General features: G+C 33.4%; 4 protein-coding genes and 1 long non-coding RNA gene across 6 annotated transcripts; 3 read left to right on the top strand and 2 right to left on the bottom strand.

Moving 5' to 3' along the window:
- Positions 1-673: 673 nt before the first annotated feature.
- On the top strand, positions 674-15,944 carry LOC132726693 (protein ABHD18-like; the record flags this gene model as incomplete). 2 transcript variants are annotated; one of them, XM_060712041.1, is given in 10 exon segments in its annotated part: positions 674-774; positions 1,216-1,294; positions 1,714-1,798; positions 2,347-2,374; positions 2,852-2,990; positions 3,976-4,065; positions 7,859-7,963; positions 10,162-10,850; positions 13,788-13,898; positions 14,820-15,944. In XM_060712041.1, coding segments are annotated over 9 exon segments (1,389 nt in total), but the record flags the coding sequence as incomplete, so codon positions are not given.
- LOC132726694 (uncharacterized) lies at positions 4,089-6,257 on the top strand. Its single transcript, XR_009625233.1, has 2 exons — positions 4,089-5,764; positions 6,097-6,257. It is a non-coding gene; the product is annotated as an uncharacterized LOC132726694 (long non-coding RNA).
- A 4,813-nt stretch (positions 15,945-20,757) lies between the features above and the next one.
- On the bottom strand, positions 20,758-25,583 carry LOC132726697 (heat shock 70 kDa protein 12B-like). The gene is made up of 5 exons (XM_060712045.1): positions 24,878-25,583; positions 24,177-24,295; positions 23,341-23,562; positions 22,800-22,926; positions 20,758-22,319 (listed from the first exon to the last, which is right to left on the bottom strand). Exons 1-5 carry the CDS (start codon positions 25,038-25,040, stop codon positions 21,250-21,252), a joined length of 1,701 nt encoding a protein of 566 aa, XP_060568028.1. The 5' UTR covers positions 25,041-25,583; the 3' UTR covers positions 20,758-21,249.
- Positions 25,584-30,356: 4,773 nt separating this feature from the next.
- LOC132726696 (gem-associated protein 8-like) lies at positions 30,357-35,276 on the bottom strand. Its single transcript, XM_060712044.1, has 4 exons — positions 35,187-35,276; positions 32,988-33,815; positions 32,371-32,436; positions 30,357-31,540 (listed from the first exon to the last, which is right to left on the bottom strand). The coding sequence occupies exons 2-4, from the start codon at positions 33,811-33,813 to the stop codon at positions 31,329-31,331; spliced, it is 1,104 nt and encodes a 367-aa protein (XP_060568027.1). The 5' UTR covers positions 33,814-33,815; positions 35,187-35,276; the 3' UTR covers positions 30,357-31,328.
- A 2-nt stretch (positions 35,277-35,278) lies between these two features.
- Positions 35,279-68,081, top strand: LOC132726695 (WD repeat-containing protein 17-like). The gene is made up of 26 exons (XM_060712043.1): positions 35,279-35,382; positions 40,067-40,239; positions 40,978-41,392; positions 41,856-42,113; positions 42,695-43,005; positions 43,738-43,851; positions 44,279-44,425; positions 44,614-44,696; positions 45,125-45,211; positions 46,111-46,199; positions 48,542-48,617; positions 49,168-49,373; positions 49,700-49,849; positions 50,632-50,762; positions 51,792-51,917; positions 52,710-52,927; positions 53,692-53,919; positions 55,075-55,174; positions 57,765-57,901; positions 58,534-58,645; positions 59,317-59,458; positions 60,244-60,337; positions 62,979-63,080; positions 63,621-63,722; positions 64,633-64,810; positions 67,700-68,081. The coding sequence occupies exons 2-26, from the start codon at positions 40,123-40,125 to the stop codon at positions 67,817-67,819; spliced, it is 3,843 nt and encodes a 1,280-aa protein (XP_060568026.1). The 5' UTR covers positions 35,279-35,382; positions 40,067-40,122; the 3' UTR covers positions 67,820-68,081.
- The last annotated feature ends 1,902 nt before the right edge of the window (positions 68,082-69,983 follow it).

Here is a 69,983-nt window from a genome sequence, read left to right as displayed (position 1 = left end):
AGGGAAAAAGGGGGCTGACCGCAATCGTGTTACTTTGGAAACGTGTCTTTAAAAATTTTCTCGAGAAGTATAATGTCCAAAGCATGTATTATCATTATTTTGTGTTCCTTTACTAAACTCCTTTACTAAAGTTATTCAAATTATGCCCTAGTGGTCACTTACTTTACATAGACTTTACATCGGATAATACATGGAAGTCTTCTATAATGCCGAGAACAGATATAGAGTACCGGTATGTAGTATAAATATGACGTGCACCTGTGTCACTAAAAACAAAACAGTAAATATCTTTAATTCAAATATAATATTGCCTACAGTTAAGATTTTGACAAGTTGTATAAGTATTTGCTTGTGGGCTGTTATAAAAGTTTTATAAATGCCCCTTGTTTAAAGAAAATGAAGGAACATGAATAATGTTACTCAATCCCTGACATTTACATTGAAGAATTATGACCATTTCTGGCAGTGAATCTCAGGTGAGCATTATAGGGTCATTATCGCCCTCTTGTTATTGTACATACCTATTAAAACAAACAAAAATTATGATATAACAATGTATTTTCTTTATAAGTAAACTCTTTTTATACTGTTATCAATTGTTTGATGTCTTTTCATTTGAACTGAATATACAAGAACTTATTTTATGATTTGACCTTTGCCCTCTTTTTAACAGGAAGTTATAAATGGAGACGTTCGTCTGCTGGATGGACATTTTATGTCTCCACTGAAGGAGATTCTTCCAGGAATTGTGCCAAAAGAAACAGAAATTGCAAGGTAATTACAGAGTATAATGATGTTTTTGGAAAATGTAATGTTTAAAGGCACAGTTAGCCTCATAAATGCAAAATGTGTATATTTTTAGCTTGACTATTTAAAGAAAAAGGAGAGCTATTGTACTTACCCTGGCATCGCCATTACACTTTGGTTAAGTTTCTGCATGCAAGTTGATATCCCAAAAACTAAGGAGTTGGCTGAAACTTCACATGCTTGTTCTTTGTGATTATCTTACAAGATAGGCATAGGTCCCATAACTCTTGAGTTACCTTTTTACAGAGTTATGTCCCTTTTTCTTGCTGTCAATCACTGAGAATAGTCAAGCTTGCTGTCTTATGGACAGCTCTTGTTCTTTTTATTATGTTTTGAAAATGGCTTTACAGCATTTAAGGTAATGATGAGCTGAAGAAAGAAGTACTTAATGGGTTTCTTTTCATATAGATTTCAGATGGTATTACCTAAAGAATGGAAAAGTCATTTAAGACCAATGTGTGTACAGATGGGAGGAACTGGTGATCATGTAAGCTAGCACATTTGTTTGTTTTTAAGCAGATTTTAACTAATTTTAGGGGTTGTTTCACCCAACCAGCTTTCCTGAATAACTAACAAGTAATAACTGATTTCTCTGCCAATGACCTACATGTGCTACTAATACAACATGATTTCACTGGTGTGTGATAAATGACCATTAGACTTGATGTCTGGGATCAGTTGTCACTGGAAACTTTTGCCTTGCCCAGGATAGAACCAGCCATCCCTGATTTATAAATTGATGCCTTTCCTGTTTAGCTAACACTTTTTTATCTTTCATTAAAAGGATTAGGTTTTTATTTGTTACTTTTTAATGAACATATACTGTATGTAAAATGTCCAAGGAAATGTAATGTATGACTACATGTATATTGATTTTGTCATATTGTTTCTTTATGTTCTGTACAGGGTTTTGGTAGAAGAAGAGAATTAATGGCTAAACCGCTGTTACAAGAAGAAGGCATCGCGTCTTTAATACTGGAAAATCCTTTCTGTATCCTTTCAAAACATTACTTTGTTCAACCAGAAACAGTGGTGCAGGTGTATGACTTTAGTTTTAGATTTTGGGATTGAGAGGATGCCAATTTGTGTTCTTTGCTAATTTCCGTGATCCACAGTGCTTCAGCTCAAATTGAAAATTTAAGACGATGGTGAATAATCACTCTATGGCACCATTTGAGTGATGTCATAAGTGTATATAAAAGGACTCTCCAGGGAGCTTGGTAGATGGATTTAAGAAGTCCTGTGACAAAGATGGTGTATGAGTAAAGTAATATGATTTCATTTATGACTTACTAGTAATTCAGTGTTTCATTTCTCTAGAAACTACAAAATCAGCTCTTTTATCAGTAGAGGTTTTGGAGTCATTTATTTACTCTTTGATTTTGGCTTGTGACTTCCAAAATATATTGCTTTTCTTCTTTACCTATATGATTTGACTTCCGGTGCCACATATTTTCAGTCTCTGACTTCCAAATTTTGAAATCTAATGGATGCCCTGCAAAATGTATTTAAAACTTTTCCTTGACATACGTTTTTAAGATGGTACCAGGAGGCCCAAAGCCCAATTGTAAGTGTTTCAATTTATTTATGATAATAAAAGATATATCTGCTATGGAAAAAAAATGAATTAAAATAAATAAAATAATTTAAATATAAATAATTATATCTTTGTATTTTGATAAGTTAATGAGGAATTGAGGAGCAATTTTCAGTTAATGTTCTTGTAGCTAGATTCATAAAATGGGCATATCCATTGTTAAAGTGAGGTATACTAATACCAAAATACTTAAATAAACCAGGTATCTAGGGCAGAATAGGCTAGCTAAGGTCTCATGACTTCAAATCACTTGCTTTGTGGGTAAGAATTCAGCCAGGGATTTCGGATTCTTACCATATGAGGACACTATCCAGCTAGCAGTATAGAGTGGTTGGAGCTAGCCTGGTTCTATTTGTTTTTTTAAGCAGTTGTTTATATTATATGGTTAAAAACAGGCCTTAATTCTTCATTAACCATATAAGTAAATACCTATATTTGTTATTTCAGTCGATCTAGTCTACATGAAGTAAATGATTTGTTTATAATGGGAGGATGTATAATACTGGAGTCTCTAGTGTTGTTTAATTGGCTGGACAGACTAGGATATGGACCTCTTGGTGCTTCAGGGATCTCCATGGGTGGACATGTACGTTTTTTTAGCAAATTAAAATCTTTTACTTTTTTTTGTTACCTCAATGGTTTGAAACAAACACTTAAATAACTAAGGTTGAACATTTATTTTTCTTGGGTTAAATGTTCCACTGATGGGACTTTTGACCAAATGATTAATAATAAAACAATACTTTTATTCATGCATTGTAATTTGATTTATCATTTAATTTTGTTTCATGAAAATTTACAGTAAATTGGACTTGAATGGTAGATGTGAGTGACTTCTTTAAGACAAATATGTTGTTTTTCTTGAAATGGTTCAAAATGATAGAAACTTTATCAAATAATTATTATTGTTATTATTTGCCTATGTGGTCTTGCCCCTCACCTCTTTGGGTTCGAACCCCATCGGGGCCTTTTGAGTCTTTCGTAATTAGGAAGCTATTCATCTAGCTTACGAAGGGTTAGTGGTTCTACTCAAATGCCCTCTCATGCCTGAAAGAGAGAGAAAAAATCCTTAGATAATACAGAATTAATAAGGATGGTGAGAAATTGAAAATAACAGGTTAGTAATCTAGGAAGCAATCTAGGTGAACCGACCAACAACATATGACCGAAAATGTGTTAAAATTGACATAAAAAAACACTCTCTGGAATAGGAAACAAAATGAAGACAGACGTTTGAACAGAATCTACATTTGCTGTATTTAGAATTTTATTGGCACAACTCTTGTCCCTCATTGAATTTATGTAAAGAAAAGTGTGAATATTTTGTTGATCTGAATTCCCTACAGACAAGGAACATAATAAAGCTTGCTAGGGGACATGTTAAAACATTTTGTATAAATTTCAGACTGCTTCTTTAGGGGCAACTGTATGGCATAAACCTCTGTCTATCGTACCATGTATGTCATCTAGTACGGCTGCAGGGGTCTTTACACATGTAAGTTTTACACACTGCACAAAATATAGACTTACATAGTACACAATATTTATCATATATGTACAATTTATTACAGATGGCCTCTCTTGGAGTTACGAACTGGCACAAACCTATTTCCCTTATTCCCTGTATGTCAGGCAGTACGGCTGCAGGAGTTTTTACACATGTAAGTTGTTGCATGGTTGTTGTTTTAATCCACACAGGCAGGTAGCTGTTGTTGTTTTTAGCTCACCTGTCACAAAGTGACAGGGTGAGCTTTTGTGATCGCTTTTGTCCGGCCGTCCGTCCGTCGTCCGTCCGTAAACTTTTACTTTAAATGACATCTCCTCATAAACCACTAAGCCAATTTCATCCAAACTTCACAGGAATGTTCCTTTGGTGGTCACCTTTAAAAATTGTTCAAAGAATTTAATTCCATGCAGAACTCTGGTTGCCATGGCAACCAAAAGAAAAAAACTTTAAATATCTTCTTTTAAAAAACCATAAGAGCTAGAGCTTAGATATTTGGCATGAAACATCTTCTAGTGAGTGTCTACCAAGTTTGTTCAAATAAAAGCCCTGGGGTCAAAATTGGCCCCGCCCCGGGGGGGTCATTGATTTTCCCTATATGCATATAGTAAAAACTTAAAAATTCTTCTTTTAAAGAACCCAAAGAGCTAGAGCTAAGATATTTAGCATGAAACATGTTCTAATGGGTGTCTACCAAGTTTGTTCAAATAAAAGCCCTGGGGTCAAAATTGGCCCCGCCCCAGTGGGGTCATTGATTTTCCCTATATGCATATAGTAAAAACTTAAAAAATCTTCTTTTAAAGAACTCAAAGAGCTATGGCTAAGATATTTAGCATCAAACATGTTCTAATAGGTGTCTACCAAGTTTGTTCAAATAAAAGCCCTGGGGTCAAAATTGGCCCGCCCCAGGGGGTCATTGATTTTCCCTATATGCATATAGTAAAAACTTAAAAAATCTTCTTTTAAAGAACCAAAAGAGTTAGAGCTAAGATATTTAGCATGAAACATGTTCTAATAAGTGTCTACCAAGTTTGTTCAAATAAAAGCCCTGGGGTCAAAATTGGTCCCGCCCCGGTGGGTCATTGATTTTCCCTTTATGCATATAGTAAAAACTTAAAAAATCTTCTTTTAAAAAAACTCAAAGAGTTAGAGCTAAGATATTTAGCATCAAACATGTTCTAATAGGTGTCTACCAAGTTTGTTCAAATAAAAGCCCTGGGGTCAAAATTGGCACCGCCCCGGGGGTCATTGATTTTCCTTATATGTGTATAGCAAAAACTTAAAAATCTTCTTTGAAAAAACCCAAATAGCTAGAGTTAAGATATTAAGCATGAAACATCTTTTAGTGAGTGTCTACCAAGTTTGTTCAAATAAAAGCCCTGGGGTCAAACTTGGCCCTGCCCCGGGGGGGTCATTGATTTTCCCTATATGCATATAGTAAAAACTTAAAAAATCTTCTTTTAAAGAACCAAAAGAGTTAGAGCTAAGATATTTAGCATGAAACATGTTCTAATAAGTGTCTACCAAGTTTGTTCAAATAAAAGCCCTGGGGTCAAAATTGGCCCCGTCCCGGGGGTCATTGATTTTCCCAATATGCATATAGTAAAAACTTAAAAATCTTCTTTTAAAGAACTCAAAGAGCTATGGCTAAGATATTTAGCATCAAACATGTTCTAATAGGTGTCTACCAAGTTTGTTCAAATAAAAGCCCTGGGGTCAAAATTGGCCCGCCCCAGGGGGTCATTGATTTTCCCTATATGCATATAGTAAAAACTTAAAAAATCTTCTTTTAAAGAACCAAAAGAGTTAGAGCTAAGATATTTAGCATGAAACATGTTCTAATAAGTGTCTACCAAGTTTGTTCAAATAAAAGCCCTGGGGTCAAAATTGGTCCCGCCCCGGTGGGTCATTGATTTTCCCTATATGCATATAGTAAAAACTTAAAAAATCTTCTTTTAAAGAACCTCAAAGAGTTAGAGCTAAGATATTTAGCATCAAACATGTTCTAATAGGTGTCTACCAAGTTTGTTCAAATAAAAGCCCTGGGGTCAAAATTGGCACCGCCCCGGGGGTCATTGATTTTCCTTATATGTGTATAGCAAAAACTTAAAAATCTTCTTTGAAAAAACCCAAATAGCTAGAGTTAAGATATTAAGCATGAAACATCTTTTAGTGAGTGTCTACCAAGTTTTGTTCAAATAAAAGCCCTGGGGTCAAACTTGGCCCTGCCCCGGGGGGGTCATTGATTTTCCCTATATGCATATAGTAAAAACTTAAAAAATCTTCTTTTAAAGAACCAAAAGAGTTAGAGCTAAGATATTTAGCATGAAACATGTTCTAATAAGTGTCTACCAAGTTTGTTCAAATAAAAGCCCTGGGGTCAAAATTGGCCCCGTCCCGGGGGTCATTGATTTTCCCAATATGCATATAGTAAAAACTTAAAAAATCTTCTTTTAAAGAACTCAAAGAGCTATGGCTAAGATATTTAGCATCAAACATGTTCTAATATGTGTCTACCAAGTTTGTTCAAATAAAAGCCCTGGGGTCAAAATTGGCACCGCCCCAGGGGTCATTGATTTTCCTTATATGTGTATAGCAAAAACTTAAAAAATCTTCTTTGAAAAAACCCAAATAGCTAGAGTTAAGATATTAAGCATGAAACATCTTTTAGTGAGTGTCTACAAAGTTTGTTCAAATAAAAGACCTGGGGTCAAAATTGGCCCCGCCCTGGGGGTCATTGATTTTCTTTATATGTGTATAGCAAAAACTTAAAATCTTCTTTGAAAAAACCCAAATAGCTAGAGTTTAGATATTAAGCATGAAACATCTTCTAGTAAGTGTCTACAAAGTTTGTTCAAATAAAAGCCCTGGAGTCAAAACTGGCCCGGCCCCAGGGGTGTCATTGTTTTTAACTATATGTGTATAGTAAAAACTTAAAAGAAATCTTCTTTTAAAAAGCCCAATGAGCTAGAGCTTAGATGTTTAGCATGAAACATCTTCTTATGGGTGTCTACCAAGTTTGTGCAAATAAAAGCCCTTGGGTTAAATTGGCCCTGCAACGTTTGGGGGGTTGGGGGGGGCCTATATACAGGTGAGCGACCTCAGGGCCATCATGGCCCTCTTGTTTTGTTGTTTTTTTTTGTGATATTTACATAGAAGCAGGGTTTTTTCTTATCATTATTGCATGAAGCAGTTTTGTTTTTCGCTGTCACATTAACATAGTACCCTATTCTTTGTTATACTTGCATGATAGTTTCGAGTTGTGTTTTTTTGGGGTTTTTTTTTTTTTCAGACATACCGGTATAACATAGTAAAATGGATTTATAATTTAATTTTTGTTTTGTTGTTGTTTTGTTTATAATTTTTTGGAGATGTATTACATGTTCATGGTTTCAGCTGGGTTTTTCTTGATGCCATATTTATGTGATTACTGTTCTTTTTGATAGCTGTTAGTTTAACTTGTTCAAAATTTTTGATATTTTATATCGCAAGTTTCAATGACTTCTCTAGCTGAAACAGGCATATTTTTCCTTGTCTGCATGATAAACATATAAAGAAGAAAAATTGAAAAAAAATTTAAACAGCAAGAAGTTAATTAGTCTGTACCATAGTTAGTTGGTGTGTATATGTATGTACCTTGCCAACTCCTCTTCCCTGTGCTTCGGCAGGATTTGAGGCACCTGGTGTCATGGTCAAGGTAAAATATGGTTAAAACCTTGTTTTCGTAAGCCATAGATCTTTTGTTAAAAGTTTGACAGCTTATACATTTTGTTTATTGAATATTATCATATTTATCCATTATGCTTTTGTGTTAGCTTTTAACAAAATATATACAAAATTCTCACTCACTTTGAAACAGTTAAGACATATGTCTCTCAGATATTTATCATATATTTCATCATGGAAAAATATCATGAAATGTAACATGATGTTAATGTTTTATATTACAGGGAGTTCTAAGTAAAGCCATCCCCTGGGATCTATTAATAAAACAATACGGGGCCGATGAAGCATATGAAAGAGAGTTGAAAAAGTTGATTGTCTCCCCTGAACCAGTATGTTTATTTATAACTTACTCTGTAATTTATTCAACTTTCATTTTATGATAACCTTAGCCTTTACTTTTTAATTTCTTTACTGTTTATTTTTAAATAACCTAGATGTTACTTTATAATTTATAACTTTATTTTATTCTTTTAATTAATTAATACTAGAGTATTCACAAGTCTACATCCTGTTTTCACAAGAAATGTACAAGTTAAAATATATAAGCTCTTAAGAAAGGTACAGTGATTGGAAGTATCACAAGACATGGTACATGTTGACTTGTATATGCTTGCAAGTCATGGTACAGTGATCTGGTTTAACCACTGTGAAATGGTCCACTAGAATAGACAATTATAAGCTTATATAATCCGAGCCACTAAGCAAAGATTATATACAGGGTTCCCACGCTGTCCGGGAAATGTCCGTGAATTTGAAAACAGGAGCTCCCGGCCTTGAAAAGTCCGGGATTTAGTGTTAATACATAAAAAAGTCCGGGAAGGTACGGGAATTAGTCTGGTAAAGGGGAGGTAAATCAAACAACCAAAATGGCGGTCTAAGCACATTACATTTACTTCCGCATCATGAATGTTGATGATTTTTCGATTTACAAGTGTTTTGGGTGGCCAAGTTTGACATTTATGAGATTAAACATTTATTTTCTGGTTACTATGGCGATTTTGTTTGGAAACTCTAATAAGACAGTCACAAATCGACCTCAAGTTTGCTTGATTGGCCCGTGCTAAGATGGAAGCTCACAGGTCTAGTTGTTTCTTTGGGCAAATTTTTTTATCCTAATTGCTCACAACCATGCTAAAAGCCAAAGGTAAATCAATATAAAATAAACAATAGTATTACATACATGAACTATTGTCAAGGCAGAGCACAGCCTATTGACCACTCCATATTTGGGTAGCACGAAATACCCAAATACATTGTATAGCCAAAATATACTAAAAATGAATGTGTTATACTAAAAAATGTGCTATTTTAATCATGAATACAATATACACTTTCACTAAGATGTAATCGAACATACCCAAATTTTCATTTTTGAACCAAAATATACCCAAATACAGTATACTCCATGAAAACTATTAAATAAAAAAAATAATACGAATGAACTTGTATGAAATTACAACAAAATTATACCCTTCAAATTTAAATGTAGACAACAAATCTCATATCTTGCAAGTACATTTGTCTATTCATTAATGAACCTAACAGTTAGAAAAGCAAATGTCACTTTTTTTTCTTACAACATCTGAACTGCCAATTTCAACGGAATGAATGAAAGTAATAGTTGGCTAAGTCACATTATTTTGAAAATATCAATTCATTTTCTCATTAAAATCTATATTGTATACAAACCAAAATGAATATTGCTATAATTGTGTGTGTTTGGGTATTTTGTGCTGCTGCCATATTTTGTAGAACCCGTAGCACTGGCTTAAGCAGAGTACAACATTTAAACATGAAAGTTGTGAAATTTTTAATGTAGAAACACCTGCAGGCAGTTTTCATATACCCTTCAGTGTGACATGCTTTTGTCATTCTATGCACCTAAGTGGACTGAGGTCAAATGTGAGGTTACTTATTAAAGGACTATGAATATCTTGTAAAAAATGTGATCCCTTGGAAGCATTAAAAACACCAAAATTACATGAAAATTGCAGACAACCTGCAACAGTTGCTGTCACAAAGTACATTTCATTACTTATAGACACTGAATGTATTTCTTAGATAGAGTTAGATTTATGTCATGAACTACATGTATTATATTGTTATTAAATGTTGTTTTAAACATTACCATGAAAATATTCATAGGACAAAAAAATCGAATAGCTTGAAATTCAATCTTCTAAAAAGTCCTTAAAAAATCTAAAAAGGTCCTTGATAAGTCCTGGAAAAGTCCTTAAATTTTCAAAATATCTAAGAGTGGGAACCCTGTATATAGTAATAAAAACATGATTATATGGTGATATAAACCTGGTCATATAACATATAACAAGTCAATATAACAATTTTATGATACTGCTCAGTCCCTTTGTTTGTTGGAAAGATGAAAATTAATTCACTTATTAACAGCAGCCATGTATATACTTTATATAAACTGAGCAATTGTCCAATGAAAAACAGTGAAACATATTTTTGGTTATAAAATTATGAGGTGATATTTTACACATTACCGGATGTATTATTGTTACAGTATTGGAACACACCTGATTCTATGTACAGTGAAGGAAGGAAATATTTTCACGAGCTCGAAGACAGCTACGTCAAGAATGCGAAGGATAATGGTGGCAAGTTAGACATCTTCAATATAGATAATTACCGTCTGCCAGAGTTAAGGGACCTAGACAAACAAAATAAATCAGGGACACAGTCTACTACTTTAAGTGATTCAATAGCTACTCAGTCAACACTAAGTCTTAATAACTCAGCGGAAAACCAGTCAACACACTTGTCAGAAATTACAAACACAGACCAGCCTGAATGCGAAAAACCATTGGAAAACCAGTCTGCTGATACAGAAAATTCATCAAACCAGTCAAGTTCTAATATTTTAAGGTGGCTGGAGGGCATTAGAAATAAACTACCAGGGTTGCCAGGACTTCCTTCGTGGTTCAAGTCCAGTGCGGCAGATAAAATTGTGGAACAGCAGCTCGCTCAGGATTGCAGGCATTTTATGAAGGGAGTGATGGACGAATGTACACATCTGGATAATTTTTCTGTTCCATTAGATACGGAACTGATTATAATTGTGACAGCAGAGAACGACGAATATATCCCGGTGGAAGGATACCTGAAGCTCAGTGAAATATGGCCAGGAAGTCAAGTACGAACATTACAACATGGACATATATCTGGTTTTATCATGGGCAGGAAAGATTTCAGGTGAGCGACTATGTGATTATTGGGCCTTGATATTCAATTTGACTGCTCCAGGGCAAATTCCAAGGGTTTTACTGTACATTATTTTGACTGTTCCAGGGCAAATTCCAAGGATTTTACTGTACATTATTTTGACTGCTCCAGGGCAAATATAAAGGGTTTTACTGTACAATATTTTTGACTGCTCCAGGGCGAATTCCAAGGGTTTTACTGTACATTATTTTGACTGTTCCAGGGCAAATATAAAGGGTTTTACTGTACAATATTTTTGACTGCTCCAGGGAAAATTCCAAGGGTTTTACTGTACATTATTTTGACTGTTCCAGGGCAAATTCCAAGGGTTTTACTGTACATTATTTTGACTGTTCCAGGGCAAATATAAAGGGTTTTACTGTACATTATTTTGACTGTTCCAGGGCAAATTCCAAGGGTTTTACTGTACATTATTTTGACTGTTCCAGGGCAAATATAAAGGGTTTTACTGTACAATATTTTGACTGCTCCGGGGCAAATTCCAAGGGTTTTACTGTACATTATTATACCCCCAAAAACGAAGTTTGGGGGGGTATATAGGAGTCACCCGGTGGTAGGTCGGGCGGTCGGTCGGTCGGTCAAGACGTCCGTTGCATTTTCCTTGCCCGGAGCATAACTTGAAGACTAAAAGTTGGAATTCAATATAACTACATACAATGGTCAAGCACATTGAGAGGAAGTGCAGTGCACAAGAACCATAACTCTATCTTGACTAATTACAGAGTTATTGCCCTTTGTTACTTTTCCTTGTCCGGGGCATAACTTGAAAACTACTGGTTGGAATTCAAAACAACTTCATACAATTGTCAAACACAATAAGGGGAAGTGCAGTGCACAAGAACCATAACTCTACCTAAAGTAATTACAGAGTTATTGCCCTTTGTTGCTTTTCCATTGCTTTTTTTTTGTCCGGACCATAACTTGAAGACTAAATGTTTGAATTCAATATAACTACATACAATGGTCAAGCACATTGAGAGGAAGTGCAGTGCACAAGAACCATAACTCTATCTTGACTAATTACAGAGTTATTGCCCTTTGTTACTTTTCCTTGTCCAGAGCATAACTTGAAAACTACTGGTTGGAATTCAAAACAACTTCATACAATTGCCAAACACAATAAGGGAAAGTGCAGTGCACAAGAACCATAACTCTATCTAAAGTAATTACAGAGTTATTGCCCTTTGTTGCTTTTCCATTGCTTTTTTTTTGTCCGGACCATAACTTTAAGACTAATAGTTTGAATTCAATATAACTATATATAATGGTCAAGCACATTGAGAGGAAGTGCAGTGCGTAAGAACCATAACTCTATCTTGACTAATTACAGAGTTATTGCCCTTTGTTACTTTTCCTTGTCCGGGGCATAACTTGAAAACTACTGGTTGGAATTCAAAACAACTTCACACAATTGTCAAACACAATAAGGGGAAGTGCAGTGCACAAGAACCATAACTCTATCTAAAGTAATTACAGAGTTATTGCCCTTTGTTGCTTTTCCATTGCCTTTTTTGTCCGGACCATAACTTGAAGACTAATGGTTGGAATTCAATATAACTTCATACAATGGTCAAGTACATTGAGAGAAAGTGCAGTGTACAAGAACCATAACTCCATCTTGACTACAGAGTTATTGCCCTTTGTTACTTTTCCTTGTCCAGAGCATAACTTGAAAACTACTGTTTGGAATTCAATACAACTTCATACAGTTGTCAAGGACATTAAAAGGAAGTGCAGTGCACAAGAGCCATAACTCCATTTTGACAAAATACAGAGTTACTGCCCTTTGATGCTTTTCCTTGTCAGGAGCATAACTTAAAACATACTGGTTGGAATTCAAAACAACTTCATACAATGGTCAAGCACAATAAGAGGAAGTGCAGTGCACAAGAACTATAACTCTATCTTCAGTATTTATAGAGTTATTGCCCTTTGTTCCTTTTCTTTGTCTTTCTGGACTTATTACAGAGTAATTCAATTAAACTTCATCAATGGCCAACCACATTGAAAGGAAATGCAACATATAAGAACCACAATTATCTTTAATTGCCCACAACCATAACTCTATATTTCAATTCTTTTACAAGGTATTCTGTTACAAGTAACATCCTCATTTCAGAAGCAGTCTTGTGGGGGTATTAATCACATTTAGTGATAGTTCTAGTTTTGACTGTTCCAGGGCAAATTCCAAGGATTTTACTGTACATTATTTTGACTGCTCCAGGGCAAATATAAAGGGTTTTACTGTACAATATTTTGACTGCTCCAGGGCGAATTCCAAGGGTTTTACTGTACATTATTTTGACTGTTCCAGGGCAAATATAAAGGGTTTTACTGTACAATATTTTGACTGCTCCAGGGCAAATTCCAAGGGTTTTACTGTACATTATTTTGACTGTTCCAGGGCAAATTCCAAGGGTTTTACTGTACATTATTTTGACTGTTCCAGGGCAAATATAAAGGGTTTTACTGTACATTATTTTGACTGTTCCAGGGCAAATTCCAAGGGTTTTACTGTACATTATTTTGACTGCTCCAGGGCAAATATAAAGGGTTTTACTGTACATTATTTTGACTGTTCCAGGGCAAATTCCAAGGGTTTTACTGTACATTATTTTGACTGTTCCAGGGCCAATTCCAAGGGTTTTACTGTACATTATTTTGACTGCTCCAGGGCAAATATAAAGGGTTTTACTGTACATGGAACTCCTTATGATTTTATTCAAAACATTTATTGACATGTTTGATAAGAATAGTACACTAATTTTTCATTGATATCATGTTTTTTCGACCTGAAGAACAAGTTTATTTAGTATGTAGTTCACCATAATAAAAAACAAAATAAAAAAAGATTTCCCTTCTTAATTCAAATTTTTGAAATTTCTCAATTTTTTTTTATAATTTCAGGAAAGCGATTGCAGATTCATTTGAAATGCAAATACAAAAATATTATAAAGATGAAATCAGACGAGCATCTTGACTTAAGTCATGTCATTAAGTAGCAGCAAAAAACAAAATGTAAGTAGTTAAAATGGAATGTGATACAGTGACATTGTTTAGGATAGGAAAATATTTTTGTAATTGAGCAACACATTCTATCAACGCTGTAGATTAACCATTTACTTGCTAATACCAATAGATCTGTGCCACCAACTTTGAGAAAGGCAAGTCTGCACATCTGTACTGTCAAACTATGTTCTATATATTTGTTTGCTGAGTTTTATTTGTTGAGATTGTTTGTTTGTCTGTCCGTCACTATGTATAATGTCCGATAAATAACAAGGGAAGAAATAAGCCTAACTTTGTTTAACTTAGTGGGGACATTGTCCATGGCCAGTGGATGATCTTCATTTGAGGTCAGAAGGTCATAGTCACAGTGATGCAGTGATAAAATCCTTATCAACTTAAGACGAAATTAGCAGTTGGTAAAACAGACATAGTATGATTAATAATTTGTTCCAGGGGCAGATAATTCACATTGACCTGTGTCTTTATATTGTTTTAGACAACAAGTTGCAACTGTCTTCTTATCTTCAAAACTACATGTTCCCATAAAATACCCAGGGGGGTGTTGGGGAGGGGGGGGGGGGGTAACTGTTTCCATTTCTAACCTAACCCATACTCTTGCCCATGGCCAGTAAAACACTTTTTAATGTCTGATCCACTTAATTCAATATGAAGAGCATCTGATTAGTAATTCAGTGGTCACTGGTTCAAACTTCGGCTGACTTGACAATTGTTCAAACACATCAAGTCTTATGGTCATATGGCTATCACTGCTGATTCAAAAACGTGCGATAAGTAGTCAGTGACTTGCGGAGAAAATTGGTTATTACTAATTCTAGTTAGTTATTTTAGAAATTATAAAATTAAGATATTTTGTTCTATATCTTTAAGGGTATTAAAATGTTATTAAATTTTGCTTTTTTCTATTTGCAGATTTTATTTTAATTAAATGTATTACCTTGCTAAATGGTATCAGAACTTTGGACAAATGGTTACATCTATACATGGATTAATATGTGACAGGGTACATTGAACTATTGTAAAAAAAGAGAAAATAATAATGTCTACCGTAAATGGAGAAAATGGTGGACTATTGAAAATATTAACACGATCTGCTAGAGACAAAATTGACTTGGCTATATCACCAGTATGGAGACAAGGCTAGTCTGCGAATTTATTTGAGCCCCGCATGACAAAACCAACATAGTGCGTTTGCGACCAGCATGGATCCAGATCAGCCTGCGCATCCACGTAGTCTGATCAGGATCCATGCTGTTCGCTATCAGTTTCTCTACTTGTTATAGCGTTTGTAAGCAAACAGCATGGATCCTGATCAGACTGCGCTGATGCGCAGGCTGGTCTGGATCCACGCTAGTCGCAAACCCATTATGTTGGTTTTGTCATGACGCGGCTCATTTATTCAGTGTGACCAGGCTTTCTACACTATTGGCAGCTCAATTTTAACATTAAGATAGCAAAACCCCCTCATATATAACATTGGATAGTTCCAGATTCAGATCTGGACAAGTTCATTATACAAATTTAGTGAATTCAGTTTGTCACTATCACACAAAGACTATTGTCCATGTAATTGCATATGTAGCAGAAGTTATAGTCACTATGAAACAAATCAATTTTGCTAGTCATGTTTTTAGAAATAACATGTGAGTAACTATAATAATATTGTGAAATTTATGATGTTTTAAGAAAAAAGTTTGTTCACTTTTGGAGACCATGATTACAGGTCAGCCTCAGGCAGCCAGGAAAGCTGGTTAGACTGCCAAGATACAACCAAAAATGTGTTAGTGTAAAATCCAAACTTAACTGAAAAATTATTAAGAACACGTCGTAAATGTAACACAGTTACTCACAGGTTATATCTAATCTAACCAGTGCTTAGCCAGTTTTAAATCATTCAGGGACTGTATTTAATGGCAATTGTCATCTCATACTGAAGTGTTTTATAGTCTACTGTTTTACTTGTAGTATGTTGTGTTAGATATGCCACTTTCTCTTTAGTAAGAATGTACATCATGATAGAATAAGAGAAAAATTGCAGAGAGTGTTAATTGTTTTTGTTTTTGTTTTTTTTTTTTTGGGGGGGGGGAGGTTATTGTGTCCTGGTTTAATTTCCAAAAAGCTCATTGAGCAATTTCCTTAACTAAAAATATAGTGATTTAGTATTTTGTATTTAATTCAAATTACTGCTTTGTTTACATTTTTTACCTTTTTAAAGAACGAAAAATTTTAAGTTTCTGAGGCAAACTGTGCCTTTAATGTATCTTTTTTTCTGTAATAAACAACGAATACCATAAACATCTGTAAGACTACCTTGAAACCCAAGGAAATTATTTATATTTTGAAATATGACAAATATCTATTCAAGATGGAAAAATCATCGAACAACCCTTAGTGTTGGTCCAGCTGCCAAAAAAAGTTATATGTATGAAATAAGTTACTTTGACATTTTTGTATGTGTGTAGAAAACATGTATAAAGTATTTGGATTTTTTATATTTGTCCAAAGAAATTTGACAAGACACTAAATAGCAAAGGTATATTGACTGTAAAGGGTTTAGAATAATATAAATATAACACATGTCTCTTAGTCTTAGGGTAATAGTGAATATTAGCAACCAGAGAAGTGGAGCCGAATTATTCCACCCACATTTTAATGTAATTTTTCAGGGGAGACAACTAGGACATTACCTATTCTTAAGTCTATATAGATTACTTGCACCTGGGGAATATTGCAAAAAAAATATTGAAAGGGTGATATTCAATAAGAAATAACACCATGTGACATCACATAAGGCTATTTAGTAAAAAGTTTACGCGAGGTATAATAACTGTTGTTAAATGATTTTTCTGAAAGAAATGTTTATTGATTTAAGAATGATTTTTTTATTTTATTAACTTTGTCATTTTCTTCATTACTATTGTATGTATTGTACAATAATATATTTTATTACCTGTGTATACATGTATATTTTTATGTTTAACTATTAAGTAGGGAAAAAAGGAGACAATTTTTGCATGTTTTCTATTTTAAACAACTGCATGTACCCACAAAGCAATTCAATGAACGAGAAAAAAAGAAATTGAAATTTATTGAAATGAAATGTACATATTGTAATGTCTTTAAATTCGGGAAAAGAATGGGCAAGTCTTCCCTCTTTATTTATCTAATGCATTGTACTTAACGGAAGCATTTATCAATTCATACATGTCTGTCATGTTAATGTTATTTTTAGCTTGTCTGTTTCAAAGAAAAAGACTAGATATTATGATCGTTGTGGCGTTGTTGTCATGCAAAAACTTCAATGTAGCCTATTACTCAAACATTTCAAAAGGTAACAACAAGAAACTTGGAATACTTGCTTATCATGACAAGGTGTGATTGTAAGACAAGGGGCATGATTCTGCAAGCAATTTTTGTAGAGTTATGCCCCTTTTTAATTTATAATGTTCAACAGACGAGCGTTACAACTACATGTGGTGGTCTTGTTAAGATACTTTTTCAATGCAAAAATTATTGAGCTGTGTCATGACAAAACCAACATAATGGGTTTGCGTCCAGCATGGATCCAGACCAGCCTGCGCAGTCTGATCAGGATCCATGCTGTTCGCTATCAGTTTCTCTACTGGTAAGCGAAAAGCATGGATCCTGATCAGACTGCGCGGATGCGCAGGCTGGTCTGGATCCATGATGGTCGCAAACCCATTATGTTGGTTTTGTCTTGACGCAGCTCAATTCTTTTTTATAATGACCAATTAAAAATGTAACAAACCGGTAATTACGAGTGGTGTGAAAAGTATCTGGACACGTTTTTCATGCTTTATTTATGTTAAAGAGATGTGACGATAAAATGAATGATTCTTTGGTAAGATATAAGTTACGAAGAGTTTTGATCTAGTTATGTGGCTGTATGTAATAAATGGTTGTAAATATACGTTACCTGAGCTGGTGATATAGGGAGGAAACATCTTGCCATATCACTTGTTATAAGTCTTTTCAAAATAATAATAAAAGCTAAAAAAAAAAAAACGGGTAAATAAAAATAGCAAAATTGTTTTTCCCAAAAAAATTTTTTTTTTTTCCCTTTATTTTTTTTTTTGGGCCCCCCCTTTATTTTTTTTCCCAAAATTTTTTTTTAAAAAAAATTTTTTAAAAAAAAGGGGGGGGGGGGGAAAAAACCCAAAACTTGCGTTTAAGGTACTTTTCCAGCACCTCTCATTTATGAATACATTATATACGGTATGTATTAATATGAACTGTGATATTACATGTCTTTTAATCGAATTATTTTTAATTTTTGTGAACATTTTAGTGCTTTTAATTTGTAAACATGTATAATGATTATATAGTGTTTGTAGAAATAATCAGTGAATGTATACTTGTAGACTCAAGTTATTTGCAAATAAAAGTTGAAGGTTGTATTGAACATGTGGCTCTTTGTTGTGGTTTTTTTCACCCATGTATAGTGAGATCGGAAGGCCTAATATTCATGATATTGTTGTTTTCTTGCATATCAGACTGGCGTTTCCGTTAGTTTTACCCATGCCGGAAATTTCATCTGGCATAGGGGTTCCAGATGAGTCGCGTGCTGTACAATGGCACGATAAAGATGACGTCATTTTACCGTTATGAATTATTTTGTAATTAATACGCTGTTGAATGAAAGTAGTTACGGTTGTAATGATATAAATTTTCATTGAAAATAAAGATAAAGAATTTAAAATATAATGGAATATGGTAGAATATACAAGAAAAAATATCTGACATATGTTTGCGGTTCGGATCGGAATATCCGTCCCTCGGTCACCCGCCACACAATAATGCCTAAAGCTTGAATATTTGACTTGCTGTTTTTGTCTTGCATGAAGGGTAAAAAATTACACGCCCAATATGATCATATTATTTCTGCATTTTCTAGAAATGGATTTCAGGTGAGCGATCTACGGCCATCTTGTTCCTCTTGTACTAAGTTTTTGTCTCGGGCATAACTTCATAGATAAATCACTTTCCTTTATGTATCAACTGACAAAGCTAATAAAGTGGAACATGTATTGATACGGTTTTGATCTATTTATACCCCCGCACAACAAAGTTGTAAGGGGGGTATACTGGAATCAGCTTGTCCGGCTGTCCGTCGGTTTTTTCTTGTCCGCCCAATAACTTAAGATTCCTTTGACCCTTAGTCTTCATATTTGGCATGGAGGTTAGTCATGATTAGTAGATGACCCCTATTGATTTTGAGGTCAATAGGTCAAGGTCACATGGGCCTTGACTTCAAAAAGCTTGTCCGCCCAATAACTTAAGATTCCTTTGACCCACAGTCTTCATATTTGGCATGGAGGCAAGTCATGATTAGTAGATGACCCCTATTGACTTTGAGGTCACTGGGTCAAAGGTCAAGGTCACAGGGGCCTTGACTTCAAAAAGCTTGTCCGCCCAATAACTTAAGATTCCTTTGACCCACAGTCTTCATATTTGGCATGGAGGCTAGTCATGATAAGTAGATGACCCCTATTGACTTGGAGGTCAACAGGTTAAAGGTCAAGGTCACAGGGGCCTTGACTTCAAAAAGCTTGTCCGCCCAATAACTTAAGATTCCTTTGACCCACAGTCTTCATATTTGGCATGGAGGTTAGTCATGATTAGTAGATGACCCCTATTGACTTTGAGGTCACCAGGTCAAGGTCACAGGGGCTTTGACTTCAAATAGCTTGTCCGCCCTATAACTTAAGATTCCTTTGACCCACAGTCTTCATATTTGGCATGGAGGTTAGTCATGATTAGTAGATGACCCCTATTGATTTTGAGGTCACCAGGTCAAAGGTCAAGGTCACAGGGACTCTGACTTCAAAAAGTTTGTCTTCCCAATAACTTTAGATTCCTTTGACCCACAGTCTTCATATTTGGCATGGATGTTGATCATGATAAGTAGATGACCCCTTTTGATTTTGAGGTCACTGGATCAAAGGTCAAGGTATTCACGCCATGATAGTGGCAGTTCTAGTTGTCCTAGATAAATCACTAACAGAAGGCAACTTCTCAGCCACAAGGGGAATTAAAAGTAAAGTAATAGAAACTTGACGAACTTTATGAATTATAAATAAAAAAACTAATAACTGAAACAAGGAAGTGACATTTACGTTTTACACACAAGTCAAGTTTTCCTTTTTATTGAATTTACATTGTACAGTGTATGTAAAATGTGAACATGGAAGTTAATTTTGATACTTAATTCTACTACACTACAAAGCCCCAAGAAAATTGCCGATTAAAGATTGATACAATGTATATTTTATGAAATGGGGAAACGAGTCCAGAATGACTGTTAGTATCTCTAGTCAATGGACAACAAGTCTACAGCAATGAAACTGGCCTTATTTGCGTAATATAAATTACTTCTCAAGTTTACAACCTACCTGTAGTTATTAGTAAATTTTAGATAACTCATTACTGCAGCAATCTGCCATCACTGGCGCCTGTAATACGGTGTGGAGCATGTGGGAGCCTCTGAATTCTTACACCATTTGGGGATGGAAATGCGTTCTGGAAAATGGTGTTTTTTTACGAAAGTACGTCAAGAGGACATGTCATGTGTGCATCTGCCATCTAATGCCGTAGGACGGCACCAAGTGCCTTAAACCGAAGCCTGTAAGCTGCTGAATGAGTCAATTTGCAGCGTATACATCTAACACAATTGTCCGGGATATTGTGTATTTTAGCAAAATACGATTGTACAATGTATTTGTACTAATGGAAGAAACCGTCCCGTGACCTAACTGTTGTGTTAAGCGTGCATCTGGGCACCATGTGTCTTGGGCCAACGCCATGATATCATACTTGATAATTATTTGATAACAAGAGCTTATCTTTGCCATTTAAAGCCAGTAAGCCAACATAAATATAAACCTACAACACAACAACAGCTATGTTTTCACAAATAAATTTTAATTCAAGTAATTTTAATTCATGCATGAAGTTTAATTTGTTTCTAAGTTGTAAATTTTGGTGAGGATGCCTTCAGCTACATGTACTTTAGAAAAGTATACGTCTGTAAAGAAAACAGGGTGCTTAGCTTCAAGGCCTAACGGCCGAGAAAGTTTTTTTTTTGTTTCATGGTATCTGTAGAAACGGAAAGAATCGGGATGCAATGATAATTTGATGTAGACTTTCATTTATGATTTTAGCATGTAGAATAGTCAGCTCACAAGAGGTAATAATTAGCACAGTTACTTAAAACTGATATATACTTGATATCATTTTAGACGTCCATTAAGTATAATTTAATATGAAAATAATTTACAGATGTAGTTAATTTCCATTTTGTTTATACAATTTTGTTCCTATTTCAAATATATTCCATATGTTTTATGAATATATCTTTCTTCCCTTTCTTAAAACTTAACCTGAACACAATTTCTGGTTCTCCTAAAATAACGCAACGCTCAAAAACTTTATCATCCACCAGACACCCATAAGGAAGTGGAATTGAAAACGAGGCTTCTTTGTGCACAGTAAAATGTGACGTAAGCGTTGGAATGTCGTCTGCAGACCCACAGGAGAATATTTCGAAATTTTGTTCTTTATCGTCTGCAACCAGAGGTTTGTCAAGTTCTTTCACCTCATGACCCACGTTTACTTTTGTTTCTGCCTTTATCAGGACGTGAAAGTTTTCCGTACACATTTTAACACCATTGATAAGTTTTACTTGCGAGTCGCAATGTTTCTTCTCATCGTATGGCACTGTTGTTTTGATACCATACGTTAACGGGATGACCCGTGACCTGACGAGGGACTTCTTGTGACCGTACAATATTGCTCCTTTCGCTGCAAACATTTCACCATTGTCGGGAAATACCAAACTGTATCTGTTCAGCGCTTCCTTAAGCATACTTTTTATCATGTCATTATTTACGAGACCCCCTAAAATGATCACGTGATCGACATTCTTGTTAGTAACCACGCCTCTTTGTACCAGCTGCTCAATTTTCCCCATAATGCAATTCACCGTGTACGTATACATTCCTTTCGTTGCTTCATCGTCAATCTCTAAAGTTTCGCCGACCATGTTGAAATGACCCCCAAAATTTGGTGACTTGATAAGTTCAGCAAGTTCTGCAGTTCCATGAAGACCTTTATTATCCACTGCAGACGACTTTAAACTCAGCGGAATGTGAAGTTTCATGTCTGCTGCTTTTGAGACTTTGTAGGATTCATAGCTCTTCATAAGTTTGTACCACTCGTGAAGATTCTGTTTTATGAGATCATCAACAGCTTGTGTACCAAACAGCAAGGAGAGGTAAGATTTAAAACAGTTGTCGACATTCACAGCGCCCCAGTCCCCACCACACGGGGATTGCAAAGATTCCACACTGCCGTCACCCTGTGATTCATGGGCTATTATGTCTGCTGTACCACCTGAAATAGCAAATTTTCTCTCACTGAAAATTTATGACAACGGTATAAAATGGTTCGTTACAAAGAACTTAAGATCATTTTTTAAAAAAAGAAGCTAAAACAAAGCTATTTATCCATCATACTGTGTCATTTCTTTGTAATTTCAATTTAAACTGAGTTATAGTGCCAATAAAGTCGCTTGAAATATTCGCGGTCTTACATGTGACGGAATATTAGCAACTCGGCACAACACGGTTCGCGCTATATACATTGTATAGTCAAGTTTGCTGTGACAACGGATGCGCAAAAACGTTTACTTTACAAACAACCTTATTTGATCATTGATTTCATTATTATTGTGATTTACATGTCATTTAACATGAACCATAACTGGAAATAAAAGTCATGGTATCCTATTCGAACGTTATAAACTTCCTTAACATTACACTACACGTGTATTATATTACTTTATTTGAAATTCGACCATAAAAAACAACATACCACCAAGATCCACTGTGATGAATCTAGTACCTTTTGGTTTGATACCATTTATATTTTCATGTAAACACCAGAGCGAGCTTGTTTCCGACTCTAGAGCCATCGTGAACCTCTCTGAACGTATACCTGACTGGAAAAGACAAATATATACATGCTAAGTGGAAGTTCGCTTTAACCGTGCTATTTATTATACATGAGAAGGTTATATATAGAGTAATATTCTTCATAAATCATCAAAATTTTCAAATGCTTTCTGGTAATATTTTTCAGAAAAATACTATTACACAGTAAAAAACAGTCTAAGAAAGCACTTTTTAAAGTTTTTACGATACAAATAGTAAAACTTCAAAAATCCTGAAAACACTTGCCGAACTTGGCAAGATTTACTTGTTTTCTCTCCAATGTATAAATGCATGAAAAAGCTTTATAAATCAAAGTTATAATCTTCTAAGAAAGTCATGTGAACCTAGTATAATGTATCAATATACATTTTTTTCCAATTATGATTCTTTAAGAACCGTATTTTTTTCTGAATCTTATTTACCTTTAACGCTACTTCTCTCATTAGCCATTTTGCCCTGTCATCAAATATTGCTGGTACAAGCAACACAAAGAACGCATCGTCTTCGTTGTACGTGTCAGAAAACCGGTTAACCGCGCGCATCACGTGATTTTTCAGGTACTGTAATGCCATGACAAGTAAGTCGAATACAGGCATGCTATGCTGGCCGGAGATGTCTTGGACTTTCGTTGATTTATTCAAAGTCTGGAATACAAACACATATTTTAATTATAATGTACTAATTTGCTGTGGAATATTTATTGATTTATTTAATTATTTATTTATTACATTGATAAATCTACCCCAATGTCCTCAAAACGTGCTCTTTTATGTGCAGGATGAAAAATAAATTTATATCGATATATGATTACATGCACCAAACACTTTACTTGAGATTAGAACTAACTATACACATTTACAAAGATCTTTGAATAAATATTCAAATGGGACACCAAGTGGGCAATTGAAAATAATTCATAAAAAATTCTCTGAACGCAGTTGTCTGTTAAAAAATATCTACAAGTTTAAAATAATTCAACTGAAAGTGATTAGCCATTGCCACCAATATAATGTTGTACCAGCCTTCATATCTGGCCGTGTGATCAGGCTCTTCCATACTATTGGTTGACCAGCTTTCAAATTCTCGGTATGATTATACATAGATCTATCACTAAAATTGATAATGGCTATTCCAATACAGTTTTTGAAATTCAGAAGATTAATCTCTAACTTTATGAGTTTTTTTTTAAATATAAGTACTGAAGTATATTATGATAGGGCATGCATTAAGATGGAGGTAAAAGGGCCAAAGCACTCACGGGGTTATGGTGTATCGCCATCTTGAAATTGCGGTACAGTCTACAAGACATGTCGTCTGCTTCACACATCTCAGAAAATCTATCTTCTGCTTCCTGGCCATAGCATACAAGTTTTCCCGCTAAAATAATTTGAAACCAACATTTTGTTACAGCCAGATGGACTACAAAGAAAACTTGAACCAAGAAAACAAAAGCTTGTAGTTATAAATACTTCCGGATGCGAATGCACGTGCACATCCGGGTCTCATTCTTTTACAGAAGTAATCGTTTGGTAACAATTGCAATGTCAATACAATAGAGAATAATTCTCATTATGTACTTAAATATAGCCATAGTACATTACCGATAATCTGACATAAGAAGTTTTAAACTTTAGAGTAAAATGAACAAATGTATAGGATTTATTAGCTATATACATTTTGTAGATCTTATCAGAGAGATAAAAGAAACTTTTTTGACATACATGTATCTAATCAAATGTTATTTGTTTAAAAATAAAGGGGAAAAATAAATGTTTACGTAAATGTATAATCTGTTAAATAATAAAAAGGTTATCTTAAATTCCTTTATACATTACATGTATACGTATTTGTAATGTATACGTACTATTAGAAATATGTGCTGAAGACGATATTTTGAAAATCATGACTTAAAGAAATGTAAAATGAAAGAAATCATATTGATAAAACTTTCAACGATACCTTTGTTTACCATTAAAGATGTTTGAGTTTTCGTGTTTGGTGGTCTTCCTTTAAAACTGCACGTGTTAATCTCGCCCGGTTTGCTCGTGAAAGAATATGCATAACCACTCTGTGTAGTTCCAATATCAAATGCAATAAGCAATTTTACGTCGCTTGGCAACATAATTTAACGTTCTTATTTTTTTTTTTCCAATTTCTCCTACAAAATATGTGGTCTACAAGACCTATGAAATGCAAAGTGACACTTTCCTTTATTTACAGCCACTGATATTCCCTGTAATTCAATAAAAGTTTCATATCTCCAAAAACATCCTCGTTTCTACAAAAACTGGAAGTTATTTTAAGTTGCCACAATACCCTATAATAAAATAAAAAACTTCACACAATTCCTTTATTTTCCCCTGAAACTACCAACTGCTTTCCACCTATAGCAATATCCCTGAATCGGTTAAACCAAAATGTTCGGAAAGTTGACTTAAAAACGGCTTAAACGAATTGTATTGTTCTATTCCGAATGTGACAATAAAAAGGTATAAATTGTAATAGAAATGAAGTTAATCTATTCAATTTAAGCGATCTTGATCAAAAATTAGGCTAGCTGCCAGGACACACGTAATCCGATCACATTAGCTTATTAAGCAATTATTATAATGTTTAAGTATATATTTTATATACTGTTCAACTATAACCATAGTCATGTATAGTTTAATTTTTGCAACATTTTAATATCCAATGACAACGTTCTTTATCTTTTAGCTTTTTTTCTATCTGTGACGTATCCATAATATATCTTTCGTTTAAAATGTAAATATCTAAATCAATAGGTACTCCAATGTAATTTATATCAAGTTTTTTCATGAACGGCACATATCTACATGTATATAATGCACTACAATAAAATTAGATCTGCATGTGAAAGCTATTTATTACAAGTTAGAATATGTGGTACTCTTAAAAACGGATCTTCCCAGCAAATGATTGCTAGGGTTATTTAACAACTTAACATTAATTCCGGTATAAATTTTAAATCCAGGATACATTTTTATTACTAAAGTTATTTACCAATGGGTGAAAAAGAGGAAGTTAACCGTAATAATTGTAAAGATTTTAGTGGCAGTAACTATATATGAAACTGTTACATTACTTCCAAAGTAATCGTTAAAAAAACAAAAACAAAAAAACAAACAAAACCAAAAACAAGAGGGCCATGATGGCCCTGAGGTCGCTCACCTGTATATAGGCCCCCCAACCCCCACCCCCCCCAACGTTGCAGAGCCAATTTAACCCAAGGGCTTTTATTTGCACAAACTTGGTAGACACCCATAAGAAGATGTTTCATGCTAAACATTTAAGCTCTAGCTCATTGGGCTTTTTAAAAGAAGATTTTTTTAAAGTTTTTACTATACTTATATAGTTAAAAACAATAACATCCCTGGGGCCGGGCCAGTTTTGACCCCAGGGCTTTTATTTGAACAAACTTTGTAGACACTTACTAGAAGATGTTTCATGCTTAATATCTAAACTCTAGCTATTTGGGTTTTTTCAAAGAAGATTTAAAGTTTTTGCTAAACACATATAAAGAAAATCAATGACCCTCGGGGCGGGGCCAATTTTGACCCCTGGGCTTGTATTTGAACAAACTTGGTAGACACCTATTAATACATGTTTGATGCTCAATATCTTAGCCATAGCTCTTTGAGTTCTTTAAAAGAAGATTTTTTAAGTTTTTACTATATGCATATAGGGAAAATCAATGACCCCCCGGGGCGGGGCCAATTTTCACCCCAGGGCTTTTATTTGAACAAACTTGGTAGACATCCATTAGAACATGTTTCATGCTAAATATCTTAGCTCTAGCTCTTTGGGTTCTTTAAAAGAAGATTTTTTAAGTTTTTACTATATGCATATAGGGAAAATCAATGACCCCCCGGGGCGGGGCCAATTTTGACCCCAGGGCTTTTATTTGAACAAACTTGGTAAACACACACTAGAAGATGTTTCATGCCAAATATCTAAGCTCTAGCTCTTTGAGTTCTTTAAAAGAAGATTTTTAAGTTTTTACTATATGCATATAGGGAAAATCAATGACCCCGGGGTGGGGCCAATTTTCACCCCAGGGCTTTTATTTGAACAAACTTGGTAGACACCCATTAGAACATGTTTCATGCTAAATATCTTAGCTCTAGCTCTTTGGGTTCTTTAAAAGAAGATTTTTTAAGTTTTTACTATATGCATATAGGGAAAATCAATGACCCCCGGGGCGGGGCCAATTTTGACCCCAGGGCTTTTATTTGAACAAACTTGGTAGACACTCACTAGAAGATGTTTCATGCCAAATATCTAAGCTCTAGCTCTTTGAGTTCTTTAAAAGAAGATTTTTTAAGTTTTTACTATATGCATATAGGGAAAATCAATGACCCCCGGGGCGGGGCCAATTTTCACCCCAGGGCTTTTATTTGAACAAACTTGGTAGACACCCATTAGAACATGTTTCATGCTAAATATCTTAGCTCTAGCTCTTTGGGTTCTTTAAAAGAAGATTTTTTAAGTTTTTACTATATGCATATAGGGAAAATCAATGACCCCCCGGGGCGGGGCCAATTTTGACCCCAGGGCTTTTATTTGAACAAACTTGGTAGACACTCACTAGAAGATGTTTCATGCCAAATATCTAAGCTCTAGCTCTTATGGTTTTTTAAAAGAAGATATTTAAAGTTTTTTCTTTCGGTTGCCATGGCAACCAGAGTTTTGCATGGAATTAAATTCTTTGAACAATTTTTAAAGGTGACCACCAAAGGAACATTCCTGTGAAGTTTGGATGACATTGGCTTAGTGGTTTATGAGGAGATGTCATTTAAAGTAAAAGTTTACGGACGGACGGACGGACGGACGACGGACGGACGACGGACGGACGGACGCCGGACGAAAAGTGATCACAAAAGCTCACCCTGTCACTTTGTGACAGGTGAGCTAAAAAAACAAACAAAACAAAAACATGGATTGATGACCCTCTAACGCTCACCCCAGGAGCTTCTTTGGAGGTGGTGGTGTTGATAGTTTAACCTCCGGATCACGGCCGTATACCACATTAAATTTACAAGCCACCGCATCGTTCCAGGGCAGACTGTTAAGCAATTTACCAAGTACTAGTTGCTATCACTTTTGCAAGGAACTGATAACTTCTGCACATGACTTACATTTAAGACAAAAAATTAACAAGATGACCATTCTAGACCTAAATTGTCCACCTGAGATGCATTGCTGTAAAATGTATTATGTTTTCAAAGCATAAATAATCTAATGTGTAAAATTGTAGCTTTTTTTACATTGGTTTAAGTTTAATAGAGATCCACAAGGCAACGCCATGTGCCACCTAAATTCTAGATCATGATATTATGGACAAGAAGAGCATAGAAATTCCTCATCTTGAAAATTTATGTAAAATTTGAAACCCCAAAGGTGGCGTTTATTTTTTCCATAGTGCCATAATTTATATAACTTGTAAAGAATTATACAAAGTGATCCTACAAGTCAAACGCTTGACATAGTTTCAAGGGAGAGAATTTGGAAGATTTCATTTTAAGTCTATTTTCAGTAGATTCCCGTTACCTACCTCTGCATCTGACCAGAACTACTAGTATCTAACTTTTGTAGGGTGTCACCAAAGGATCATTCATGTGAAGTTGTAGGAAAAGAAAGTACAGATATAATGCGATCATAAAAGCACAACCCTGGAGCTAAAATTACTTAATTTTTCTATTTAACATCCATGTGCATGTAGTTGCATTCTTTACTTATTTTCTATTTATTTGATACGATGTGATGAAAATCACATATGCATAGCCAATGTCACACATTTCAACTTAGTGGTTGAGAAAAAATGTAAGCTTTTTTGTGCATTGCTTAAAATGCATAGCTTTAACAGTTCATTAGCTTAGTGAAAGTAACCTTTATAGTAAAACCACGCAACAGTATGCTGGACAGATTTCTCACCTGCAAAATTTGAACATTTCTGCCAGGTCAGGAACATAGGTCACAAGGGGTAGGACTTAAACATTTTTATGACAGAACTTTCTAATCTGTTAACTACATATAAGAAAACAATCCATCAATTTGGTAACAAAAGGATTTAAAAACAATGCTTATAGCATAACGAAAGCATAAACATTCAAGATTGTTCAACCTTTTAGTATTCAACAACAACAAAAATCAAAAGATTTTCAACAAACATGATTCTTTTCAATTTAATTTATAATTTTTTTTATCATTTCATATACACCAATAAAAATCAGTAACAATATTTCTTTAATACATGTAATTGTAATATGATATCTATAACATACTAAATCATTCATAAAAACACATTTCATAAGATTCAGCAGTAACAATATTGTGGCATGGTGGAGTGGTTAACATGCCAGATTAGTCTAGGGACTGCTGGCTGGGCCGGTTCAAACCTCATCAGCAGCAAGCCATTGTTTCCATGAGCAAGAAACTTTACACTCATTGCTTAGTACTGGTTGGTCCAGAGTTGTCAATAATCTGATAGCTTACAAAACAATCAATCTAAAATAGATTTGTATAAACTAAACTAACAATTTTGTATCCCTTTTAGTTTTATTTTTTAAATGACATGATCCTGAACTAGAAAAAAAAGTAAAAATTAAAAATAAACAGTTGTAAAGCAATACTTTTGTTTCAAGTAAGCTTGTCATTTTTTTTCCAAAAGGAGGTTTAAATATGTCTTTAAAATTCTTAAATATTAGAAGAATAAAATGTTTTAAAAACTGAGTCTACTATATGTACATAAAACAAATAGGATATGGACAATACTTTTTTGGACATTTCTTGCAATTTTCCGATAAGAAATATGAATAATTGTAGAGTTTTTTTTTTCCAAATGGAATAAGGTTCAATGAAAAGAATCCTGTCTGGAACTGCTAACTCAAAAACAAGAGGGACTATTTTAAATGTTATGTTTGTTATGTTCTCTGATGTGTAAAAATAACATGAAATATAATTATGTAAATTGAATATCTTTTCTTACAACACACTAACAATAAAATAAAATTCTTAATGAAAAATAAAAGTAATAACATACTAAATTCATACATACTTTTTCTAAAAAATAATTTCATATGACTCAATGAACTTAACAGGTGGTTTTATTGCACATGTTTTGCAGTAGTTTCTCATAATAATCTAGAATATCTCTATTTTACATGATTAATACTTAATAAGTAACTTACTTATAATATGTTAAATGTATGAAATTGAAAAAAAAATCGTTAGAAATGCTTAGCTTACAGGTCATTTAAAATCTTTTACCCTTCTATATTTGCATAGTGGAGATGTTCTGCTGTGAATTAAGAATGTCCATTTTAAGTACAATCCTTACTGCCCTTAATATCATAAAGTGAATTGGTCTATAATGGAAGGTTTGTAATACATGTATAATAAATAATCTGCATTAGATTGTATAGACAAGTTGACTGATGACATCACAAGCACCTGTTACCAGAATTTAGCAGATTTACTGATTGGCAAATATAATATTAAACATGACAAGGAATCAGAAAAGAAATATGTTGTTGGCATGTGTGTGATACATGATCCAATAGTAGATATCTTTATATAGAAGATAATGTTCGGCAATATTGACCTGAGCTCATTAATTTTCATGAGGTTTTTCGTTAGTTTCCGTAATTTATACTATTATCAAAATCCTAATTGTAAATCATTATGGAAAAAAAATAATCCCAAAATATATAAAGGAAATATATTTGCATATTTTTTTTCAAGAGCAAATGGTGCTTACATAAAACAGTTAAAATCTTACATAAAATGGCAGAATAATATTTTGTTCCTTGTTTGTCTACAATATACATGTACATATGTGTTAAATAACAGAGATATTAAATGTTACAACTCTTTTATGATCTGCATGTATCAAAGGATTAGAAAACAACAGCATTTTACCATTAATAAATTTTTAACAAAATATTTCATTAGATATAGCTTGATATCCCTTAATCATTCATAAAAATGATCCCAGAGCATTAAAACATTTTGTGATATTTAAAGGCACTCCACTGAGGTCAAAAAGCCTAAAAACATAAAATTTTAATTTCCTCAAAAGATCAGGTGGGAAACTTTAAAGGGTAAGATATGCAAATATAATTATAAAATTCACTCAGAATTACATTGAGAATCATATTTTTGTGCTATTGATAGCTTGATAAAGTAAAAAGCATTGCAACACTTTTAAATTTTGGGTCATTTTTCACAGTTAGAATAATTGTTCTGGAAAAAATGGAGTAAGCGAATGATCTAAAATTTTGCACACAAGTTATTGGCTTAGATTCTATCAAATGGAAAATTATCTTGAACAAATTGTTTGCAGTCCCATCACCACAACAAACCTCAGTGGAGTCCCTTTAAAATGAGAATATTAACCAAAAATAACCCTCAGAGGCATATTTGGCCATGTTTTTGGCTGTTTCAAGTCCACATTCCTGTCATATGTCATTTGTAGTGCAGTTTCCATACCATGAATCATTGGAGCCCCTTTACCATATAATAACTTCATTTCAGCTGTTCTTTTGGCACCTGGTCTTTCCTTTGGTGCCTCCACTGTTGGTGCTCTTGTTTCAGTGACTTTCACTGAAAATATTAAAATAACATTTATACTTGTTATATTGAAATATTCATGCTTTCATTTAAAGCAGCATGCCTCCAGGTTCGTGCTAATTTTTTCATGAAAATTTTGAAAATGTATTGAAAAGTAAAATATTATGAAGTAAACAAAGAAAGTAATTTAACAGCACTTACAATCCACATAAATTTAAGAGGTCAAACATGCAAAACAGTCCTTACTGCTATGGTCATGCAGTAAAAAAAAAGGTCATTTTAGTACATTTTTCTCAAGTTTGATTTTCTGATTTTGCTTCATCTGGAGGACTACAGCTTTAATTTCAAGTAAAGGAATACATACATTTATCTCTTCATAATCAACTGAATGGTGAATGTAAATGCAATAAATCATGGCAAAAAGAATACATCACAACACAACTTAAGGTTTATAGAATAATATACAATGAACCTTTATGATGCAACAACTAAAGTTAAACAGCAAGTTTAGTTAAAAAGAAATATAATAATGACATAACTTTAGTTAAATGAAATACTTCTTATAACAACTTCACTTTCATTTAAGTGAAAAAGATTATTACATGGCACTATTGAATTTAAAGAGAATATATCATTGTAAAACTTTTAAAGTTTAATGAATAAATATAGATGAACAATTTTCAAGCATATGTTGGCAACTGCATAGAACCACCACCTAAGGTAGCTAGGAATGTTCAACTTAATATGTGATTGGAAATCATCAGTCATCTGTGATCCAAACCATATGGTCCCCCCTACTTGGCCCTACACAGTTATAGGTTAAACTTGGCAGGAATTTACAATATAAAAATATTTTATCTTACCATTTTCTACATTTATATGTTCAGGTTCAACACCTTCATCATCTTTCTCTGCCTTCCTCGCCTCATCTACAAAACACAGAACCATAACTTTTGTTAATTGTACAAGTTTATGTATGAACACACTTTGTTATAAGTATGCTGCAGTTAAATAATTAATATATATTAATATATAATGAAGAATACTTGTAAAGGAGTGATTGCAACTCATTTTATGACATCATGTTCATTTTTTTGCTGTCTAGTGAATAAGAATTATAAGTATAAATATATTTCAAAAGTTTGACTATTAAAATGGTGATTGACCAAAAATTGATAATGAAAAAAGTCAATGATTTTATATAAAAACAACCTATATTATAAAAAGACTGTTCCAATCTTTGTAAGTATTGAGTGAAACAAATACAATATGAATGATATCTATAGAATTTTCCATCAATCACAAGGATATTTTTTTTTCATACAAAAATTTTAAATTGAACTCATTTATGGCAAAACGTCATTCTATTTTGCATTTTAACTATTCACTTACCATTTTCACTTGGATTTGCATCATGTCCATTTAAATTAATTAAATGAATAATAGAAAACCTCAAAGATACAATTTATTTTTTACTAACCTCTCTCTTTTCTGTGTGCCTGGGTTTTTGCAAAGAAATCTATCATATCCTGTGATATTTCCATCTGAAACTCTTCACTAGTTTCTGTCTGTGTTTCACATGATGTCACTTCACTCGAACTAGCTGACTTCTGTTTACGATGTTTATTTTTTCTCTTTCTATGACTAGACCTACATGCATTCCTTGAATTTGGACTCACTGAATTTCTTTTCACGTTTGTGTTTTTGTTTGAATTATATTGGTTATAGTTATAAGGATGATTCCAAGAGGGCATATGAAACGAGTTTTGGTAAAAAGGTTGAGAAAATGGACCCCATGAGCTTGTTGGGGCAGTCCCTCTCCCTGCCGACTTATTTCTAAGTTTATCACAAACTTTGGTGTGTTTTTGGCACCAGGACATAACTTGATTATAGTGTTGCCAATATGATTTGAAACATTTGTGGTTGTACCAATCTTTGCTAAAATCTATATCCATCAAACCTGTTCCCTTTTTTGAATTCTGTTTATCACTTGTGCTACCTACATGTATACCCCCTTCTTCACCATCATTAACATCATCACATAAACTGTCCTCTCCTTGTGATGCATTGTCCTCTAAAGCAGTAACGTCAGTCAGGTCAACACTTACATTTGTGAGTTTTCTGTTACGATGTCCTTGAGTCAAATCCTCTGAGGATTCCGCTGAGGTTGGGGATGTAAGGCTTGCACCTGATGCATCAGTACCGGTTACATTATCCGAGGAAACTTCTCCTGTGTCAGTATCTTCTGTCTCTGTCTGGGACAACATTTCTTGGTCTGAGCCCCCAGACAGCAATTTGCTTGCCATTTCTAGAGTAAAAAACACTGTAGTTTATTTATATAATAATAGCCATAAAAGTGTGCAAAATGAGAGAAAGCTTGCCCTCAACATTTAAATTTTATTAAATAAAACAATAAAGAAGATATTTATAAATTGCGCATGTAAAAAACTGCTTCACAGACCCAGACTTTGGCTTATCATGCTATAGTATTATGTTTGGTAACTGTTGGTTTTAATCAACAAGCCGTTTAACAGTACATCACCGAATACACCAATCGGAGTAGACATTGTGTTACAAAGTCTAAGGCATATCAAAGTTTAACTTTCTCTTGGTCAGTTAATGTCACCTATTTGGTCAACTCTACACTATTTAATACATATATCAGGCAAAATAAAATGGCTTTGAATTCTTTTTATGTAAAAAAAAAAGAAAAAAAAAGATTTATATTAAAATAATAAAATTTTAACAGTGGTAGACCGTAGTATATAAATGCCTTATTGAATGGAAATTATTAAATAGAATAATGATCAAAGAATATGTGTAAAACTGATTTGATCTGGTAAAGTTATGACTTGGTTTGCGATTCTTATAAATTTTGATGACTTTGCTGCGATTCTTAAAGATTTTACATATTTATAAATAACTTGAGTTTGGCTTTGCTAGCGATTCTTAAATTTTTTACATATTTGTAAATAACTTGAGGTAAAACACATTTTTTACAGATCAACAAACAAGCACAGCTTTAATATTATATTACAAAGATTGCTCAGTTTCAAACATCCAATTAAGTACAAGAATGACCCAAGATTTCTTTCTTCATGTTTATATCTGTTTGAACAACTACTTAATCAAGTTAATGAATAATTTTAATAAAATATTTCCATGACAAATTCATTAACAATGTTTTTTGTACTCAACTTTTCTTTTTATTTTATTTCTAAAATGAGTTTATCAAGCTGGTACACAGACCATATATAGCGTAACAGCTTAACATTAGTCCATGTTTTCTTCTTGCAATGGTTGGAAAGTATTTTAGAATCTGCAATCTTTACTTTATAGAGAATTGATCAGTTGATGTGGATGGGATCTTTTAATTTTCTTTATTTGTCATGAAATGGTTTTAATATTAAGATCAAGTTTTATGATTAGGATGGATGCCAATTTGTACTTTTAAGTTTTTTATTGACAGTTGACTGGGACAAATCAAGCAAGGATCTTGGTCTGACCCAAAAGTGTCTGTGAGTGATCTAAATACTCATGCTGTCCGAAATATGAAATACGTCGACTACTACTCTACTACAATATTTAGTATTTTGATATGTTCAGGAACATGTAAGAATTTATTTATACCATAACGTTGAAGTGTAAGATGAAGGATATGTTTATAAATGATTAGTACCTATATTTCTTTTTAAAAACACGTGAAAATACGTTTAAAAGCAGGCAAATTTTACGTATATTTTGACCGGAAATTCTTTGAACGGTGTCAGGGTAGAAACGAGAATGTTTGATCACGTGACTATGTAAATATTGGGTAAATATTGCAGAAGGAAACATATTTCGTCACATGCATATTTTGCATTACAAAAGAAGAAGTAAGGAATATATATAATTTTTTTATGCTTCTTTTACATTTTGAATTAAGTTGCATGTAACCAGTTGTAATTTGTGCAATGGACTGACAAAGTAAACATGATGCATGAAGCCAAATCAATTTTATCATGATTTCATGATTTTGCAAATTTAAATTTTTTTTTATAGATCTAGTTTAATAGGGGTTTAAATATCAAAACTAATTAATAAACTTTAATGTTTGTATACAGTTTTATCGTACAATATTTGAATTTCTTATTACTTTTACTCCAGCAAATCAGGTTGCACTAAAAACTAAATAGTTCTAATTTAGCAAAATGTATCATACATGTAACTTTACAATGATAGATAACTTAAATTCCTTTTTCTTACAGGGAAAAATATTTCATAAAATACTCTTTCTATTTATTTTGAAATGGCAAATTTTTATTGTAGCTATAGCCCTGAAGGTACATAGCCTTACCTATTGGATTTGCCCTCCATTGAATTTGGAACAGTCCATATGAAGTTTAAAGGGTTTAAATATAAAAATATAAAAATCGAGATATACTAACAGTAAATGAGCCTCGTCAGACTTCACAGATGGCAATGGCTAATCATCCTCAAGTCCAGTAGTTTAAGAGTTAGCTGGACTTAAATATGAAGTAAGGCTGGCCTTCACAATAATAACAGCCTTGCCTGACTCTATTCTGTTGACTGTTTATGGGTTTTGAATCATCCTGTTTAACTCTAATAACAGATACATATACTTTTAAATTAAAAGTCTAAATTGGCTGCCAATGAATCTATGCATGCAACCATGCATTGCGAAGCAAGATCAGCTGAAACATCTGCGCTGTCTTATCATTGTCTGCACTGTTTGCTATTTAATCTTTACAGATTTTTAAAATTTATCTAAAAATAATGAGTTGTTTTGTCAAGATTGGAAAATGGGAAGTTCATTCTTATATTTAGTGTGAAAACGGTAATTGATTTAGTTGTGTAGAGTTTGACCTAAGAAATGAGAGAAAATAAGCCAAACTTGTTTTTTTTTCTTCCAAAATTATTATTCATACATTTAATGAAAAGAACATTTGAGCCATGCAACAAAAACAAAATAGTGCGTTTGCGACCAACATGGATCCAGACCAGCCTGCGCATCCGCGCAGTCTGATCATGATCCATGCTGTTTGCTATCAGTTTCTCTACTTGTTATACGGGGAAGTCAAAGACCGGGCCCGCGAAGCGGGTCCGGGCTTTGGCTTGCCCGGCTATAGACTACACGTGTATATTTAAAAGAAAATCAAATAAAAAACAATTAAAAAATATATAGAATTCTATACCTATCAAAGAAATTTTCAGTGTCAGTTTTAGTCGGGCGCCGCCATTTACAATGTAACTCAATGATAAAAGGCGGGGTATTCCGATAACGGAACAAATCTCAACTTTTCGGATCAATAATAAACGTCGAGTGTTCCGAGTGAAAACGGAAGCGGTGCATGTAATACCGAATGACAATTTTAAAACGGAAAGAATGAAAGGAATTTTTTAACGACTTCCCCGTTCATAGGCTTTGCCTAATTTCATATTAGGGTCTGTAAGCAAACAGCATGGATCCTGATCAGACTGCGCGGATGCGCAGGCTGGTCTGGATCCATGCTGGTCGCAAACGCGCTATGTTGGTTTTGTCGTGAGGCGGCTCATTTAGAGAAACAAACTAATGTAAACTGGCCACTTGAATAATTACTGGAAAGGACACTGCTGTTTTTGCAGTAGATACTTATTGATTTCTTCCATCTAGTGTTACTTGGAACCCATCTCGCTGTTCATTCACTTAATGATTGTAATCAAATTGATTGACAATAAAAATCAATTCTATGAAAAATACAATAAGACATTTCAATCAAGTATGTATTTTATTGAGATTTGCTGTTGTTGCTGCACCTGTTTTCTTTATTTATCAAAAAAAAAAATCAGCTTTTTATTTGCAGTCTGCGTGATTAATTTTCTAAAGTACAGATAATATATTGTTATTCTATAGACTTACAGTAATTCAATTATGTTGACAGCCTTTTCATACATCTTGTCAGAGCAAGTCTTAAAGTGTCTTTTTATGTGCTTGTTAGTATTTGTGGAAGGTTTCAGTAAAGACGTGATTGATTTTTTGATTGTCAATTCTATTTTATCTCAGATAATTGTGAATTAAATTTTTTATTTTGGGCTACAATTATGATAATACTTCTTTCTTCATACAAGAAGATAAATTTTTAATTTAATAGGATAACATCATTTTTTTATTGTGTATAATAAGGATTTTTTAAATGAATGAATGATGTTGTTAATGAGGTTGACTTTGTATGGAGTAAAAAGTCATTTGTGATATTTTTTTGAAAGGATTTGATGAATAGTTTGTATAAAATACTATCAATAGAATAATTTTTATAAAAAAAGTATATTTGACATGAGTGACAATAGGTTTTGTAAAGTAAACATCAAAGGGGAAATTATTTTACACCTTTTCTGTAAGTATTCGACTTAAATGTTCTTAAAAAAATTTAAATCATTTTTAATTGTGTTTAATAGAATCATAGATCCGTGAAATTAATATTTACAATTTATTATAGTTGTAATTTAATATTTGAACATTGTGGTTAGTTTTATTCAAACCCGTACCAAGCCAAATATCTTAAATGGACTTTTAGGACAAAACTATGCATTCTTTTAAGTGTAAGATTTCAAGATACATATTATTAACTGAACAAGTGCATAGTGCAGACAAGGATCCGATGGCACAGATCAGCACATTTGTGCCGGCTCATCTTGGTCGGCACTGGTCGCGCAGGTAGAAACTCTTGCTGCCAACAAGCTGAAGGTTACAGATACATGTATTAAATTTTTATAATGATAAAAGCTTAAAGCTCTTTTAAACTTCTTTCAAAAAAACTAACCAATACTTTTGTCATATGTGTTCATGACCTCAGTAGAGTTTGCACCCATGATCCCAGGTTCCAGAGGCAGATACAATAACCACTATGCAGCTGCTGCCACTGGTATAGAGTCAGGTCAACTTTGATACATGTCAATAAAGTCTGACTTAAAATTGAGCCCATTTCATAACAACGGACAGTTCCTAATTCAAAGCCGGACAAGTTCATTATAAGTTAAGGGTTAATTTTATTTTTGAAACAGTCATAACTATAGCAAGGCTATAACAATTTCTTGTTAAATCATGTAAATGTTATTGATTAAAATCTTCTTTTTTGTAAGATAAGAGTCATCATTCCTGGGATATCTGATATTCATTCTTTGCTACCATACTGAATAAATAATTCAGGTTTCTTTTGTATCATATGATGTCTTCAAAAATTTTATGTCTTAGGAGTTTCACTTTTTAGTTTATGGTCTTTGATAATTGTAAAAATTATTTTTTGTGGAGTAATTAAGAGTGCAACTAGAAAGCAAAAAAAAATGTAAGGAATTAAATGATCATGAAGAAGAAAAGAACCATGTCACATTTTTAACTCTTTCATTCATAGTTTGTCGTCTTTAAATATATAATTGGTAAAATAGCTATTAGCATCTTGATAACATCATACCAATTTTCCAAAGTTTCTAAAGTACTTAATTTGTGAACAAAAATTATACCAGTTTTTGGAAAGTACTTAAATTGTGATAAAATCATATTTTTTTCCAAAGCACCAAAACTGAAAGGCAGATGCTAGAAATATCTGATAGAGCAGGAAGTTGTTCCAATAAATTACCTGTTTTCTAATAAAATATTAGTTTTATGGAGACATTGTTTTAAGTTTCTTTGTTATATGGAAAGAACGAGGATAGAATTTCTGTTTTTATAGTGATTATATTTTATTGACATTATAATGCATTGCAATGTGTCTGTCTAGAATAATTCCATTTAGCCAGTCTGATTGCTTTTTATCGTCCCCTTAGTGCAAGAACTGAATAAGTCCTTCTAAATTTAATAGCAGTTAATCAGTTATAGCAGTAAGGTGACATTATATTCATGATGTGGTAAGATAGCATCAGAGAAGGTAACATGGATTAATTTTCAAGTCTGAAATAATAGAAAATTTCTTTGATTTTTGCACATCAGTTTTGAATTGAGCACATTATATTTTATGCAGTGCAACACTGATGGATTAAGAATATCATATTTATATTTAGCATATCATCTTTGTTTTTGAAATGCATAATGTAATTAAGCTCATCACTATTACAGTTAGTGCATTAGAGATACTGAAGTTTGTGCTTTATATTTGAGTTCAGGGCATCATTTTTGTATTTTAAGTTCATCATCTTTGAACTTAGTGGATCATTTTTGTGTTAGTGCCTCAACTTTGTATTAAGTGCATTACCTTTGTATTAAGCGCATAAGTTATGTATTTTAGTGCTTCACCTTTGTATTTATTGCTTCACCTTAATGTATTATCTTTGTATTTAATGCTTCAATTTTGTAGTTAGTGCATTATCTTGATATTTAGTGCTTCACCTTGTATTTAGTGTATTATCTTTAGTTCTACAATTTTGCAGTCAGTGTATTGTCTTTGTATTTAAAATTTAGAGCAAGATCTTTGTATTTAGTGCATAATTTTTTATTTTAGTGTGTTATCTTTTTATTTTGTGCTTCATCTTTGAATTAATTGCATTTACTTTTTATTTTAGTATATCATTCCTATTTTACCATTTCAGGCACAATGGTTAAATGATACTGACGGTGACATACTGAGTGTGACAGACATTTAAGAATGATCAAACAGGTGGGTTTGTTACCTGCTGGCTGTCAGCCATGGAACAATAGTGTGTGTGCAGCAAGTGGGGATAGATTTGCCTACTGCTCAACCCTGGCCATTTATGTTTATGAGGTAAAACATTACTTTTAGTTTATACTAATTTATTTTAGTTTGATTGTGTTGGAAGCTATAAGCTTTTTGAAACACTCTTTAATCTGTTCCTGGAACTAAGCAGTACTTAGCAATGAGTGTAAAGTTTCTTGCTCAAGGAAACAACAGCTTGTCCTTGAAGGGGTTTGAACCCACGCGGCCAGCAATCCTTAGATGACTAGTCTGACCTGTAACCACTTGGTCATGCTGCCACTACTTTACTTACAATAGTGTTGAAGGGATCTCTAACCCTGATGTGATATTTTGACAGAATTCAACGAACAAACAAATTAATAGGAACATATCTGATAATACATTTCTATGTATCTTGGTATTTATTAATAGTCTTAGATTTATAGAAATATTCCATTACTGCACTAAGGTGACGATAAGGCAAATTCTTTCACATTTTTCTTATTTTGAAATATTATCATTGAAAAAGTTATATGCATTGGAAAATACTTTTTTTTTTCTCAAAAATTTAGATTAAGTTAAAAATACATTTACTAGGTATCTAATTTTGAGATACATGTATTTACCAAAACATGTTTTTTTATTGAAAAAAAGTCTATAGTTTGTAACTTGCGTAACTATTCTCTGTAGCAGCTACATAGAGATTTGTTTGTATTGTCAAAATCAGGAACTATCCATTTACAAAAATAGTACTGTGCTTTTATATTCATTTTCTAGTTATCAAACTTCTAAACCATTGCTTTTCAGTTAGACAAGACATACAATCAGTTTCAATTATTGTCCATCTTGTCAGAACACAAGAAAACAATCACGTCAATTTCCTGGAATCCACGAAATCCTGATATCTTTGTTAGTGCCAGTCACGAGTGTAAACTTATAGTGTGGGATATTAGTAAAGAGAGACCTGTAGCAATCTATGAAAATACTAAAGGTATTCCAACTTGTATAGACTGGTGCCTACTTCATGGGGAATCAGTCTCGTACATCAGCGGAAAGGGGCCGTTATTTTTGTGGTCGTATAAGGGTACCGATTTGTCAGTCTCCACAGTGAAGGAAACGGGCGGGTTTGCGTCAGAGGTGACATGTTTTAGATGGCATCATAAGAAAACTGAAAAGGTTGCGTTTGGACATAAGGACGGATCATTAACGTTCTGTACTTTAGGTAAGTACAATGTATGTTGTTTTATCTTATCCCGTTTGATGTGGTATTGAAATATGTCAGTGGGATATAAGTCATATCATATTCATTGAAAGTGAGTGAGATATAGCAATTTTCATAGAAAAAGTATTGAAAATGGTGTGAAATTAAAAAATAAGTCTGTGGCCGAGGAGTTAAGGAAGAATGTAAGCATATGAAGTTAAAATACAAATTAAATGCTTTGAAATAGAGACTATGCACATACATATGTAATTGAATATCTAAATCTCCAAATTTGATCTTGTGAAGTTAGTTTGTTTTTAAAATATTTACATATAATTATAAGTAAACAGTTTACCACTGACATTTATATTTTATTCATGTAGCATTTCATCCGGCTTGGTTTATGATATCTCTTTTAAAATACTGATATCATAGTTTTTGTGTATAATTAAATAAACTTTGTCTCTTGTTTATATATATGTAGGGTCAAAGAGTCAGCGACATGTACTAAAACCAGTGTGGGATGATGATGACGATGACAGCGAGAGTGATTCTGTGGTTACATTAGAATGGGACCTTTTATCTGTAGACTATATATTAGTATGTAACTCGCAGGCGGGCATACGGCTCATTGACTCCTCCTCCTTGTCCTCATTTATGACCTTCCAGTTGCCAAGTGCAGCAACTACTGTGAAGACAATGTCCTGGGTACCGAGTGCCCCAGGAATGTTTCTTACTGGTGGTATGTTGTTGTTTTTTTTCATTTAATTTTATTGTCAATAAATGTATGTCTTCTGTCTATAAATATTTATCATATGGACATGTAATTTTTAGGCAGAGCAAGTGAATTTTCAGAAAATACAAGCCAAAATCTTATATACGTATTTTTGAACCTTATTGTATAATTTACAATTTTTCTGACCTTGCTGTAGAAATTTACAATTTAGTAAACATTTTACAAGAGATTATTAAAATGTTTGAAGGAATTGATAAGGGTTTGACAATTTAACATCAAAGAATAATAAAAAGACATTAACCACTGGAAATAATGTGTTATGGGTTGTGTCCCATTAGATGCAAAGAAGAATGCAACAATGTAGATATACGTGTGTACATGTATAATACGTAGTTTTTCATTTCAGAAATGGTAATATAATCCAAATTTATATTCAGAAAATCATTTTTTGAAATGATGAATTATCCAATAAAATTATTTTTGTCAAAACAAATAAGAGAAAAAGAAACAATTATTCGCCCAATATTGGCTTGACAAAAAAAATGTGTTGGTAGCTTTTTGTTGTATCTGTTGCATTTTTTTTTCAGATGCTATGAGTGGGATTATTAGAGTATGGAATGTTTCTAAATCAACACCTGTAGAAAATATACGCGTGAAAAAGACGGGCTTCCATGCTTTACAAGTTATCTGTGATATAAATAGACTAAAATTTACAAAATACTCAGACAAAAATACTGACATTCATCAGAAATCTTCCACTAGTTTGGCACAGAACCCTACTTCTGTTAATGCATCTAACTTTGCATTGCCGCCCGCTAGACTTGTTTGTACTTTTCTCGATGGTGGGGTAGGACTCTATGATATTGGTAGACGGAAATGGGACTTTCTACGAGAACAGGTATGTTTGATCTAGTTCAATAACTTGCTAGGCTTCCATAACTTTATATCTCGTTTTTTATTTTGACATTATCTAGCAGTACTATAAAATATGTTCGCTGAAGTCTCTTTTACTATGTTTGATCAAAACTGCTGAGTCAACAGTCAAATGGGAAGGCAAGTTTTAACTTTTAACCTGCAGGTGGCAACAGATTCTACCAATGCAAACCAAGTTCGGCCGGCACATTTGTGCCTGCAATGTTGCCTATTCAGTCTTTTTCATGCATATTTTGATAATTTCCTTAAAAATGATGAATGTTTTTGTCCAGTTTGAAAGATAGAAAGATAGACAAGTCCATTTAAAATATTTTGCATAGTAAAGCAATAGTCATATTAGGTAAGCTATAATAAGATGTTAGATTTTAATGGCAATTTGATCAAATCTTCTGACTTTTGACGTTTGTTTTTGTTTAGTATCAAGTACTGTAAACATATTTAGGTCATGGCATAGAAATGTTCAAGCTCATCTTGGTCTGCACTGGTTGCACGGATAAAATCAAGTGCAGCCAGAAGTCTATGGGTTAAAATTATCTAATTTATCTAGACTGGGAAACAAGCAGTTCAAGTTTAATTACAGATAAACATATCTATTGTCTAGCATTAATTTTCTATATTATTTTTACATCAGTTTAATTTTGGAAGAAAAATATTTATCCTGTTGCACTATTTTATGAGTTTTTTCTTTATTATACAGGGTCACATAGAGACAATATTTGACTGCAAGTTTTGTCCGCATGACAGCAATATATTAGCCACTGGAAGTTTTGATGGCACAGTGAAATTATGGGACACGTCAACTTTTACATGTGTAAGATTTTACTACTTTCTTTATTGATAATATATATACATTAATCCCATAACCTTGCAGATTTTGTGATTCCATAAAATTGATATTCGGTGGCCACATGACATCATTTGCGTTTTAAAATAAAAGCAAAATATTTATCAATACTGGAATTTATTTGATTACATTATATTTTAGTATTATGGTGAAAACAATGTTCAAAACAATGAAACAAAATGTATGAAATTATTTATAAATGTTCACATAGCAAATGTATTTGCATAAAAAGTATATATGCCAAAAGAACTGTTGTTGTTCTGTTCTTTGGTGTTTAGACAGTGAACTTAGATGTTACAAAAAGTCAAATTGTTAATAGTTAGTCAATATTTTTGTTTCTTTATTGTATACATGTACTATAAAGCTATGAAGATTATTTTTGATACTTTTTCAGATTAACACATCTCCGGGAAATGAGGGTATTATTTATACATTATCATGGGCACCTTCAGATCTCAACTGTATTGTAGCTGGGACATCTAAGAATGGTATATTTATATGGGACATTACAAAAGGAAGGATAGTAAAAAGATTTACAGAGGTGAGTTATATAATGTCACTGTCCAAGACCCATAACTTAAAATATCCATCTTTGTGAATTATAAAGAAAATCCTGCCTATATTGTACTTAAAATTTCTTTGAATAGGCAAGGAGACTGTCTGACAAATCTTGCTTGTAAATGATTGATGTTGATTTCAGGTTCAATTTAACAACATTTTCTATTTTAGCATGGACGTAATGCTGTATTTACAGTAATGTGGAATCAGAAAGACTCAAAAAGAATCATGTCAACAGGGGCTGATGGTTACTGGTATGAATTTATGATTCATTCTACCTAAAGTATATTTTTATATATGGAGAAATCTTGGTTCTTACTGGTTAGTTATCTAAGGTTCGACAGACTGCAGAGATATGACACAAAAGTAGGTTAAAATTGGAGTAAAACCAACCAAACAAACGAACAGTGTGTATTTAAGAATATAGAACACAAGCGAAAATTTCTTTTTAATGAATTATTTTTGACATTATTATTGTGGCATATACTATAAAAGATTTGCATTGTTGCTTGATTCTGTATTTTTGTCTCAGTAATATACAAGTAAATGGAAGTGACGTTGATATAATATGTTGACATCATCTTGATTATTGCCTTCAAGATGTTGTGGGTGTTCCTGCCAATACATAGCATATGTCTTCTCGACAATAATAAAAGTAATATACTTGTATATTATTCTACAGCATTATAAGACAAGTGGATGGTGAGATTATACAGAAGTACAAGCATCCGGCACCTGTGTATGGTTGTGACTGGTGTCCTCATAACAAGTATGTTTATAACCATTTCATAGTTTAATGATGATATTACATGTTTTTTATCCTATCTAATCCTAGTTGGATCTTTTTCAGTCAAAATTAAATTTTCAAGGGGCATATTTTGATTAATGGCAACGGCAGCGCATTTTTATAAATAAGTCATACCTGTGAAAAATGATTAGAAAAGTCCATCAAAATATTCATCATAGACCTTTACACACTTCTCCAGCCCCAGAATTCATTCCGTAAAAAAGCATTTTTGAACTGTTCTTTGGATATACTGTTTATAAACTGGTAGAGAGCGCTTCCAATGGCACTTCGGGTTTTGAATCGTTGAGCGCGAAGCCAAGATTTGTTGTATGGATTTAACCAAAAGTCTCAAGGAGAAAGGTCAGGACTATAAGCAGGATGTAGCAAAAGTTCAATTCTCTGCTCCTCTAAATAAGCTTGAACCATGGCTGCACAGGTACATCATGGATTAATTTGATCCTGTGCACTCTTTGGGTTCTTTGTAATGTAGTGCTTAACTACAGCAGTGTGACATGGTCATGGTAAAATGTTCCAGTGACACTACCCCTCTCAGGCACAGGGACATGGCCTCTATTCCATCATTGTCAAAAAAAGAGGGTACATAGCTCCTAATATGTAGAGTTACATCTGGTCGAATGCTGTTTTCACCTACCCATAGTTTGTTACAGAGTTTATCATTGGGCTCAAAAAAATAAAACCATTAGCAGTGAGTGGCAAGTAGTTTGAAGTTAATGTCCATAACCACTCGCCCAGTTGGACGCCCCTCTGTAGCTGTGAATAAAAGAAATTCAGAAAAGATGTGGAATGTACCAGTAATGTTTTATGGTTATTAATTTGTTTCATTTTTTTTTTCTAAAAACTTAATTTCTTCTTATTTATAGGGACATGTTAGCAACTGGTTGTGAAGACAAGAATGTAAGAGTTTATTATATAGCAACAAGTAATGATAACCCACTCAAAGTTTTTACAGGTAATACACATATTGATTCAATGCTTTGATAATTAAAGCCTTATAATCCCAATAATGTATGGTCATGCCAGCCTCCACATCCAGTCAGATTTCAGAATTATATACTGTTGGTTGCTTTATTGTCTTAATGTAACAGTTAAAAGTTCAAAATTGAGGTTTGAACAATGTTCATTTCAAAACAGAAAATATAACTTCTAGAATACATCATCAATTTCAGAATTTGTTTTTGTTCAAATGTGTAGGAAGCTGTAAGCTTGAATAGACACACTCTTGAACCTATTCCTGGAATCAACCAGTACTAAGCAGTTAGTGTCAAGTTTCTTGCTCAAGAATATTACAACTTGCCTCTGACAGTGTTTGAACCTATGCAGCTAGAAATCCTGAGATTACCAGTTCAATATATTTACCGCTCGGCCATGCAGCCATGATCATGTTTAAGATACTTGTAATAAATTATTTTCAAACTTTAAAATATAGCAGTAAATAATAAATTTTGATGAATTGCCTTGGTTTTTAGCTCGACTATTCGAAGAATATGAGAGCTATTGTAGTCGCCCCGGCGTCGGCGTCGGCGTCAGCGTCCGCGTCGGCGTTGGTTAAAGTTTTTTGTAAAGTCAAATATCTCAATTAGTACTTGAGATATTCAATTGAAACTTACAATACTTATTTAAAGTAACAAGGTACATCAGATTGACAAGTTGGATAACTCTGCCTACAATAATTAACAGTATTATGCCCTTTTTAACTTAGAAATTTTGGTTAAAGTTTTTGTAAAGGTCAAATATCTCAATTATTGCTTGAGATATTCAATTGAAACTTACAATACTTATTTATAGTAACAATGGTACATCAGATTGACAAGTTTAGGATAACTCTGCCTACAATTATTGACAGAATTATGCCCCCTTTTTTTAAACTTAGAATTTTTGGTTAAAGTTTTTTGTAAAGTCAAATATCTCAATTATTGCTTGAGATATTCAATTGAAACTAACAATACTTACTAATAGTAACAAGGTACATCAGATTGACAAGTTGGATAACTCTGCTTACAATATTGACAGAATTGTGCCCCTTTTTAACTTAGAAATTTTGGTTAAAGTTTTTTTGTAAAGTCAAATATCTTAATTATTGCTTGAGATATTCAATTGACACTTACAATACTTATTTATAGTAACAAGGTACATCAGATTGACAAGTTGGATAACTCTGCCTACAATATTGACAGAATTATGCCCCTTTGGAACTTAGAAATTTTGGTTTAAGTTTTTTTGTAAAGTCAGATATCTCAATTATTGCTTGAGATATTCATTTGAAATTTAAAATACTTATTTGTAGTAACAATGTACATCAGTTTGCAAAATTGCATAACTCTGTCTGCAATATTTGCAGAATTATTTTGCCCCTTTTTAACTTAGAAATTTTGGTTAAAGGTTAAAGGTCTTTAAAGATATTTACTTGAAACTTTACACATGCACTTAGGGTCATAATTGGAGGGTCATAATTGTATGTCCCTGACCAAGTTCCATAACTCTATCTTGCATTAAGGCTGATTCATATCCCCTTTTCTACTTAGTCTCTTGGTTAATGTTTACATGCAAGTTTTACATATCTCAATAACTATTAAAGATATTTATTTAAAACTTCACATATGCATTTAGGGTCATGATTGTAGGTCACTGACAAAGATCCATAATTCTATCTTGCATTTAGGCTGATTTTTCTCCCCTTTTTCAACTTAGAAATTCTTGGTAATAGTTTTGCTTGTAATCTGGTATCTCCATAGCTACTGAAGGGTTTGTGCCTTTTTTGGGACAATTTTATGCATTCATAATAATAAAGCAGTGATTTACTTGATAAAACATCTTAATAACAAGCCTTTGTACCTTTTCTGTCAAATTTATGTATTCATAGGTTACATTAGTATTATTATACTAAATAAAAAACCCTTGTGACATTACCTTCCGAATAGTCAAGCCAATTCTGTATAATTAGACTGTCTCTAAGGCCTTTAACATGAATTTATAAAAAAAAATTAGCCCTTTTGTGAACTTAAAAAATTTAACATTATCAAGGATCTTTTACTATCAAGCACTTAGAATAGTCGAGCATGCTGTCCAACCGACAGCTCTTGTTTTTTATCCCATGTCATTCTTTAAGTGCTTCATTTGCAATGAAAATTTTTGTCAGGCTTCTTGTTGGCATTGCAATCAGATTATTGTTTTGAGAGGTTTCTAGATCTAAGTACATGTATAATGAGCATTATAAATAAACTTACCCACAATTCTTTTAATGAATTTTATATTGTAAATCTGTTATTCTGAATATACATGTATGTATTTCAGGGCACACATCAAAAGTATTTCATGTGAAGTGGTCTCCCCTGAAAGAAAATCTCCTCTGTAGTGGGTCAGATGACAGGTATGTTTAAAGGCACATTACTCCTCAGCAATTAAAAAAAATTTCAATCTGTACAAATGGAAATTATATGTTTATAATGTTCTAATAATTGAACATGTCAGATGCAGATCACCTGAAGAAAATAGTACTAAATGTAAAATAGCATGGCAGAAAGGCAGCAAAATGTAAACAAAGTAGCATTTTGACTTCCAAAAAATACTAAATCACTATAGTTGTACTAATTGCCAAAACACAAAAGATGGCTCAGATATGTAGTAAATAATTAACTTTTTAGTGAAATCTTTAACAAAACACCAAAAATAAAAAGTTTTCGGGAAATAAACATGATATTATTTTAAGGCTTAATGGACCTTTAATTTACATGTATTGTGCATAACATGGTCTCATCACTGTTAAAATTGCTTATTTTTTGAGCTTTGCAGACCTCTGTTAGTAAATTTTATATTCTCCCTTTTAACCTCGATTCTCCTGAATGAACTTGCCCTGCTTTGAAATTGGAATTTTCCAGACTGTGTTCATAGTTACTGATAAAGATCTATTTTATTTTCAGTACTCTGCGTGTTTGGGACTATTCTCAAGATGCATGTGTATGTACATTATCTGGTCACAAGGGGCCAGTCAGGGGAATACTTTGGAACCCAGAAATCCCATATCTTGTGATATCTGGCAGCTGGGATGCCACCATTAGAATGTGGGATATACGAGATGGAGGGCGCTGTATACAAGCTATAGCCGATCATGGGGCAGATGTTTATGGTAATGTTTTATTTTTCAAGCCTAATTATAGCTTCACTTTTTATTGTAGGAAAAATTTAACATGACTAGTTAGTATTTTGTTCCTCTATTGGTTTAAAGCTTTGAAATAGCATAATCATTAAAATAGAAAATGATAAGACTATCTAAGTCCTAGCATATGCCTATGATTTAATATGTAAACCACTGTTTTTTATTTCCTAATTCTGTTGTTGGTTTTAGTAAACAACAAATAGTGTTTTGGGATTGAAGGGCACTAACTCTTCTTTGTCTATGCTAAGTATCAGGAGCCGTCTTTTTCCAGTACAGTACCTTCACATTTTTTACAGGGTTAACATGTCACCCTGCTAGGCCATTTCTGCTGGCTTCCTGCTCAAGAGATTCTACTGTTAGAATGTGGTCCCTGGCTGCCCTATCACAACCAATAGAAATCAATATATTAGCTGGAAAACCTTGGTCGCAAATACTGGGTTCAGTAGGTAAGTATGGCATCTGCTTTCTTGCTTATAGCATCATTAGTATATACAAGGGCATGAATGGGTACCAATATGGACCCTGGTACCAAGCTTGAATAATTTGCAGGGATTTGCTGGGAAAACGTATAGAGAAACACTCTTTGGGAGACAAATATTTTGTTTACTGTGGAGAGGTGTTGCTCTAAAGAGGTTAAATATATTGTGAAGTCTTACTTTTGGGAAAAATGATACTGTTGTTGCTGTAGAGGTGATTGTTCTACAAAGGGGCACTATGCAGAGGTTGTATTGTATTATTCAAAGTTATAAAAAATGTTATTTTTACATAACCTCGTTTGTTTTATTTAGGAGAGTGACACTTGTATCAAGTTCAGAGTTAATAAACTATGAATTACCTTGAAACCACCTTTACCTTTATCTGCAAAACAATGTTCTAATTTAATTCTAATATTATCTCAAAGGAATGATAAATACAAGTTTGTATTAGTTAAGTTGTTGCTTTATCCATTTATTAGTTTATATTAATTTATTTAAGTTTGATTTTGTTATTAGCTATAAGCTTATTGAAACACTCGAATCTGTTCCTGGAACCAACCAGTACTAAGCAATAAATGTAAAGTTTCTTGCTCAAGGAAACAACAGCTTGCCTCTGACAGGGTTTGAACCCCTGTGGTTAGCAATCCTTAAATTACTTGTTTGAGACATTAACCACTGGGCCACGCTGCCATTTATTTGATCAAGTAGATGGATACCACATTTTATAATGTGCCTGCTTTAATATTTTCCAGAGACTGTAATGGAACCAAAACATGAGCCACTGTTGACAGGTCGTGTTTCACGAGCGTTAAAGGTCGAGGTTGAAGAATTTCCTAAAGATGCTAGAAACAGAACAATCAAATTTTTCTCCAAGTTTTTTATGGTGAGTTTTACAAATAACCATTTCTGACCAATTATATGAGGCTGCCGGATTTTGAATTTGACATTGCTCTCTTGATTTTATCAAGTTTGTATCTAGAAAACAGAGATGGACATCATTTTGGTACATGTTTGACCTTCAAAAAGTTGTTATCATTATTATTTGTTTTCCTTAGAGCCAGTGTGCTTATTTCATACCAGTACATGTTTATTGATTACAGATGATTATTGTCCCCCGCCTTTTCGAAAAAAAAGGGGGATATAGAAATAGGCTCCGTCCGTCCGTCCGTCTGTCCGTCCGTCACACTTTTGTGTCCGGTCCATAACTTTGTCATTTATGAAAGGAATTTGAAATAACTTGGCACAAATGTTTATTATAATAAGACGATGTGTCATGCGCAACAACCAGACCCCTACCTCCAGGGTCAAGGTCACACTTGCTCATTCAAGGTCAAAATTGCCTATTTGAGGGTATATGTCGTGTCCGGTCCATAACTTTCTTATCTATGAAGGGATTTTGTAAATACTTGCCATAATTGTTCACAATAATCAGACGATGTGTCATGCGCAAAAACCAGTCACCTACCTTCAAGGTCAAGGTCACACTTTGAGGTCAAATATTAACATAGTCTGTTACAGGGTATATTTCGTGTCCGGTCCATAACTTTCTTATCTATGAAGGGATTTTGTAAATACTTGCCATAATTGTTCACAATTATCAGACGATGTGTCATGCGGAAAAAGCAGTCACCTACCTTCAAGGTCAAGGTCACACTTGGAGGTCAAATATTAACATAGTCTGTTACAGGGTATATTTCGTGTCCGGTCCATAACTTTCTTATCTATGAAGGGATTTTGTAAATACTTGCCATAATTGTTCATAATAATCAGACGATGTGTCATGCGCAGCTTATTTGAATCAGGCCTCCTTTTCACTGTATTTAAGGTCTAAGTTCTTCTATTAACAATATATCATTTTAGAACAATACAAAAGTGCTTTGCAATGTATGAAATTATATTTCATTCACAACAGGCACCGGCTGGAACAGAGAATCTCTGGGAACTTGTATCAGTATTGAAAGGTGTGGACGATACTCTACTTTCCTCAAATTACAACAAGGGAATAATGCATGTGAAACATCTTTTGAAATACCACAGTGTAAGTTTACATAAAAAAGTTGAAATATAACATTTACGGTACCTGTACCACATGAGTAAGTGCAGCATTGTATGTCTGAAATAATGTACAGAGGGGCACCTGAGGTCTATATCCATCAGTAAAGCTAAAAAGTTGCTATATGACCTATACTGTGTTGGTCTGACATTAAACCCAGTCAAAAAAAAAGAAGAAAAAGCCATTGTTTATACAGGATCTATATTTCTTTTATTTGCATGCAGAAACTATGTCATTAATGGTGGAGGAAGCTGGAAGATCTCAGGTGCCCTTTCATGCATTATTTCAGACACAGTAATGCCTTTATAAGCAATCTGAATAGCTTATCTACATTAAAGAATCCATTTAATTTTCAACATTAATTTATTTGAAAAAGTCAGCAACCTTAACCAGTTGGCCAAAACAGCATTTAGATTAACAGGGCCAAAATGGCAATTTTAGGTTAACATATAGAAGTCAGTTTTGTTTTTTGTCACATTTTTAAACAATACTAAGTGATAGGCTGTGCAAACCTTTTTAGTATGGAAATGTCAGTGGTTTAGACCATACATTTTTTATGGTTTGACATTTTATGGTGATTAACACATTTTGCCTTCTTTACCTGCATTTGTTATCTATTTCTATGTGATATTTTTTTTGCCCCATTTATCACTTTGGGTACTTATACAAAATACAAATATTTTGTTTGTATTAAAAAAAAAGAATAAAAAAAAAAGATAAACATAATTTCATAGGTACATTTGTTGTAGTGACTTATATTCAATACTTATTTTAAAGTCAGAGGCTCAACAGCTAGAGATGGCCAAGTTAAAGAATAGTGGAGGAACTGGTGCTAGAAACAAGGAGGACAGGATGAAAGAGGCGGCAGAGTTACACCTAAAAACTGGCAATATCCGCAGATACTGCGAGTTAAAGGTGGAGCTAGGTGAATGGGAGAGGGCACTTGCTGTCGCACCTGGTGTCTCTCATGCTTACTGGAAAGATCTAGCAAACAGGTACAGCAGATAAAACTGGGTTTTTTTAACTCTTAACTAACTGAAATTGAGTAATGGATTTGCCCTGCTTTGAATTTTAGAACAGTCCATTCAAATGTAAAGGGATTTCAGCATATAAACACAAAAACTTAGCTAAATGTGACAACATTATATGCCTGTATCACACTGCATGACTGGCCTGACTCTATTCTGGTGGCAAAGACTAATCATTTTTGGTTCCAGCAGGCTAGGTGTTCAGTTCTGTCAGCATTCATAATAACTTGTGTATACAATCTGTTCAAGGCCAGATTATAGCTTGCACTTGATGACAAATTTAACCAGACTTTTTTCTGTTGTCTGAACAATTTATATAGTTTTACCAAAACTCATTCAAGTTTGCAACTTCAAAGCATTACAACTTTATTTAACAATTTAATTGGATAAAAGGCTTATCTGATTTTACTCTATAAGTCATTGTTTCTTTTGTATAATAATTGAAAATTAGATGGTGATGGTAACTATATTCAAAATATTTACACATATTATATTTTGGGCTGTTGTATGTATTCCTATAAAAATTCAAACTTAGGAGAAGAAAGACTGTCTACTTTGTATAATGTTAACTGTCTGTATTATACTAGATCCATTATATTGTGATAGGTAATGATAACCTGTTTAATATTGTTAATATGCTTTATACAAGTTTTATTTTATCTAATAGAAAACTTCATAATGAAAAAAAAAGAAATGTGGGCTTTATTTATCATTAGCAAATCTATTTTTAGATATTCTAGGTTTTTAATGAGAGAGGACAAAGATTGTGCTGCAGTATTTTGTACAGCTGTAGGTGATACTGAAATGTTGGTAGATTTTTATGCATCAAGAGGTCAAATGTCAGATGCCGTCCTCACAGCCCAGGTGGCTTGTGAAGGACTGATTCCCAGCAATAGTGATGCTCATAATCAGAAGGGAACCAGCAATGGGTATGGGGAACCGTCTGAAAAGCAAATACAGTAAGTTGGAACCAGACTTTAGAAGATTAATTAATGCTTTTAAAACTGCATTTTTTTTTGGTTATTGATTTTTTTCCATAGTTTTTTTCTTCACATTTTTGCTTGAATTGTGTACCACTTGTTTCTTTCTTTATGCAAAAATCAACTTCTTAACATGACTATAAAGCTATATTTCTGTTGTTTGTATTTTACAAAATAATTATTCTATCTTGTAAAAAAGAATACTTCCAAAATATCAGTTTGAAGGAAAATTGTTTGTATATTTCCTTTAGAGCTGATGACACTTGCACTGAATAATTGCAAAATGGTTTAAACCCTAATTAAAATAGCAGCATAATATTTTGTTCCTGTTTTGAACAATATGCTTGTGTACATTTAAGAAATTCTATGATATACTTAGTAACTGTTTCAAGAATTTAACATAATGTTATGGGAAGGACATAATTTTATCTATTAAAATATAATTTGTTAGATATAGCTTTATTGCCTTGAAACTTCTTGCTACTATGGATACACTATACACTATACTTAAAGCTTGCCATATTAACAATCCACTCGGCCACGGACACCCTTTTTAGCTCGACTATTCGATAAGAATAAGTAGAGCTATTGTAGTCACCCAAGCGTCGGCGTCAGCGTCTGCGTCGGCGTAACCACTTATGTTAAAGTTTTTGTAATAGTTCAAATATTTTCAAAGTCCATTGACATATGGCTTTGAAACTTTGAACACTTGTTCACCATCATGACCCCAACCTGTAAACAGGAGGAGGTAACTGTATCAAGCATTTTTTTTTACTATCCAGCACTAAGAATAGTCGAGCTTTGCTGTCCTACCGACAGCTCTTGTTTTTTTTGCTTCTTGTAATTTTCCCTTTCAGAATATGCACAGATGAATTATGCTTGTTGTTTGCATTTTTTAATCTTGCTAGGCCTAAAGTAAAATATTGTTTACTGCTTCTATTATGTAACCACCCCTTTTCCCAATGTATAGTATTTTAGTATAAGTAAAAGGTAATGCGAGTATTATTTTTACAAACTTTTGTGGGTAGGTAGGGTGGTGAACAAACAATATTTTAATGGTGGCCAGCCTAATGAAACACCTCCACTGGCAGCTTACTATTTACATACTATTCACCAGCTTGTCTCTCTATTTAGGTTACTGCAGCAGACGGTGGAAGATTGGGCAGCATGGCACTTGTGGCATGGATCACCCATCCTTGCTGCTTGCTGTTTCCTTGCTGTAGATAATGTTCAGGTTTGTTATTTCTTCTACTTTTTTCTTTAACTTTTTTTTTATAATTTTTACTAATCTACACGCTCGTAGAGTAATGTATATGTTTTGTCAGACCAAATAACAGATTTTGACTTAATCATAGCTGCCAAGATGGCTGTTTGCTTATCCTTTTATTGTACAAATTTTTTATTCATTATAATTTTCATTAGATTGTGTTTGAAGTCCTACATCTCTATCTATCTCAAAAGTAACAGTTATGTAAAGAGGTCAAAGGTAAAAGAGTTCTGCTGTTAAAGTCAGCAGTATAACAAATCTTAGTGTTATAATCAAATAATACGTTATCTGCCAAACAAAACACACAAGTGTGTCAGTGTCATCATTATGAAATCTTAATTTTCAATAAATTTGTACCATTTTTTTCTTTGAAATATTGATAAATTGAGAACTCCATATTGTTTTCATGTGTTCATGGACCTTTTTTTCTAATCATTTTCTGATCATACTAATAACAGCTAACCCGTAACCTGCGGAATTCAGATTATAGATTAGCCCAGCTATAAATTTGTGACATTCCATAAAAAGATTAATGGATGAAAATTGATCTGTCAACATCGTAAATCCTGGTCAAACTGCATTGACATGCAGGCTGAACTGGCATGTGTGTTTTTGAGTTTATTTATACTTGCCACCTGTTTCCAATATGGAGGAGTCCTCCAGAACTTTGGATTATTTCATGTGAGTAAGCTACCCAGCTAGCTTATAGAATGTCAGAGGTTCTACTATGGTGCCCCTTTGTGCCTGAAATAATGCACAAAAGGGCACCTGAGGTCTTCCTCCACCAGTAAAGCTGGAACGTCGCCATATGACCTGTACTATGTCGGTGTGACGTAAAACCCAATCAAACAAACAAACAAACCTCCAGAACAGTATTAGTCATTTTAGATTTTGGAGGATAGTGCAAGAAACAGATACAGAAAGATGCTCAAATTCCAGATGCTTCCACTGGGTCTTTAACATTCCAGGTGTTAAAGCACTCATATACCGGACCTCGATTTAAAGTCTCATCCAAAAGACTGATTAGTGATTTTAATTGGCCAGTCTGGGAATTGAACCCACAATGGGCTACTTTATATTTGCCCTTTGAATTTTTAGCTCACCTGAGCAATGCTCAGCTATTGTGATGGCCCTGTGTCCGTCGTGCGTCGTCGTGCGTCGTCAACTTTTAACATAAACAACATCTCCTGTGAAACCAATGACTGCACATCAACCAAAATTTAAAGAAATGATCATTGGGTGGTCCTCTTTCAAAGTTGTTAAAATGGTTCCGGTCTGTTGCAAATGTAGGTCATAGGGCCAGAAAAGGATTTCAAAAAACACAAAATTAAAAATCTTCTTGTCTGAAAGTACATAGACCAGAGCTTTGATTTTTGGTATATGGTATCATCTATGGGTCCTCTACCAAAGTTGTTCAAATTTTGTTCCTGGTGTCAAAATTGGCCCCGCCCCGGGGGTCATAGGTTTCTCGTTATATGTATATAGTAAAATCTTAAAAAAATCTTCTTCTCTGATTTGGCAAAGGCTGAAGATTAGATATTTGGCATGAAACATTGTGAAGTAGACCTCTATCAAGATTGTTCAAATAATGGCCCTTGGGTCAAAATTGGCCCCGCCCCGGGGGTCATTGATTTTCATGACATACATATAGTGAAAACTTGAAAAATCTTCTGGTCTGAAAGTAAATGGCCTAGAGCTTTGATATTTGGTCTATGGTATCATATGAAGGTCCAATACCAAAGTTGTACAAATTTTGTTCCTAGTGTCAAAATTGGCCCCGCCCCGGGGGGTCATAGGTTTTTCTAATATGTATATAGTAAAAACTTAAAAAATCTTCTTTTAAAGAACCCAAAGAGCTAGAGCTAAGATATTTAGCATGAAACATCTTCTAATGGGTGTCTACCAAGTTTGTTCAAATAAAAGCCCTGGGGTCAAAATTGGCCCCGTCCCGGGGGTCATTCATTTTCCTTATATGTGTATGACAAAAACTTACAAAATCTTCTTTGAAAAAACTCAAATAGCTAGAGTTAAGATATTAAGCACGAATCATCTTTTAGTGAGTGTCTACAAAGTTTGTTCAAATAAAAGCCCTGGGGTCAAAATTGGCCCCGTCCCAGGGGACATTGATTTTCCTTATATGTGTATAGCAAAAACTTAAAAATCTTCTTCGAAAAAACCTGAATAGCTAGAGTTCAGATATTAAGCATGAAGCATTGTCTAGTAAGTGTCTACAAAGATTGTTCAAATAAAAGCCCTGGGATCAAAACTGGCCCTGCCCCAGGTGTGTCATTGTTTTTAACTATATGTGTAAAGAAAAAAACTTGAAAAAATCTTCTTTTAAAAAAACCCAACAAGCTAGACCTTAGATGTTTAGCATGAAACATCTTCTAATGGGTGTCAACCAAGTTCAAATAAAAGCCCTGGGGTTTAAACTGGCCCCGCTCCGGGGGCCTATATACAGGTGAGCGACTTTGGGCCATCATGGCCCTCTTGTTATTATTGGAGTTTATTACAGGAACTGTAAATATGCTTTAAATTAGTACAATTCTGTTTTCAGAAAGCTTTGGGAAAACTGATACAAGGCAATGAGTTGGAGTTGGCTGTTGCTACGGGAACTGTAATTGGTAACCTTCAAGAATATACCTCTGTTGCTATAGAAATGTTGTCAAGGAGATGTGAACGACTTGGAAAATGGTAAATATCTATTTAGTATATGACAACTGACTGATTGGTGTAATAAGATTGAGAATAATCCTTTGTTGAAAATGTTTTTGTGGCTAATAGATATTTGCTGATAGTGAAATTACTGGCACCAATCATTCCCCTACCCCATCTCTTATGGCTTTTGGACTTTTTTTGCAAAATCAAAGCTTCAATTCCATTACATACTTTGAAACTTCATATGAAGCTAGTGCACCAAATCTAAACATGCAAAATATAGAATACTTCTCATATGCTTTTACAGACAACATGGCAAGCTCTCAAGCCTAGAGATATTTGTTGACATTTGGTTATAAGTTTTTGGTTTAAACATATTTTTTAAGCCAAATTATGATCATTTGAAGCTAATTTTAACTACTCTAAAGTTCATTACCTAGAACTTAATTATCAGTTCTGGTGTCATTTGAGGAGACATGGTTGTGACCCAAATAGAGCTCAACCACATGATCCCTGAACTGAGAGGTAGACACCTCAACCAAAAGGCCACTTGTACCTAAAAAATCAAATTATTTTATATGCATGCATTTAACAAGATTATTTACAATGAAGTATGTTGTTAAGATTTGTAAAACATTATTGTCATGGTTTTGTGGTAAATTTTTCAGGGAATTAGCTGTTGATTTGTTACATCAGGTACCAGATAACAAGACATTGTTAGCAAGATGTTGCTCAAGATGTGCTCTTTCCATAGATGAAATAAATGCCTTACATAAAAGAGTAAGTTTAATACCATTACCCCACCTGATTTGAACAATAGACTTGCCCTGTTTAAGAACTTGATTTGTCTTTGACACCAGTATAGAGCCAGGCCAGCCTGCTCATCTGTAAGGTCTGACAAGCTCTTATACTGTTGGCTGACTTTTCATCTTAATATCCCCATCTTAATAATGGACAGTTCCAAAAATGGAAGCTGGACTATTCCATTATATAAAAGCAGCAGGTTAAAGATTTAAGATGAGGGATTTTGATACCAAAAAGTTAAAATCAAGCATCCAATAGTAAATAGACTTTGGTCAGGCAACTTGGAAGAGAAACACATGTTTTTTCACTGTGCTTTGTTTAAAGTCATTAGATATTATAGAACCATTTTCACTACTTGGCATGTTTTTCATGTCGTTCTTTGAAAAGACTTTACTTTGTCAAAATTTGCAGTCCAATTTTAAGTCACTGGTCACATGGAACAAAGTTTGCTTAACACATTGAAGATATTGTTGGAAAATGATATGGATAATTAAAATCAATGGGTCAAATACAAAAGGCTGCACTAAAAACTTGTGGCCTCATGAACAAGATTGACTCTATATATGTTATATATGTACATTTGATAATTGTGATATTTTTTTCAGAAATATATCTGTACATAACTAATATCTGTCAACTTTTTTCAGGCACATCTGCCGTCAGTGGCTGACTGTTTTAATGAAGCGGAGAAATTAAAGCGTAGAAATGATACATTTGAATGTGTTCTGTTCTATCTCCTGTCAGCCTCACCAGAGATTGGTATAGACCTCGGTCTGGATTATGTTAAAAGTAAGCTGTACTAAATAGAGGAAAATATTCTATAAAACATTTATTTGAAGTTTTTAGTATTATTGCACTTTTTCTATATATAAGATAAGAGGAGATAAAAACTTGTGTAAGTCAACTGTCTGGTCTATGTTTGGGTGGACCATAAGTCTGAAATAACTTTTGTAAAAAAGTTTCACTTGGATGCAATCATTATAAGACCATGGTATTACATGCTGGTATATGTATACCTTTTAAAAAATGGTAGTATTGGATTTGTGCTTAAACTGTCTTTCATAAAACATCTTCATCGTTACGTTTCTTTTTGTACCAAGTAAAGTTTGATCTGAAAGTAAGTACTTACATGGACTGTGCACTGTCTAGACTTAAAAATGGTGTTGGTAGTCTTTTTTCAATAAGTAGGCCTAACAGTCTCCCGATTTTGTATCAGTCTTAATAAATATTATTTATGTAAGATTGGTTGTGAAGAAAGCATGTACCTTACTTTAACCGTTCTTAAGTCTGCTTTGCAGATCTAGACCTAAGAATAACAAGTACTGGTGTCATATCAGGAAACATGGTCATGACTGTCATAAGGTTTTATCCCAAAATCCCTTGATTGGCCTTAACCAATAGAAAACCACTGCCATGATTTTGTAATTGTTGTAAAAGAGTGTCTTTATGACACAACAGTTACAATTTTCTTTCTATTAAAATTGCAATGCAATGATAAATCTGGGTTTAAGGAAGCAATATTTGAGCACTTGTTTTAATTAGTTATGCATATTGTGTTGTTGTTTTCAATTTAGATACTCTAAAGACATCTGACTGGACAGTAGATGATGTGTTCTTTATGTTACAACAGCTTGGCAGTGTTCGGACAGATGCCCTACAAATTCATAGGTTTGTCAACCATTACTATAATAATTATACAAATATGATAATTTGCATAATATTAGAATGAACATTATCTAAAGCAGTATATAGTGGCATTACTTTCAAATTATGTGCCAAGGGAGATAATCAGTGCTGACTTTAATTTTTCAATTTATTGTCTTTTCATGAGATTTGAGTAATATTATAGTCGAAGTAGATTATAGTCTGTCCCATTAAAAATGGAAATGAACTTTTGCCTGGTATGAATTAATAAAAACACGTTGAATAAAAATTAAAACTTTTTTGTAAACTAAAAAAAAGTCACCCTCGAGATTTTTCAGGATTTTTCTCTAAAGTGTCTAATTTTCTTGTAAAAGCAAAGTTTCATTTCTCTACGGCAAATCTCTGTTGTTTATTTTCCGTAGCCATTGCCGAAGTACTCTTCATTTGAAGATGAACGGGAGAACGCACGTGTCATGTTTCTAAAATGTACATGATGTTCTCGGGGTCGTTTCATAATTATTTTACAAAGCTGTATCTACAAGATGTAACAGTTTCGTTGCAATGCATGATAGAAAACTTTAAAAAATGAATAACAAGCAACAACTTGAACAAGATCATCGAGTCTGTGGAGTAGATCTAGAAATAGCACTTACTTTTAAGCTGAATAGAATCCCTATGAGTTTCAAAATAGATCTTTATAAACGTCACGACAAATTCGCATTCTGAAGATCACTTCATTGCCAGTTTATATCCAGTTCCGTAGACTTTGAAACTCCTGAATGGCATGACATTTACACTTATGATGATCCAGATTTTTTCATAATCCGTCTCATTATTAAAACATTGTTCCATTTGTGCAGATATCTGGGTTAGCAAATGAAATATGTAAATGAAACACATCATAATCCAGTATGTTCCAAATCCATAATTCAAGAACGGCCCATAAATTTAGTTCGACAGCACAATGTTTATAACTATTAAAAATGGATTCCTGACGAAAAAACATTATTACGTCACCAATAATTTACGAAATATATGACGTAACAAAAATGCCTCGCGCTTTTTATTGATGATTCCAGTTGCGGCATTGGCAGAGGGCGGTTAGGCATATGTAACCTCATAAAGATAATTTTAAGCGAGATAAATTTGTCTTGATGGCAATTTAAATTATTTTTGTATACAGTACCCAGATTTTGCAGTAATTGTTAAAAGTACACCTTCAATTCATATATTAACAATAAAACTTTTGATAACATTTAAATAATTTTAAACACACTTAATGGCATGAATCTATATGACAGAATACCTCTTCCATTAATTCACATATAACCTTCGTTTTGACTATATGTTTTTAAACTATTTTATATATTTCTCAGAAATAATTTCCCTACAAATTATCTCGTTATTCAAGAGTTCTGTAAATCCTACTCTTTTAGCTACAAAATATACCCTATGCGGTGTTATTTTCTCTCGCGAAAAAATATAGCTATTGTTTTTCCCTGAATATTTTCAAATTTTAGGAAGGCTATAATTATTTAGGAAATCACTCTGTGTTTCTCTTTGACTCGATATCCCCTTCATATTAACATAGTATGTAACACTTTGAGTCTACAAAAAAAACTTATTGTCCCTGATTAAACGCTCCAATTCAATCTTATTCTTAATAACATATTTTTGTATCCCATCGGACCTGGTTAATTTAATTATTTTTAAATAGACGTGATACATACTAATGGACAGTATTCAGACAACTACAGAATTATGTTAATTAAACATTAGCGAAGAACCATTTTTTCAGTCTTCTAGCTAGTGTTCCTGTTCCCTTACGACGCGTTGCGGTATTCAACATATGCGCTTGATTGAAAAGCTATCTAATCAAATCACTTCATAATATTGCTCTTTTTCTCTTAAAAAGAATATAAAATATGGTAATTATATAATTATATAAATCTTTGTGTGTTATAATTTATAAAGCGGTTACTGATATTTCACTTCAAATGATTTTAAATTGATTATTTTAAATAATGGTTTGCTAGTAAAATTGCCTTTTCGACACCAACTTTGTTCTCATTTTTTATTTAATTAAATGATAACATTTAGCTATTGATCAGTAAGTAAATAAGAATAATCAATTTTTTATAATTACCGAGTACATTTCACGCTAATTGTGAGACGAACCCTAAATGACGTCTGTATGGTACGTCAGCTTACAACGTAAGTCAACGGGAAAAAATATAATTTTAACATTTTGACCATATTACTGACTTTATGGAAAAAATGAAAAACATGCCTAGAGATATTGACGTCAGGGATAACATGACATTAATTTAAATGATTTCACTATTATATTTAATAAAAAATGGAATATTCAAATTTGGTGGGACAGACTATAGTATATATGGTTATATTTCATATGGACATAAAAATCCCAACACAAAAAAAAATTAATAACCAAAGTTACTGTTTTCAAGGAGTTTCTGTTTTCATTTTTATCTATAATTTTAGGGATTTACTTTATAACTGACCAACTTCCAGCAAACTTGAGACTGATACCTTGTTATGATACATTACAAACCCATCACATTTTTTCAGACAAATATTAATTCTTACATTGTTTATTTACAATATACAGAAACATGATTTTGGTTTTCATTTTTTACGACAGAAAGAAGGGAGAATTGCTGGCAGTTTGTGCTTATATTGGTGCTCTGGTTGCTATAAGACGGGGCTATTATAGCATTGTTCAACCTCTATTCCAACATTCTAGGTACTTATATATACAAAATATATGATGTTTTGTAAAAAGTTCTTTGGATTCTTTCATGTGAGGAAGCTGACCTGAACATTGGACTGGTTCTACTTGGGGGTTGGTTTGTGCCTTAATGTACAGAGGGGCACCTGAGGTCTTCCTCTACAAATAAAACTGGAAAGTCACTGTATGACATATACAATGTTGGTATGACGTAAAACCCAACAACAAAAAAATAATTCTTTTTTTCTCTAATGAAATTTGATACCCAACCAAAAAGAAAACAAAAAGAAAGAAAGAAAAGTAATGTAGATTACCTGAAAAATGGACAATTTACTAAATAATTGTTGTTTATGTGTCATAACTGAAAAGTTATCCTTACATATACATGATTTCATTATAAATAATACCAGATTATGAAATAGTTGTTTTCATTCTTAGGAAAACTTATTATTTGGTTATATGACAAGCTTGTGTCATATTGTTTAGTTATAATCTTTTTGAAATTCATATTTGGCTGAAAAAGCACTCAATTTATTTTTATTATATTTGATGCAGGCAACGTATTTGTAACGAAAGTTTTATAGATTTTGGTGTGTCAGAATCAGCTATACAGTCACAGTGTACAGCTTGGAATGTTGTTCATACAGCACAACCACAGTAAGTTATAGTCAATTACTACCTTATGATTGGTCAGTGTTTCTACTCAGGTGCCTGCTTGTGCCTGAAATGATGCATGAAGGGGCACCCAGGGTACGTTATTCCACCAGTATAGTTGGGAAGTCACAATATGACCTTTATATTATTAGTGTTACTTAAATTCCAACAACACATACAAAATTTACTGTATTCATGTCAAATGAAGTCTTATTTTATATAAGTTCAATTATACCAATTTACTTTTTAAATTGCTTGTTAGCTTCTCAGACTGTACCCATTGATTAGTAACTTACCATTTACCTCTTCAAATTATAAGAGTTAAGAGAGAGTAGCCTTTGTGGTAAAAAAGGGAATCTGCTGATCTCGATGATTTGTTAACTGTGTATTTTTGTCACAACTATGATTTTGAAAGTAAAATAGTGCATGAATGATTACTGGAATATCTAGTGACTGACTTTGTTATTTAAAACTTTGATCTTCTTTAAGTTTAAAGACTAATACTAATGGCTTGTGACAAAATGGTTCAGCTAATAATGAAATCACTTCACAATCTGCTATCTGGATTAACCAGCACGGGTTTCAGATGTAGATATGACCCATAGACAGTGACAGCGTGGCTGAGTAGTTAATATATCAGACTAGTAAATAAAGGATTGCTGGCGGCATAGGTTGAAACCAGTCAAAGATGGATATTGTTCCCTTTAAAAGGAAATTAAACTTTCATGGCTTAGTACTTGTTGGTTCAAGGAACAGTTTCAAGAGTTTTTCAATAAGCCTATAGTTTCCAACAAAATCAAACTACAATAAATTCTGTATAAATTAATCAGCATTTACTCAGTGATTTACTAGGTGTTTTTCTTACACAATGTTTGGTCATAAGCTAAATTTTCTTTCTTTTGTCCAATTTCAGGGAACCAGTCAATGTTGACATAATACCTGCAGAATATAAACCAGTCTATGTTAAATTACAGCAAAGAATTGGAGAAGAACCCAATAAAATTTTAGTCGGCTCAGACTGTGTCTCAAATACTCATCTTCCATCCCATTCTGATATACATATCTCATGTCTTACTGGAGAGAGAATACAGGTAAACCAGTCTGTCTGCAAGCAAGTGCTGTGAATATATTGATAAGAAAAAGGTGGAAAAAAGTGTATTTCTACCATCAGTGTCTCTTCTTTTTAGCTCACCTTGCACAAAGTGCAGGTGAGCTTTTAGGATGGCCAACCAAATGGCGTCCGTCGTCTGTCGTCCGTCCACATTTTAAATATTCTAAGGACATCTTCTATGATACCGCAAGGCCAATGTTAATGAAACTTGGCAGGAATACTCTTTGTATGAAGCTCTATCAAGATTGTTCAAAGAATTCCATTTCATGCAGAACTCTGGTTGCCATGGCAACCGAAAGAAAAATCTTTAAATATCTTCTTTTAAAGAACCGTAAGAGTTAGAGCTTAGATATTTGGCATGAAACATCTTCTAATGAGTGTCTACCAAGTTTGTTCAAATAAAAGCCCTAGGGTCAAAATTGGCCCCGCCCCAGGGGGTCATTGATTTTCCCTATATGCATATAGTAAAAACTTAAAAAATCTTCTTTTAAAGAACCCAAAAAGCTAGAGCTAAGATATTTGGCATGAAACATCACCTAGTGAGTGTCTACCAAGTTTGTTCAAATAAAAGCCCTGGGGTCAAAATTGGCCCTGGCCTGGGGGGTCATAGATTTTCCCTATATGCATATAGTAAAAACTTAAAAAAATCTTCTTTTAAAGAACTGTAAAAGCTAGAGCTTAGATATTTGGCATGAAACATCTTCTAGTGAATGTCTACCAAGTTTGTTCAAATAAAAGCTCTGGGGTCAAAATTGGCCCTGGCCCAGGGGGTCATTGATTTTCCCTATATGCATATAGTAAAAACTTAAAAAATCTCCTTTTAAAGAACCCAAAGAGCTAGAACTAAGATATTTAGCATGAAACATCTTCTAGTGAGTGTCTACCAAGTTTGTTCAAATAAAAGCCCTGAGGTCAAAATTGGCCCTGCCCCAGGGGGTCATAGATTTTCCCTATATGCATATAGTAAAAACTTAAAAATCTTCTTTTAAAGAACCCAATGAGCTAGAGATAAGATATTTGACATGAAATATCTTCTAATGAGTGTCTACCAAGTTTGTTCAAATAAAAGCCCTGGGGTCAAAATTGGCCCCGCCCGGGGGGTCATTGATTTTCATTATATGCATATAGTAAAAACTTAAAAAATCTTCTTTTAAAGAACCGTAAGAGCTAGAGCTTAGATATGTGGCATGAAACATCTTCTAGTGAATGTCTACCAAGTTTGTTCAAATAAAAGCCCTGGGGTCAAAATTGGCTCTGTCCCAGGGGGTCATAGATTTTCCCTATATGCATATAGTAAAAACTTAAAAAATCTTCTTTTAAAGAACCTAAAGAGCTAGAGCTAAGATATTTAGCATGAAACATCTTCTAATGAGTGTCTACCAAGTTTGTTCAAATAAAAGCCCTGGGGTCAAAATTGGCCCCGCCCCAGGGGGTCATTGATTTTCCCTATATGCATATAGTAAAAACTTAAAAAATCTTCTTTTAAAGAACTCAAAGAGCTAGAGCTAAGATATTTAGCATGAAACATGTTCTAATGGGTGTCTACCAAGTATGTTCAAATAAAAGCCCTTGGGTCAAAACTGGCCCCGCCCCGGGGGTCATTGATTTTCCTTATATGTGTATTGCAAAAACTTAAAAATCTTCTTTGAAAAAACCCAAATAGCTTGAGTTTAGATATTATACATGAAACATGGCCCTCTTGTTTTATAACTTGACTATATATTACAGTACTATCTGCCTTAAGTAAAAACCTACAAGTTTAAAAAAAAGAAAAGAAAATGGGACAATTTCTAAAACAAATTACATTACTTCAGCTTCAACCTTTCTTTGCAATCACCACAGTTATGCAAGAGTTTATACAGAAAATTACTTGATTTAACTACTCTGATAATGAAATCCCTAAAATAGCAGTTCTACTTCAAAGCGGGAAAAGCTGCTATAAAAATTTCAGCAAACACAGGTAGACAGAAGAAATTGTTCCACCCTAGACTTTAGATCTATTTGTATAAGATTTATATTATTCAAAGCAAAATGTTTTTTTGTGCCCCCACTTTAGGGGGGGGGGGGCATTTAGATTTACCCTTGTCCCTCCGTCCATCCATCCATCCGTCTGTCCTTCCATTCTCTTTTGTGTCGCATGTGACTCAAAAAGTATTTGACCTAGTCATGAAAGTTAACAGGAATGTTGATCAGCATTTGCAGTTGTGCACCTGGGTATTTTTGTGTAGATTTATTCAGTATTTTTAGAGTAATTGCCCTTGAATTTTTAAAAAAATTGCAATTTCCAGCTTGGCGCGTGTAACTCAAAAAGTATTTGACATAGAGTCATGAAACTTTACAGGAATGTTGATCAGCATTACAGTGTAGTTGTGCAACTGCGTATTTTTGTGTGGATTTATTCAGTATTTTTAGAGTAATTGCCCTTAACTTAGAAAATTTTTGCAATTTTCAACTTGTGTCGAATGTAACTGAAAAAGGATTTGACATAGAGTCATGAAACCTTACGGGAATTTTGCTTAGCATATGTAGTTGGCACCTTGGGTTTTGCTTGTGGATTTATCCAGTATTTGTAGAGTTATTGCCCTTGACTTAGTAAAAAACATTCCATTATGTTGTGTTATTTTTTCCTTGAGTGTTTGAGTTAGAATCAACCAACTGTACAGAATAATGATTAACATCACTAAATTACAAAAAATATTTGACCTAGTCATAAGATTGACAGAACAGTGGCATGTGGGGGCACTCGTGTCCTATGGACACATTTCTAGTTTATTATTTTGTTTAATATTCTACTATTTCTATTTTGTTAATTTATTAAATATTATGCAAAAGGATTTAACCGATGAGTTTATTTTTACTTTTTCTTCAGGGTCTCGCTTATTTTCTGGAGGACGGAAAATCTGCAGTATCAGCAAACGAGGCCCTCATGTGGGCGAAGGTCAATCCATTTTCTCCTCTAGGTACTGGCTATCGGATCAACCCATTCTAAATAACAGGGAGGATGTTGCTGTTTACAAATGCCATATAGGAGAACCATCCCCTGGATAACACTAGTTGCTATAGTTACAACATAGGCTCGCCTGAGCCGTCAAGTGTACGAACAAACAAGACTGCTAATCTGTACAGTCTGACCACCCTCTAATATAATTTTACCTGCTTAATTTTAATATTTTATGCTACTGATATCCCTTTAGTTTCAAATTTTCAAAACAGGGCAGGTCCATTACAATAAGTACATATTTCATTTAAGAAAACAATCAAGATCCATTTGAATTTGATTTAACAGACTATTTGTATATTTAATTGAATTATTCTTGACAAAGGGGTCAACATTCAACACTAGTCTAGAAATTCATGCATTTGATAAGTTTGTGTATTATGCAAATGCTTAAGAGATATTTAAGGTAGAACACCCCTAATGCACTGTCTCCACTTTGAAGAGTATTCAAATAGGCTAAAATCACTGTAAAGTGTATTGAAACTGAGGGGACGTGGGTTCAAGCCCCAGAAGGGGCAATTTTTTTTCTTTCTTTTTTTTTCTTTTTAACATTTTTTATTAATCTCTCAGACCCCCTATGGAAGAAAAAAGTGTTTTACTTTAATTATATAATTATTGTAGGTATTTATTTACTAAATAATGCCAAATTTAATTGCAAATATGATACCAGATATTTTCAAAGTTTAATAAAATAAAAACTAAACGGTAAAAGTATTTTATATTTTGCAAGACCAACCAATATACATTAAAGAAAATTTAGGCAAACTTTGAAATTAGCCCCTCATTTTTGAAAATTTTAGGGATATTTTAAATAAGGCTTTTTACATAGGTCAAATTAGTGTTAAAAGTGGGTGGGGTAGGGTTACATTTTTATACATATTTAAAACATTTTGTTTAAAAACAATCATTTTGCTTGTTTAATTTGTGACCTATATGTCATTGTTTATTTCTTAACAGTGAGCAAAAGAAAAAAACACTTTTCATAATGATGATATAATAGATTATTTAGAGTTTCCTCATTTCTGAAAAAAACCCTTCTAATGGCAAAGTTTTAGTTCATAAAAATGTCCATAACTCATAAACCACATGGTAAATTTTGTTTTCATTTTGCATACAGGTGACATTTAAGGCATATAACTATCCTATGTTGTCAAATTTACAATTCATTATAGTGCCCATTAGGGGTGTACTACCTTAATCCTTTAACCTGCTGATTTTCTTAAATGGACTTGTCCTGATCTTCCATTACTGGATCTGTTCATTATCAGTTTAAGAAATAAGAAGATGAAAAGTTAAAGCTTGATAACCAAAAGTATAGGGCTTGGTCAGGCTGGCCTGGTTATGTACTGGTGGCAAATGCTAATCCTTTTTCGGTACCAGCAAGAAAAATGTTAATTTGAAACATTACAAGTACTTTGTGTATTTTTTGCATTGAATTTATAAGGTTAAAATCTAGACTGGAAATTAGTGAGTCAGTTAATACTGAGCATAGTATCGTCTTATATTTATTGCAAATACAACTGTAAGTTTGCTATATCAATCAACTCTTGTATTTGATTTGTGATATGTTATGTGAAATACTCATATTTGACTAGAACACTCAATAAATTATTATGTATGTTTACTATTGTCATCTTGATATGTATTTTTAGCTCGATTATTTGAAGAATATGTAAAGTAATTCTACTCTTACAGGCGTAGGCATCACACTTTGGTTAGGTTTGTTTGTGCAACATGGTATCTCCAAAACTTCTGAAGGGAATGTGGGTTTTTTTCACAACTTTTTTGAGAATATTATAGGAGGTCACTGTACAAGGCCCATAACTCTAACATGAATTTTGACAGAATTATGACCCTATTTGAACTTAGAAAATTCTACATTATCTAGACTTTCGGTTTTACCATCAAGCACTGAAAATAGTCAAGCACAATGTCCTACAGTCAATTATTGTCAAGTATCAAAATCACTATCATTTTGGCTGGCTGTCTCTGGCTGAGTGGTTAAGGCTGTTGACTTCAAACCACTTTCTTCTGACCACTGGATTGGAATCCTGCCAGGGACTTCTTTTCCTCCACCAGTTAAGCTAGGAAGTGGCTATATCACCTCTTATTATGTGTTGGTGTGAGGTTAACCCCCCCCCCCCCCCAAAAAAAA

Source organism: Ruditapes philippinarum, unplaced genomic scaffold (assembly GCF_026571515.1).
Source record: "Ruditapes philippinarum isolate M1 unplaced genomic scaffold, ASM2657151v2 ctg4216_1_1_1_1, whole genome shotgun sequence".
NCBI classification, from domain to species: Eukaryota; Metazoa; Mollusca; class Bivalvia; order Venerida; family Veneridae; genus Ruditapes; species Ruditapes philippinarum.
This window is presented reverse-complemented; position numbering and strand designations above follow the sequence as displayed.

Coding starts and splice junctions, on each gene's coding strand:
- LOC132726697 (XM_060712045.1), bottom strand. CDS start 25,040: ATGTTGCCAAGCGACGTAAAATTGCTTATTGCATTTGATATTGGAACT. Junction 24,296..24,877: donor ATCTTTAATGGTAAACAAAG/GTATCGTTGAAA, acceptor AAATTATTTTAG/CGGGAAAACTTGTATGCTAT. Junction 23,563..24,176: donor TGGCGATACACCATAACCCC/GTGAGTGCTTTG, acceptor TTTGTATTCCAG/ACTTTGAATAAATCAACGAA.
- LOC132726696 (XM_060712044.1), bottom strand. CDS start 33,813: ATGGCAAGCAAATTGCTGTCTGGGGGCTCAGACCAAGAAATGTTGTCC. Junction 32,437..32,987: donor GGCACACAGAAAAGAGAGAG/GTTAGTAAAAAA, acceptor TGTGTTTTGTAG/ATGAGGCGAGGAAGGCAGAG. Junction 31,541..32,370: donor ACATATAAATGTAGAAAATG/GTAAGATAAAAT, acceptor TAATATTTTCAG/TGAAAGTCACTGAAACAAGA.
- LOC132726695 (XM_060712043.1), top strand. CDS start 40,123: ATGATCAAACAGGTGGGTTTGTTACCTGCTGGCTGTCAGCCATGGAAC. Junction 49,850..50,631: donor GCAAATACTGGGTTCAGTAG/GTAAGTATGGCA, acceptor AATATTTTCCAG/AGACTGTAATGGAACCAAAA. Junction 55,175..57,764: donor TTGCTGTAGATAATGTTCAG/GTTTGTTATTTC, acceptor TTCTGTTTTCAG/AAAGCTTTGGGAAAACTGAT.